Raw genomic sequence first — 72089 nt, 5'->3', positions numbered from 1 at the left:
GCAATTAACTTTGTCCTCGTACACCTGCTCTTAGCTGCAAACAGGCCCAAGAAACTAATGCTATCGAAGGCGGTATTAAGACGAAAGCCTTAAATGCTCATACTGTAGTGGACAAGATGTTTCCCGCTTTTGCGGCGACTCTGATTGGTCGAGACGGGATGACGTCATAGATGTCTCGACCAATCAAAGAGCACCACCACTGTATGCACGGATGCGTGCCTTATATGGCCATATGCCAATCAATGATCAATTACTAAATAATGGCTAATTAATAACAAATTATAATTGACTAGTGAAAAATCACTAATTAACGACTAATCAATAATCTATCAGTTTCCAATGACTAATGTTCAATTACTAATTAATGAATAATTATATCAACTAGTGACTAATTAATGATATAACTGACTGATTACCTAGACATTAATTAATCGTTTACTAGTTACCGACTAGTTCCTGACTAGTTATAAATTACCAAATGCTTGATTATTAATTACAAATTAATGCCTAATTAGTGTCATTAATGCTAAATTAATGCCTACCTAATGATGAATTGCGTAGTAGAATGCGGCACTCAGGCTTCTGCCTTTCACTACTTTAGTCGCTAAACTCCCTCGTAATTTTTTATGGAGACGATTAACAAGTCTGTTAAAAAAAAAAAGTAGTGGCACCTGCATGTCAACTGCGCCACTGGAGTAAAATACAGCATCCCCTTTCATGTGAGACATTGTGTCAGGCTATACTGTCCTCTGCATTAATTGAGGCTATGGGAGCACGCAAAAATACAGACAATAACGGCAAAGCCTCGAACTTTGTGCTGCACGTTTCTTTTCAGACGAGAAAAACGGCGTCACATTCGTTAGCCATTTGGCGTCATCATCATCAGCCTGACTACACCCACTGTAGGGCGAAGGCCTCTTCCATACTCCTCAAATTAACCCGATCCCGTGTTAACTGACTTTGTTATCCTAAGCGACCATCGGTTGTCCTCTCTACACACTACATGCTTTGCCCATGCCCATTTCTTCTTAATTTCCACTAGAATGTCATTAACTCGAGGTATTTCTCTCAGCCACTCTGCGCGCTTCCTATCTCTTAACGTTACACCTACATTTTTCCATTCCTTAGCCTTCTGCGTTGTCCTCAACTTATGTAGAACCCTTTTCATTAGCCTCCACGTTTCAGACTCCTAGATGAGTACAGGTAAGATGCAACTGTTGTATACTTTATTCTTAAGCGATACCGGTAAGCTGCAAGTCATAATGTGGGAATACTTTCAAAATGCGCTCCATCCCAACTTTATTCTCCTAGTTAATTCCCTTTCGTGGTCTGAATCAGCGATTACTTCGCCTACCACTTCCAGTGCTTCATACCTATGAACTGCTGTCCCTTCTCGAGGTTGTCGAACATTACCTTAGTCTTCTACATATTGATTTTTAAACGTATACTTTTCTGCTATTCCTGTCTAGGTCATCATTCATCATTTGCAGTTCATCCCCTCAGTAAGATAGCGAGGCAGTGTGATCAGCTGATCGCATATTAGAGGTATTTTCCATCGGCCCTTATCTCTAACTGCTCCCATTCCAAGCCTGTGAATACTTCCTCTAAGCAAGCTGTGAATAGTACTGCAGAAATCGTGTCTCCGTGTCTAACACCTTTCTTTAGGATAATTTTGTTACTTTCTCTATGCAGAACTATGGTTGCTGTGCAGTCACTATTGATATCTTCCAGTGCTGTCATATAAGGCTCGTCTAAGCCCTAATTTCGTAATGCTTCTATGATTGCTGAGGTTTCTACTGAGTCGAATGCTTTTTTGTAATCAATGAATGCTATGTATAACGGCTGGTTATATTCCGAGCATTTTTCTATCTGCTTGATGGTATGGATAGGATCGATAGTAGAGTAAGTACCCTTTCCGAAAATCTGCTTGATATTTGCTTGATTGAAGTCTAAGATTGTCCTGAGTCTGTTAGCGATTACCTTTGTAAACACCTTATATGTGACAGAGTAAGCTGATTGGCTTGTAATTTTTCAAGTCTTTAGCGTCCCCTTGCTTATGAATTAGGATAATGTTAGCATGACTCCGGTACCGTTTATGACACTAGGCATTGCGTATACAGCTTTTCTAGCCCTCAATCCCCCTCCCTCCCCTCCTCTCGTCCTTTAACAAATCTGTAGTTACCTGATACTCCCCAGCTGCGTTCCCCATTTGCATAGTTTCTAAAGCTTTCTTAACCTCATCCTTGTCACTAGCGGAACGTCTGAATGCTTTTCACTACTGCCTATCTCATTACTGTCCTTACTCCTTCCGCTATTATATATGTCAGTATAGAACTCCTCGGCTACTTTGACTATCCTGTCTATATTCGTGATGACATTGTCCGCCTAGTCCCACTGCGCATACATCTGATTTTTGCCTAATCCTAATTTTCTCTTCGCCGTTTTACGGCTGCCCCCGTTATTTAGAGAACGCTAAATTTTGCCCACGTTATACTTCCTTATGTCGGCCACTTTACGCTTATTAACTTTGATATCTCTGCCAGTTCTATTCTATCTGTTGGGTTGGAAGCTTTCAGACTGGCGTTTCTTGATCAAATATATCGTCTCCTTAGATAGTCTACCGGTATCCTATCTGACTATCCTACCGCCTATTTCTACAGCACGCTTAATAATGATATTGTTGCGATGAAGAAGATCGGCAGTGGCGCGAGAGGAGCCCTTGCGTTAGGCCAGACATAAAATCATCGTTCATCCTGTCACCATACTGTGCCGTCTCTTTGCGTGTCACCACGCAACATTTTGATTGGAGGTGCGGCGTATGTCATACCCATCCTTGTCTTGGAGCATCAACGCCATCTGTAAGTTGCGACCATCATCCGAGGGCCCTGGGACATCGCCGAGAAGCTTCGCCCCAGCCCTTCCTGCCCAGACCCGACCAACTACCACCGCCCAGCCCCCAGACCGGATCTGAAGACAAGGAGAACAGACAGACCAACCAGACCCGAGACGAAGGACACTAAATACCCAAAGGACCCAAAGGACTCAAAGGATCCAAAGGACCCAAAGGACCCAAAGGAACCGGACATGTACACGCAACCCCCACCTAGCCGTTCGTCGCGACCTCGAGCCATCGGTCCCATGGACTCTGGTGGCGGACGGTTGGAGAGCTCCAGGGGAGGCGGCTCACCCAAGCATCATCGTGTTCATCGTCATCTTGGTGGCAAGCGCATCATTCTCTTCTATCTGTTCTTGTGCATCTACACCATCGACTTCAACGGAACGATCGCTCGATCGGCAGTGGCGCGAGAGGAGCCCTCGCGCCAGGCCAGACATAAAATCATCGTTCATCCTGTCACCATGTTGTGCCATCTTTTCGCTTGTCACCACGTAACAATATCTGAAACTATTGTTCATTTCTTCTGGGCTAATGTCGTCATCCTCGGTTAGAGCTGAATACCTAATCTGTGGCGAGATCCTGAATTCTTCTGCCCTCCCCCACACTGCTGATTCGTTGAGAGACTTCTTTATTAGTAATCTGTTTCGCTCCTTCTTCAAATCTAGGATGATTCGAGACCTTACCATCCTGTGGTCACTGCAGTGTATCGCACTTTCCCGATTACCTCTACATCCTGCACAATGCCGTGGTTCGAATACAGTGTGAAATTGATTTCATTTTCAATTTCCTTGTTAGGACTTTTCCATGTCCACTTCTGGTTCTTCGGTTGGCTGAAGAAGGTATTCATGACTGTTAAGTTATTGCGCTCTGCAAACTCACCTAGTAACTCCCCCTGCTTTTCCTAGAACCATTGTCATAGTCACCCACTGCCATGATATCCAGCTTATTTTTTCGCTGCGTTGGCATTGAAGTCACTCATTAGCAAAGTATACTGCGTCTTTACTTTCTGCATTAACAATTCTACATTTTCGTAGAAGATGTTGACTGCCCGGTCATCATGACTACATGTATGACTACATGTAAGCGCACAGGTCTGTACAACCTTCAGTTTATACCGCCTATTAAGCTTAATTATGATGCCTGCCACCCTCTTATTAATGCCAATAATACTATAGAATCCCTCCATATTACCATCTATCCTTATTTCCCCAGTAGCTTTGGCGGCACGCCGTCAGGGGAGGCGCGGCGCTGGAGTTCTGGCGAAACTAGAGCTTGAGATCCCCATAGCACCTTTAAGAGTGTTAGCTGTTACTACTTATATTTGACGGTTTCCCGTCCTTCTCTCCATCGCTGTAACATTCAACATGGCAGCCAAGCTACGCGATCATAGCTACAGCCTTGCAAATAATTTAACTACCACGAGACCGAGGCCCCTCGCCACCCCTTTATTACCTACTATATTGTTGTTGTTGCGACTGTAGGAAGAACGAAAAGAAAATGCACGGGCCTGCTACTGCCTCTGTAACTAAGCCACCTCCGCTACCTCGTGCGGACAGAAGAAAAAATAGAGAAAGGAAGAAAATAAGAGGGCGAGAGAAAGGCGCGCATCGCAACAGCCGTCGCCCGCCACCGAGGCGGTGGTGCGTGCAATGACGGCTTAATCACCGGTGGCGGGCTAGCGCCCGCCACAAACGGCGAGAACTTACCAGTCCCAGCCCCGTAGGGTCAGGAGCAGCCACCCACTTCCGCCTGGCATCTTTGCCTACTATGCTATACACTAGCCTTACATACTCCACTTCGGAATAGATATGTGTAGCCACTTACAATCACCATTGGCGGCAAAATTGTGGTTTAGCCGTTTGATAAGCAGGGTTCTCAGTTGTGTCAAGCAAATCGACACCGTATGAAGCACATTATTGTTTCCGAGCTAAAATGTAACATGTTCGCGGGATTCGTGCAGAGTACATTTGGTCCTCGAAACCGTCATGGGTTCGATCTTCGGGGGGGGAGGAGGGATCTAACGGACGAACCAGTGGTCGTATAAAGGTGTGTGTAGTACCAAACGAATCGTTGTTTCGTGATGTACACGTTGGTACCAAAATTTAGGACCTATAAGATTAGTTCTGGAAAACATGAGCTAACGCCTTTAATCGTACGCCTAATGCGGTCGTGCTTTCTTTTTAGTCTTTTGTGACATTCTTTTAGACGAGAGACCTGAAGACGGGTGGCAAAAATCGGGGACACTTAAACCCTCACTTGTTCGCAAACCGTACCTTGTGTGGTCTAGACGGCTGCATGATTATGTCGCGAACTGATGGTCTTGGGTTCGAATTCTGCTTGATAATGTCATTTAAGTGAAGTTGATTCTATTATGTAGTCATTTCAGACACGCGACGGCCTTTGTTAAGCATGCCATGTCGTCGCGTTTCAAGTTCAAGATAACTTTATTGCCATCGATGTAGAGGCCCCTCCGCTCTCTCAGGAAGACCCTAGGGGTCCTCCAAGGGAGAGGGAACCCCACAGTGGGGCGTCTTTCACAAAGCGTCCTGTGCCAGACTGATTACTCGAGCTTGCTGCTCCAGAACACGGCTCTGGAGAAGGGCATCCCAGGTTTTTTTTCTCTCTCTGATTCCATCAATATGTCCGGGAGAATTGGGGCATTCCCAAATGAGAAGATCCCGATTGGCTATTATCCCGAATTTGGTGCACAACTTTGGGGGTTCCTCTCCCTCCCAGTATAGATAAGATAGAAAGAATCGGTAATTTTCTCCAGTCTCTGCACTCGTTAGGTGTGAGAGACCGATCTGGAGGTGGAAGGTCTAACCTTTCATTCCTCTGTGCAGCTGTGATTTCCGTGTACGTGATGAGCGGATCCTTCGACACGGGTAAGGGTGATTCCACGGCCGCCCATGTGTAGATATCTCGGGCGAGACTGTTAGCAGCCTCATTGCCTGGAATCCCCTCGTGAGCCGGGACACACATGATGGAGATCTCTCTATTCAATACCGATTGTCCAAGTATCCTAACTGCTTCTTTCGAAACAACCCCCTTATTAAAGTTTCTTACTGCTACCTTGCTGTCGCAAAGTATGAATTTGACTTTGGTGCTCCTGCAGGCTAACACCAGAGCAGCCTCTTCCGCTATGAGCGAGTTTCTAGTGTTGAGTGATCTGGCGACCACTGCCTTGTAGTCTCCATCGATTACTGTCATTACAGCCGCCCCTTGTAGGCCGCAGGCTGCATCGCGGTACGCAATTTGAGTAGAGTCTACCCCTCGTAGTCTTTTTTTTTAGAACTTGATGTGAGATTTCTGGTTTGTTTTAAACTCCAGCTTGAGGTCATGTGGCTGTAACGTCAAGACCTTGTTGACCGTTCAGGATTTTTTCTTCGTTGCCAACTGCACCGACAGTGCGACGCCGGCTTCGCTGCGACACGTGAACCTTACTCTATAGCGTAAATTATGTTTTTATTATTTATTTATTTATCTGAAGTACCGCCACTCCAGACGAAGTCATTAGAGGAGTGGGTTCACAAATGAAGACATTAAGAGAAAGCAAATACACATGAAGAAATCGTCAACAATACGTATCAGAAGGAATGAGCGCAATTTCTGTTTTTCTTTTTTTCAAATGCAGGCTGTGCCGTAATGCGTGGTAGTAAAACATTCCATTCACTAATGGAGTGCGGAAAATAAGAATACCGGAACGAGTTGGTATTGCGAGAAAATTCCTGTATCATATTTGAGTGTATAGTTGCAGGCCTAGCGCGAACGTTCCGTCCCGTACCACTGCTCACTTCATGGTCTTCTGTAGTCTGTAACACGCTGACACTCCCTACTTCAGAATTTGTCTTGTGTTCTTCTAGCTTTGACTAACATGCTTATAGCAGGCGTCGGTTGGCAGGTGACATGAATGTGCACTGATTGGTCAGTTCATATGACGTCACGAGAACAAATGTCCTGACTGCACTGGCAGCACCTGCCAACTTGGGCGGTACTTTTGCTGTGGGAATAGAATCCAGGGAAACCCTTGGATCTCGAATCAGACAAGCTACTCTGCAGGCAGACACGGTAGTATCTGTTGGTTAAAGGCGACTTATGTTCGGTTGCATTTCTCATAATGTAAATGATCAATACGTTATGTAAATATGTGCTGCCTGAAACCAAAATGCTGACACACTCAGCTCGCATTTCACATAACCATGCGCGCTAAATCGGTCTCTATTTTTTGTTTCCCTATTCATTTATTTGTTTTTGTTTAGGATGAAAAAATAACTTTGCCTCCACAACAAACCATTTCATTTGGACTGAAACTTGCGTATAACGGAAAAGGAAGAAGCTAATGGATACTTCCATGGCTCGTTCAGATTTGTTTATCATAAATGTTATTCTCTGAAGACTCCCGAAACTGCCTGCAAGGCCCTTCTGTGAAAAATAGGCCCAAATTTTTGACTTGCCAGTGCTGATCATAAGCAGGTCCTACACGCTTTGCAAGGGCTAGATGCGCCCATAGATTCCTACATTCAGCGTGCTTCAGGGCACCACATTGGAGAAAGATCAACATAAAAGTAGCCTATCGGTAGGACAAGCCTTGTCAAGCCTAATTGGGGTTGCCCACTCACAATCATTCACAATAAACTAAATTCTCGAACTAAGTTAGTACAAAATATAGCAATATAAAGCTGAATAAATGGCATTTTGCATAAAGCAAATATAAATGCCTAAACAACGTACGAATGTTTTTAACATGATGAGAAGTTAAAATTTTCCTAAATATGCCTTCAAAACTTTGGAAACTCCTTAATATAGAAGCAACCCTTATACAGTTCCAGAATATACAAAATGTGCTAATTGCCTTTTTTCCCAGTTGCCACGTTTGGTGCGGCTACAGTAGGTGTTTTTTCTTTTGTTAAAACCTTGCGGCACAGCGGTCAAACAAGTAATCCTAATTGGTGTTAACAAATATTTGTAATAACTTATTTCTGCACATTCATTGTATACCATAAATTGAAATGCCGCTCATAAATGGGCGTTCATATTAAGAATTGGACGCCTAAACTTAATGCCTAGGATAGTGAAAATTCGAAATAAAAATTCCTAAAGATTCTAACAACGAAAAGTTGGAAACGCTTGATTGTGGGGTAGAACCAGCAGTAAAAAAATCCCAGCATACAAAATATGTGGTATATTGTCTCTTTTCTAGCTTAGAGGCAAAACAAATGGACACGCTTATTTACCAATTTATATATATATATATGTTTTGCGCCAGTGTTCCTTACTAACTTCTGCATCGGGATGTCATTTATGGAAACAGCCCCAAGGAGCTTTGAGAAACGAACGTTCTTTGCATCAATAAAAAGTATGGTTCGGACCTCGATTTTATGCTGTTCCTAGCGCTTCAGTTGCAGCGCTCCCATTTCAGAATTATTTCCGTTGCGGCTCGTGGAGTGGACGCCGAGGTCAGTTGATTGCGTGATCGCACAGGCTGGTCAAGACTGAGAAGCCGAGATCTTTGTCTAGGTATATTGTTTTGTCTTTAGGGCGATAGCCTTTAAGGACCTATGCTCGCGGATCGTGTCCCTCCGTCCGTAACGCTTTCGTTACGTGGGAAGCGGTATATATATATATATATATATATATATATATATATATATATATATATATATATATATATATATATATATATATATATATATATATATATATATATATATATATATATTGTCACGTACAAGGTGATTGAGGATATCAAGAATATCAAGGGGTTAGCTCCGATACAACAGCGGTGAGCAGCACAGACGCAAAACCCACAAGCGACACTTCGTCGTCCTTCATAAAGTCCCTTGATAATTTGAAAGTAGCGACACTCTCCTCCGCGCCGCGCTTTCCTCCTCGATTCTCCTCGCGCGGCGGCGGCGAGCGCTGCGCACGACATGCTTTTTCCCCTTGACGCCCGCCGGCCGGCCGCAGCAGTGAGTGAAGCGCGAGCTTTTGGGCCAGGTCTGCGCTCCAGGAGTGCACAAAATTTTTGAAAAATTGCGAGAAAAGCATTGAGAATGCCGAAAGTAAAGTTCATGAATTGATTGGTTTCTTCTTAGAACTGTTTGAATGGGGAATATTGATAAACAAAGCTTTCAGGCGAGTTCTGTGCTACAGACACTTTTTAAGTCTCATGATAAGGTTTTACTTTGTGCACTTAATCTAGTACTGCCTCTGACTTTGTGTTTGTTTTCTTTAGAGCGTGAAATCTGTCACCGCGGTAAAACTTCGGAAAACGATCCAGGCTGGTGCTTTGAACTTCAAGATTACAGAAGGTTAAAGCAGGACTTAGTCTATTTCGCTACTGTCAAGCTATCTCTCTAAGCATAGTATATGTCACGTGATCAACCATGAGATTGGATTATTGGTTAATTGTACATGTGCTTCGATCAATTACTGGGCCAAATTAATTGATATTTAGTAAATTGCAATTAAAATCTAAATTTTAGCTACAACATCGAACCGTATACCGTTGGAAAGCTTAGGCCAAGTGTAATGGCACTGTGCTAGTTAGCGATCCGCGATAATCTGCGTTCATTAGTTAATTTTGTATAAAACCAACTTTTGAGCTGTTCCTTGCTGCTTCGAGGCAAGGAACAGGTTTGCCACGGCAGTCTTGATATGATGCTGATGGAGGAATTAAATAATTTTATGAGTACGCGGCCCCTCACTGACTTCGCGTGTGGTTAAAAGGGTACACTGGGAAAAGTGGTGGGCCCTATTGCCGATACACTGAAGTTCTGGGGCAAGCATGCTGTGGTCTCATGCGCTGTGTAAAAGAGCTTGATTTCATTGAACGGAACAATCAAATAAAAAAATTACAAGGTGCACATAGGTCTTCAACGTGCGGAAATGAGAAAGCATATAACTGCCAATTCATTAACTATCGCTATCCTATCTATCACTATATCTACTAATGCCAGAGACCTATCGTAACTGTCACTATCCGCAACGAACACTATCACCTCTCTATCCGGGCCTATTACTATAATTTACTATTATTATCCGTAACAATCACCATCATTACCTATCACTATTCATAACCATCACTATTTAATCTGATGCCGTCCCATGACCCATTGATGTACTTCTACTTCAATTTTCATTGACTTACGTTGTCAGTCATATCTCTATTATCTCATAATATCTGACGAGACAACTATACATTGACTTTTATTTCTTATACTTTCTTGTTTTCTCATAAATGGAGGTGGGAAAAGAGCAAGCCACAGAAATAACTGACTACTATCAGCGCGAGGTTCATGCCTCTGTCGAGGAGGCTTCCTTTACTTCAGGACAGGTCGGTGAGAGAAAATTGATGGAACTGCGTTTGGCCTGTTTTTTTTTTCGAGTTTGTGTAATATTGGCGGCTCAAACTGGTCTTCAGTGAAATGTAGCTAGAACATAGAGCGATGAGATAATTACTCAGGCTAGGTGAAAAAAAAAAATCTTCTTGCATACAAGTGAAATGAGTAATATGTTACAGTGTTAAGAATTGTTGCTCGCAAAATGTTCCCCTATTTTTACATAATAACTATAATCATTATTGATTGTTTAAGTTTCGTAAATACAGAAAATTGATGCAATGATTCCGGCTGATTTGACATCGATGGGATAACTTTTCTCGCAATAAATGAATACGCGGAATTGCGCTTTTAGAGCTCCAGCTTTCAAAGCGAAGGTAACCTGCCAACGCCTTGTAGTCATGGTCAAAGTGAAGCGTGTGTGATCATATGAACACCTCCTGCACATTAGCCGTATCCCTGATAAAACGAACGCATATTTTTTAACCCACGCGTGCGTCGAAGCATGGCAAGACACATTCAAGAATTGAAAAAAAGAAATGCCGTACGACCTAACTAGTGCAGATTACCCGCAATATCTCGAGTTTACTTGCCAAAGAGTTTTTCAGGGCCAGCATTCATTGCTCCCGAGCAACCGACGCACACTACAAGTACAAGCTGGAAAGGCTAGCTCCTCTACAAGCCCGAATTTCGATTTTTATTGAAGGAGGCCAGGGATCCTAGCATAATCGCGACAAATGCAATCGAGAGACTGTAATTTTCCAGTTATTTCTGACAGCAAAAAGCAGATTATAGCGCCCTGTTTCTGACTGTACAGAAGTCGAAGCGTGTTAAATGATGGAGCCTTGGAGCCTCGCAGAATATTCAGCATGCTGCAGAGGACAACCTTATTTTTATACAATGAACATGCTGCCGCCGCAAAAATATTGAGGAGCAAGCAGGAATAAAAAACGCAGCGTCAGGTGACGCGTTATTACGGGGAGTGAGAAAGGCACCCGACGTCGCAAACAACTCTGTTGTTTCTAGGAATAAACGTCTTTCGACTAATCTTGTGAATCCATTGACTCGTGCGCAAGCCGTCACGCTTGCCTTGAGATATCATGAATACCGCATAACCATCTTCAGGCCGCTTGCTGCAGTTGTACGCGCAACAGCACGGCATAGAGTTTGCACGCTGCAATAAAAGCACAGCGCGCAATATTCGCTCGCCGAGACTAGGAGAAAAATGGCGCGAAGGAAAAAGACAACACAAGGAAAACGCCGGACGTGCGTCGGTTTCCAATGGCAACGGCAGGGAGACCAATCGTCGCTCAGGAAATCGGGCGGAGAGCCGGCCTTCAGCGAAGGGGCGCGCAAGGGGCGAGGAGGTAGCGCGGCGGCGGCAAAGTTCAATCATTGGCGTAACTTTCAAAGGGGCTTTAGTCCTTCACTCAGTCATGCGCCACCTGGCAACGCTAGGTGGCATTACTCCCCCTTCCGAAAAAAAAAGGAAAAAAAAAGTGAAGACGGGCGGTGAGAACGGTGTGCAAAGTAATAGAGCCGTCACAGGAGGTGGCCGTGCGTTATCGTTGGTAGTACGGCTTCAGCCGCTCAATGTGCACAATGTCCGAGCTGGGCTTTCGACGTTTTGAAAGTGCGGCGCCGTCTGGAATAACTTCATAACTGACATCACTCACACGACGCAACACTTTGTACGGCCCGAAGTAGCGGGAAAGGAGTTTCTCTGACAAGCCTTGACGGCGAACTGGTGTCCACACCCAGACTTGGTCCCCAGGTTTGTAGTGAACCTGCCGGTGCCGGAGGTTGTAGCGGTGCGCGTCAGAGGTCTGCTGCCGCCTGATGTGCACACGGACAAGCTGGCGGGCTTCCTCAGCGCGGATGGCATACTGCTGGGCACCTGGCGGAAGCTGGTCATCATCTGGGCACGGAAGCATGGAATCGAGCATGCTCTGAACTTCACGCCCGTACACAAGTCGAAATTGTGTGAAGCGCGTTGTTTCCTGTTGGGCTGTATTATACGCAAATGTGACGTACGGCAGCACCTCGTCCCAGGTCTTGTGCTGCACATCGACGTACATTGACAACATGTCCGCAATCATCTTATTTAACCTTTCGGTGAGACCATTGCTCTGCGGATGGTACGCTGTGGTCTTGCGATGCGTCGTGTAACTCAACTCAAATATGTGGTCGATTAGCTGCGAAGTGAAAGCTGTGCCTCTGTCGGTAATGACATACGAAGGGGCGCCATGCCGCAAGACTATGTTATGCATGAAAAACTCGGCTACTTCAGAAGCTGTGGCATGAGGGATTGCCTTTGTCTCAGCGTATCGGGTCAGGTAGTCAGTAGCGACTACTATCCATTTGTTTCCCGCCTGCGACAAAGGGAAAGGGCCAAGGAGGTCCATGCCGATTTGGTCGAACGGAATACGTGGTGCTCTAACGGGCTTGAGAAATCCGGCAGGCTTCAGAGGCGGTGTTTTACGGCGCTGGCATTCGCGACAGCTTCTTACATAGCGTTTCACAGTTGCGGAGAGTCCTGGCCAGTAATACATGTTGCGGACGCGAGCAAGCGTCCGTGAGTAACCCAAATGACCAGACGTCGGTTCGTCGTGGCAAGCAAGTAGAATATCCGCACGGAGCTCGCATGGTACTACCAGAAGGTAAGCTCTTTCTTGGCCTTGGGAGTTTCTTTTATACAAGACGCCTTGCTGCATACAGAATGAACCAATGTGCCGAGATAGGCGTCGAGGGAGCGGCGTATCACGCCCTTCCAGATAATCGATGAATGGAAGGATGTCTGGATCAGCTCTTTGTCGATCCCTGAGCTCAGATGCGCTGAGAGCTCCTAGAAAGCCGCTGTCGCCATCGGCTGCAGCATCGTCAGTGTCAACGGGGGCTCGTGACAGCGCGTCAGCGTCTTCGTGTTTGCGGCCTGACTTATAAACAATAGTTATGTCAAATTCCTGAAGTCGTAAACTCCAGCGTGCAAGTCGTCCCGATGGGTCTCGCAGATTTGCCAGCCAGCACAAACAATGATGGTCCGTGACGACTTTAAATGGTCGGCCGTAAAGATAGGGGCGAAACTTCATAGTGGCCCACACGACCGCCAGGCATTCCTTTTCCGAGGTAGAGAGTTCGTTTCGGCGCGAGAGAGTGTGCGGCTAGCATAGGCTATTACTCGCTCAATCCCGTCTTGATGCTGAACAAGGACTGCACCAAGACCGATACTACTGGCGTCAGTGTGCACCTCTGTATCAGCCGCTTCATCGAAGTGCGCCAGAACAGGGGATGTTTGAAGGCGCTCGCGAAGCAAAGAGAAGGCCGTCTGCTGCTCAGAGTTCCACACAAAGGCGGTGTCCTTCCTTGTGGGGCGCGTTAGAGGTTCCGCAATTTGAGAGAAGTCCGCAATGAACCGCCGAAAATATGCGCACAGGCCGAGAAAGCGCTGAACAGCCCTCTTGTTAGCTGGAACGGGAAACCGTGCGACGGCAGCAGTCTTTTCGGGATCCGGGCGCACCCCATCGGCGCTCACAACATGGCCAAGGAACTTGAGTTCTGTATACCCGAAGTGGCATTTCTCGGGCTTCAGCGTGAGATCAGCAGAACGGAGCGCTTCCAGTACAGCTCGAAGGCGTTCGAGGTGTTGGTCAAATGTTTCGGAAAAAACAACTACGTCGTCCAAGTACACAAGACAGATCTGCCACTTGAGGCCAGTGAGGACGGTGTCCATCATCCTTTGGAATGTAGCTGGGGCAGAGCAAAATCCAAATGGGAGTACTTTGAATTCATATAGGCCATCTGGAGTGACAAATGCGGTTTTTTCTCGGTCTCTTTCGTCTACTTCGATTTGCCAAAAGCCGCTTTTCAAATCAATAGATGAAAAATACTTCGCATGTCGCAATCTGTCCAGTGAGTCATCGATGCGCGGCAACGGGTATACATCTTTCTTTGTCACATTATTCAATTTCCGATAGTCGACGCAAAATCGAAGAGTGCCGTCTTTCTTCTTGACCAGGACTACTGGTGAAGACCACGGGCTTTGTGAAGGCTGTACAATACCATCATCCAGCATCTCCTGAACCTGCGTCTGGATCACTTCTCGTTCTTTGGCAGACACACGATAAGGCTGCTGTCGTATAGGGCGAGCGTCTTCATAAGTAATGATGCGATGTTGTGTGATGGGCGTTTGACGAACCTTCGAGGAAGAAGCAAAACAGTGCTTGAAGTCCAGCAACAGTAGCTCTAAGGCCCGCCGTTTCTCCTTCGACAAGTGACAGTTAATGTCGATGTTGTCAAGAGATGGCTCATTAGTTTCGACTGCCGTGGATGTAAAACAGACCGGATCGTGCGTAACAGGGTCAGCGAAAGCGATAGCAGTTCCCGGAAACAAGTGCCGGTGGTCATTAGAAAAATTTGTGACAAGGAGTGCAGCCCGGCGCCCCGCCGGGGTGGTGCAGTGGTAAGACGCCCGACTACTGTGCCGGAGTTCCCGGGATCGAATCCCGGCCTCGGCGGCTGCGTTTCGATAGAGGCGAAACGAAGTGGCGTCCGTGTGCAGTGCGATGTCAGCGCACGTTAAAGATCCCCAGGTGGTCGAAATTACTCCGTAGCCCTCCACTACGGCCCCCCCTTTCTCTCTATCCACTTTCAATCCCACCTTTATCCCTTCCCTTACGGCGCGGTTCAGGTGTCCACAGAGCAAGTGTGACAGATACTGCGCCTTTCCCTTCCTATGAACCAACCAACCAACCAAGTGCAGCCCGGCCATTGTGAAGCGACAATAAACTTCGAGCAGCGCAGATGCCTTGAGCAAGCAGGAGTGAATGGTTCGCTTCCGCTGCAGCATCGCCGGCACGGAAATCGTCACAGGTAACTTCCACAAGAACACTGCTTCGCGACGGCAGCGAGACGCTCTCGGCGGAAACGCGAAGTGCGGCATTGCAAGGACTGCTACTATCTCGTTCGGCAGATTGTCCCATCGAAAATGTGACGCGTCTATTTCGCAGGTCGATAACTGCTCCGTATTCTCGCAGAAAGTCAATGCCGAGGATAAGGTCACGGGAACAGTCACTCAAAACGACGCAACTAACGACGAACGTATATCTGTCAATCTGAATACGAGCCGTGCACATCCCCTTTGGGGTAACTATATGACCGCCGGCGGTTCGAAGGTACACACCTGGCCAAGCAGTGAGCACCTTCCTCAAAACAGTCGCCATGCGACCACTCAAAATCGAATAATCCGCACCGGTGTCCACTAATGCATTGACTGGAGTACGACCGTCTAAAATAATAGGAATGTCCAGAGAAACGCTTTTGGCTTCCCTAGGGGACGGTACCAGCAGCTCGCGGTCGGATCGAAGCGGCGACGACGGGAGGTCTTCAACGCAGCGACTACCAGCGGCCTCGCCCCCGAAGGTCGCTGTTTTCAGTTTTCCCGACCAGGGCTAGACGAGCGGCCTTGTCCCTCTCGCGAGGAACCTTGGGTGGACGTCAATGAGCGCCTTGGTGAAGGGGAGCGGGACTGACGCTGCGAACGAGATGAACGCTGTTCCGCCAGATACTCTTCAATAACTCGGGGTCGTTGACCAAACCGGGGAGGAGGCGCGTCGATGCGGAAGCCGTGAAGACCGAGGCGTCTATAAGGACAATCCCGGTAAAGATGGCCTGGTTCACCGCAGTGGAAGCAGAGTGGACGGCGGTCAGGCGTGCGCCAAATGTCGGTTTTGCGTCGGGGCAGGGGACGTTCGTCGAAGTACTGCACTGGTTGCACTGAGGGCAGCGAAACTGTAGGCGGCGCGGGAATGGGTGGTGGTTAAGGGGGAGCCTGACTCTGCAGAACTTCAGCATATGTGGGACGGTTTCCGGTCCCCGACAGCAATGGTGGGCTCGTAACTATAGGCGAAAGAGGGCTCTTGAGCGCCTGTCGTACCTCCTCTTGCACTATAGCAGAAATGGAAGCTGGCGATTGCTGCATGGGGTTCCAGAACTTTCTCAGTTCTTCGCGCACGACACTGCGAATCAGTTCACGCAAAGCATCAGGATGCCGCTCGGAAGATGAAAATGACTCCGCAGTTGTGCCAGTATGGAGGGGTCGGTTATAAGCCGCGGCACGTTGTTGGAGCACCCTTTCCATTGTGGTGGCCTCCGCAAGGAATCCATTTACAGTCGACGGTGGGTTGCGCACAAGGCCTGCGAACAGTTGCTCTTTCAAACCCTGCATCAAGTGCCTGACCTTTTTGTCCTCGGACATGGCGGGATCCGCTCGCCTGAAAAGGCGCATCATCTCCTCGACGTACGCTTGGACACTCTCATTGGGCATCTGGATGCGGGAGTGAATGGCACGTTCTGCATGTTCGCGACGATCCGCGCTAGTGTAGGCCTCGAGCAGTTGACGACGGAATTCCCGCCACGATGTTAACATTTGCTCTCGGTTCTCGAACCAGATCCGGGCGCCATCCTCAAGGCTGAAGTAGACGTTCCTTAGTTTGGCAGCATCGTCCCACTGGTTGAATGCAGCGACACGCTCAAACTGAAGGAACCAGTCCTCCACATCCTCAAAGAGGTCACCGTGAAAAGACTTCGGTACCCGAGGGGCCTGCAAGGTGTAGTTACAGGCCGGTGCGACGCCCGTTACCTGCTGAGCAGGAGCACTCGATGTCATGGCGGCGGGTGATGGCTGAAACTCCGGAGGCAGTCCCTGGAGACGTCGACTGCAGTGATGCACGGGGGTGTCCAATGGCACAGGGCTGGCGCGACGTCTTTCAGATGGAGACTCTTGCATAGGTGATCTTACCCAGCACCTCCACTAGAATGTCACGTACAAGGTGATTGAGGATATCAAGAATATCAAGCGGTTAGCTCCGATACAACAGCGGTGAGCAGCACAGACGCAAAACCCACAAGCGACACTTCGTCGTCCTTCACTCGGTCATGCGCCACCTGGCAACGCTAGGTGGCAATATATATATATATATATATATATATATATATATATATATATATAGCAGCTAACATGGCCGAGCACTAATTGGACAGAGGGCTTCCTCACATTACGTTTGGCAGGCGTTTCCAACTTGGGTTTCTCATTTCACATGGTAGGATGATTTCATAATCAGCCTGCCAAGACCCTTGCATTCGCGTTATCTCTATGGCCACGTAGGCACGTTCATACGCCTCGGTTAAATCGGGGCTTTATATGTTAGTTAATTGGTAGCTTATACTATCGCGCCATCGTGCAGGTGGGAGTGAAAACAGAGAGAGAGGTGCCGTAGTGGAGGGCTTCGGACCACCGCGCGATAGAGGCTGTCACCTAATCGCAGTTTAGTGATCCAAAGTGTCCCCTAGAAATTTTATGTTCACAAATATCTTGTATCACTTGGAATAAAAAAAGTCCAGGTCGATCAGGGTCGCTCACAAACCTAATTGTGTGTGTGATGTAATTGTGGGTTCCACGCCCACACCATCGCTCATGTGCACACCAGGTTCCTGTCAGCAAAAACTCGAGAAGCTTCTGCACTGGCATATTTCTACAATAGCTTCCGGAAGGCTTATCAAATAGAGATAAAATAGCGGGAACGTTTAATGGTCATGCACAACTTCTGTGGAGCGATCGGAAACTGAAAATTTGTCTACATTGCACCAGTACTTAACGGTCCAGGTTGTTGTGCACCTGTATCACAACAGTCCGAGCTGTCAAAATATTCAGTCGTCTTCTCACTTTTTCTATTGATATCAATAATAAAATCCGGCTGAATGGTGCTATTGCCCGTTTCGCCACCTCGACCTCCCGCACACACTGGATTGAAATTTCACACGCCGCCAGCGCCCAGAAATTTGAGCATTACAGCGCGTACAAAAATGATTTTTTTGCGCTATGACCTATGGGGTTGTCTCGAAAGGGCTAGGTATATGCTTAGGAAGGTACATTTTACGGCGGATGTATGTTCAAACAGCAACGTACTACTGCTATGCGATTTTATAAATCTTTATGCCTAGCTGGGCCTATTAGGCTTTATTAAGCCTCACATGCTCATTTAGGCAAGAGAGTCCTAATTACGCCAATATGTGCTAAGGCATGCGCGTGTAATTAATCCTTAACCTGCTTTTCACACAGGTATAATTAGTCTAATTTGCAATCTCATGGACCTTGGTCATGGTAGTCACGGCCACTTATAGCAAGTCATGGCACGTATGAAGGAGACAGGCTCCGTTGCTGCCATAGCAACACTCGGTTAGGTGGACGGGGCCCAGTATCCGGAAATCGGCGAAATCCATCACGATAGGCAGCAAGCGCGTGACATTTAAAAGAGTATAGGTTACATCAACCCACTGCTCGGTTTCTTTGACTGAACGCAGGTGGATGCGCTGCTCATGGTGATCCTTCTCTACCTGGTCGTTCTGGTAGACTCGCTGACCGACCTGGTGAAGCGCATCGCGTACGCGAGCTGCAGCCGCTACGGTCTGCGGCGCAACGGCCTCTTCCTGTCGCTGTGCGGCGTCTCCTTCATTGGAGCAACAGTGATCTCGCCGACGGTGATGTGCGTACCGCTGCTGTACGTGGTGGACCGCGTGTTCTCCGTCATCTACAGGGAGTCCATGGACCAACAAGGGACCACCGCCGACTCGCCGCTTAGCCGACAGAGCTCAATCACGGCGTCGAACGTGCCGACTCCGGCCACGCCAACCACTCCGCTGAAACGGGACGTGGACAGCCTCTTCGAGAAACTCGCCGTGTACTCTCAGGGCCTTCCCAAGATGTCATCTTCAGACCAGGTGCAGAGAGAGAGAGAAATATGCGACCTTTGCTGACTGTTTGCAGGGTCTACGGCGCAACCGCAAACTAATAGTAGAAATATATGTCCATCATAATTCATACTCGGTGCACATTACTAGAAACGCCTCTGCGTTATCCCTCCAGTTAAGCCTGTACGCTGTCATCTGCGACCAACTTATCACCGCAGACTTCCTAGTCTCATCCTGTACTGCTACGAGGATGCATTGGCTTATCTCTAAGGTTCCCTCCTGTCATGTTAAATTCACCGTCTTTATTTTGCCTAAGTAACATAAAGGTTTGTTTCACAACCCACACTGATCACTTCCTTTGTTTTACTGAACTCAGTGATACTATCACAGACGAATCGAGATTTTTTTTTTGCGCCCACTTCCCAGGCCAAGAAAATCAGACAGTGGAGTCCGTATACGTGCCGCTTTGCTCGCATTTCTTGTTCATCACCTCTGGACATTAGCAACCCGCTACCCGTAAACCCGCGGTTGCATTGCACGCCGCCTATAAATTCGCCCACTCACACATGTGCTTTCATAATAAAGGCCGGGTAGGTTACAAAGCTTAGTAACAAAAGTTTCCTTAAAGTTCTCAAGATAAAGTAGCCCCCCAAGACTGCGCCTAATGAAGAGGAACTTGCCGTGGCCAAGCGGGCGAAGCAAAACCTCGCCATGTTTAGTCAAAGAGCCATTTTGACAGCACCGCAAACCTCCGCTAGGGTGTGCCGCAGTGTCTGACAGCAAAACAAAAATTGTAGAGGGCACTTAGGTCCAGTAAAGTGCGATAACGCGTAAGCGATTATACCGATCGTAGCCCTCCACTACGGCACATCTATCTCTCCCTCTTGCACTTCTGAACTCCCTCTCTTCTTTCGCACCCACCTTCCTTCACTTCATTTACTGCTTTCGATGGAGGCGAAACGAAGAGGCGTCCGTGTGCCGTGCGATGTTAGCGCACGTTAAAGATCCCCAGGTGGTCGAAATTACTCCGTAGCCCTCCACTACGGCTCCTCTTTCTCTCTTTCCACTTTCACTCCCATCTTCCTCCCTTACCTTACGGCGCGGTTGCGGTGTCCACACAAAACAAGTGAGACAGTTACCGCGCCTTTCCCTTCCAGTGAACGAATTATTATTTATTCCTTTACGGCTTGGTACGTGTGTCTGCGGAGAATAGTGACAGATACTGCATCTTTCTATCCTGTAAATCAATTTGAAATGCCGCTGATGCCTGATGTACTAACGCCTCCTAGACATTTTGGTCTGCTTCTGTTTGCTGCCTGATGCGGCGTTCAAGCAAGCGGCAAATGAAAGGCGCCGTACGGACGCCCGGATCGGACGCCCGACGGGGTCAGCTTCGTATATGCATGGGGATGGAAGACACATTTTATTGACCACCTTAAATAGAGACCCCTTACTCCCCACCACCGGCACGCAGGCATAGGGGATGGAGGATGGAGCCTCCGCGACTAAAGGCTAACAAAACGGCTGGTGACGTCATTACCTGTCGTGACGTTACATCGTGCGCCCCCCCAGGCCTGCGTGGGGGGGGGGTGGGGGGGGGGTAAGGGGCATCTATTTGAGAGGGACAATAAAATATGTCTTACATCCATCCATCCGTGGTCGAACACAACCAGAATTTCATTGAAGGCATCAAAGTTCACCGTCGTTTTAAAATTCGTTTCATCATCATCATCAGCCTGATTATACCCACTGCAGGGTGAAGGCCTCTCCCATATTTCTCCACTTAACCCGGTTCTGTGCTAGCTGCATCCACTTGACCCCAGCGAACTTCTTTATCTCATCCGCCCACCTAACTTTCTGCCGCCCCCTGCTCCGCTTTCCTTCCCTTGGAATCCTGTTCGTTAACTTAAGCGACCATCGGTTATCCTCTCTTCGCACTACATGTCCTGCCCATGTCCATTCCTTCTTCTTAATTTCCACTAGAATGTCGGTAACTTGCGTTATTTCTCTGACCCACTCTGCACGCTTTCCATCCCTTAATGTTACCCCTACCATTTTTCGTTCCATAGCCCTCTGGGTTGTCCGCAACTTAAGTAGAACTCTCTTGGTTAGCCTCCACGTTTCAGCCCCATAGGTGAGTACAGGCAAGATGCAACTGTTGTATACTTTCCTCTTGAGCGATACCGGTAAGCTGCTAGTCATAATCTGCGAGTGCTTGCCAAATGCGCTCCATCCCAATCTTATTCTTCTTGTTATTTCCTTTTCATGGTCCGGATATGCGGTTACTACCTGTCCTAAGTAGACATATTCGCCTACTACTTCCAGTATTTCGCTACCTAATGTAAACTGCTGTTCCTTACCGAGGCTGTTGAACGTTACCTTAGTCTTCTGCATATTGATTTCCAAGCTTACCTTTCTACTTTTCCTGTCTAGGCCACCAATCATTATTTGCAGGTCATCCCCCGAGTTGCTTAGCAAGGCAATGTCATCAGCAAATCGCAGATTACTGAGGTATTCTCCCTCTACCCTTATCCCTAACTGCTCAAATTCCAAGTCTCTGAATACTTCCTCTAAGCAAGCTGTGAATAGTACTGGGGAGATTGTGTCTCCTTGCCTAACACCTTTCTTTATGGGAATTTTGTTACTTTCTTTATGCAGAACTATGGTTGCTGTGCAGCCGCTATATATATATCTTCCAGCACTTTCACGTACGGCTCGTCTACCCCCTGATTTCGCAATGCCTGCATCACCGCCGAGGTTTCAACTGAGTCAAATGCTTTTTCGTAATCAATGAATGCTATGTATAAGGGCTGGTTATATTCCGAGCATTTTTCTATCACCTGATTGATGGCATGGACATGATCGATAGTAGAGTACCGTTTCCGAAACCCTGCTTGATCCTTTGCTTGATTGCAGTCTAAGGCTGTCCTGATTCTATTAGCGATTACCTTAGTAAATACCTTATACGTAACAGATAGTAAGCTGATTGGTCTGTAATTTTTAAGGTCCTTAGAGTCCCTTTTCTTGTGAATGAGGATAATGTTTGCATTCTTCCATGGTTCCAGTACCGTCGATGACACCAGGCACTGCGTATACAGGGTGGCCAGTTTTTCTAGCACGATATCCCCCCCGTCCTTCAGCAAATCTGTAGTTGTCTGATCCTCTCCAGCTGATTTCCCCCTTTTCATAGTTTCTAGTGCTTTCTTGACCTCGTCCTTCGTCACTGGTGGAACGTCTGACTGTTTTTCCCTACCGCTAATCTCATTACTGTCCTGACTACTTTGGCTACTGTAGAGATCTGTATAGAACTCCTCGGCTACTTTGACTATCTTGTCCATATTAGTGATGACGTTGCCCGCCTTGTCCCTTATCGCATACATCTGGTTTTTGCCTATGCCCAATTTTTTCTTTACCGCTTTAAGGCTTCCCCCATTCTTTACTGCATGCTCAATTTTCTCCATGTTATACATCCTTATATCGGCCACCTTGCGCTTATTGATTAGCTTTGATAGCTCGGCCAATTCGATCTGGTGTGTTGGAGTGGAAGCTTTCATACTCTGGCCACGGCCGCTCAATGGAGGCGCACTTGGGTGCGGCCCGTCGCGTCGCCCAGAAGAGCCGTATTGCGCCTAGTTCTCATCGCCACCGCTGCGGCGCCACCGCTCCGGGACAAGTCCGGGCGGAGAGCTGCGCGCAGCGGCCGTGGCTGTGCTTTCGTTTCGGCGTCCGCGTGGTCGGCGCTTGCTCAATTTAGGATTATGAGCGGCGTTTCACACATTATGTGATGCTATATGCAAGTTTGCTATTGATAAGGTGATAGAGGCAAGTCATCATCACTAGGCTTTTCCAAGTCATTCGTGGTCTTCCGTTTACAACGAGAACGAGGCAGTCGTGTGCTTCGCTGAGTGCGCACCCATTTAGTTGCGTTTCAACCGCTGTAATAACGTATTAGATATTGCAATCTTGAAGTCGGGACATGGTCTGGGGCCATTTATTCAGCGTGCACTTTTCTGGAAACTTACAATTCATGACGTAGCGTTCAACATTATTATTGTTCAGCTTGTTCCTCCCTTTTCACTGGAAATGATATTCACTTGGGTACCATCACCAAAACATACTAGCTAACACAAACTGTTGCAAAAGAAACAACTCAAGACAGCCAGTTCAACGACACGCCCGCAGGCTCAGACATTTTTTTTTTTTTCTCGTTTGATTATGAAGCCGCGTGATGCACAGAAGACACGCAAGCTTATTTTACAAGCGAAGAACTTTTCTCGAAAAAGGTTTACGTGCAAGCGTGATTTTTTCCACTGTCTGATTGATGTTTCCTGTCCCGTTGGTCAGCAGTGGTCGCATTAGTTTGGTTAGGTCATTAGTGTGACTGCGGTCTTCTCCCTCGCAAATCAACTCCAATTGCACAAAATAGGGAAGAAGGGATGAAACTAACATGTGGCATAGCTTGCTGCTTCTTACAACCTGCGGGCACTTCATCACCTTGCTAACAAAGGTGCATGGTGATTTTCAGATACCTTAGGCGTCCATCATCAAGAATTTTGATAAGTCCAGGGTTTTGCAGGAATCACAAGGCACAAAGTTAATAAATGGATGGGGGCTAATAAAATAAAATTATTGACACTCTAAAGTAAGCACTAGAAGTTTTTTAAACTTTGGTAATATACAAATAATGAAAACACGGGCAGGCACTGAAAACAGAATAAATAAAAATGTTTCATGAGATTCTGTAAAACTATTCGTATAATTTCTCTTCAAATGGACGTGCAAGGTAACCAGCCAAGAATGCAATCGGTGCTAACTCTATCTCAGCTGCTGGTTCACACCACACATGAATGAATCCAAGCTGACTCGAAAACTCTCTCGCAGCAGACGTGATATGGCAGTTGGCAAGGTACTTTCATAATCACGAATGCCAAGTTTTATAGCTGCCTATTGTTGATAGATGCATTTGCAGACTGATGCTTGCAAGATGTCAACCTGCACAAAGCATGGCAAAATGTGTATAATCTCAGTCGACATATATATATATATATATATATATATATATATATATATATATATATATATATATATATATATATATATATATATATATATATATATATATATATATATATATATTGCTAGTACCTTCAGTGTTTTCTCCGAGGTGAAAACTGCAGCCCTTGCGTCAACTTTGTCGTTCCCGCCTTTTAATTGCCTTAGGCTGCTAAAAAGCGATACTATAGACGCGCTTTCAGAGCCTGCTTTAGGGCGTATCGGAAGCTGAAAATAAGATTCGGGTAAATGCAATGCACTAGTAAGGCACACAGAAGACATTGTTGTAAGATACTTGATGTGATCAAGAAGGTCCTTAATTTGCGCCACTGTGGATCTGGTTGTCATGATTGTCACTTCGTACGTTTGTTTGGTTAGCCTTTGCTTCGACGTGCCTCCTTGGACCTGAATGTCTTCGATATGGCAAAGTCCAACTCAAACCAAGAGAGTCGCTCGTCATCTGACAAATAGAGCGGCTTCTCTTGGTGTCTCCATGGCTTCACTTATGCTATGTTGGGCAAGGCATACCATTTTGATATCATCGTCATAAAAGTGATCGTGGCGCAGCTATCTTGAAACACACATGATTCAGGATCACATGGGGGGTTGTAGCTAAAACAAGTGGGGAAAATAAAGCTATTGACCTGCGCACATTAATTTTTTCAAGATTGTTTGGCTCAACATGAGCCCGCGTGAGTAACTTGTAACGGTAGGCAGTTCGGGAACACGGAGGGGACAGCTGAAGGAAGCAGGATCTTCAGTTTTATGTTCTTCCAGTAATCGTCATCTGTGAAGTGCAGTGAGTATACCAGTGACTTGTCACTCGGCTCCCACCGGCTTCCTTTTCCATCCTAGCCCTCCCGAGATATTTTTTTCAGCCATGCTGCTCGACGTTGTGAATCGCATGGGAACTCATGGTAACCGATCTTTTCTTGCTTTCGTGGTGCACAGCGGCACACAGCAGTTGCCTGGCATGGTGCTGCATACGCTTAGCACGCTGTTGACACAGGCACCGATGACACGCATGCAGAACTATCAGAACCACGCGGTTATGCTGAGTAGTCAAAACGATAACACGCGCCAGCCCAGCCAGCGCGCTCCTTCCGCGTCGTCTGCTCGTCCGTGCCCGGCGTGCCGGCGGCGCTTTGTCCTGGAGTGGTGGCGCCCCCGCGGAGAATGACGGCGGAAACTGTAACTTCTCTCAATACGCGCTTCCCCAGCCATTGAGGCGCGACGCGACGGGCCGCACCAAGTGCGCCTCCATTGAGCGGCCGTGCTCTGGCGTTTCTTAATCAAATCTTTCGTCTCCTTAGACAGCTTACCGGTATCTTCTCTAACTATCCTACCGCCTACTTCTACTGCGTATTCAGTAATGATATCTCTGAAATTATTGTTCCTTGCCTCTAGGGTAATGTCGCCATCCTCTAGTTAGAGCTGAATACCTATTCTGTGGAGAGATCCTGAACTCTTTTGCCCTCCCCCTCACCGCTAATTCGTTGATGGATTTCTTTCTGACTAATATGTTGCGTTCCTTCTTCAGATTTAGGCTAACTCGGGACCTCACCATCCTGTGGTCAGTGCATCGCACTTTTCCGATGACCTCTACATCTTGCATAATGGGGGGGTTGAACACATTATGAAGTCGATTTCATCTTTAGTATCTCCGTTAGGACTTTTCCATGTCTATTTCCGGTTCTTCCGTTTGCTGAAGAAGGTATTCATGATTCTTAGGTTATTGCGCTCTGCAAACTCAAATAGTAACTCCCCCCTGCTATTCCTAAAACCAATGCCATAGTCACCTACTGTCTTGTCTCCTGCCTGTTTTTTCCCTACTTTGGCATTGAAGTCGCCCATTAAGTACAGTATACTGCGTCTTTACTTTTCGCATTGCCGATTCTACATCTTCATAGAAGCTTTCAAATGCCTGGTCATCATAACTACATGTAGGTGCATAGGCCTGTACAACCTTCAGTTTATACCGCTTATTCAGCCTAATTACGATGCCTGCAACCCTCTCATTAATACTATAGAATTCATCTATATTAACACAGTACATGCCCATCCTTCAGTACAGTATATGCCTCATTCGGCCTCCTAACCTCACTAAGCCCTATGACATCCCATTTCATGCCCTCTAGTTCCTCTAACAGCACTGCTAAACAAGCTTCACTAGCTAGGGATCTAGCATTAAACGTTGCCAGGGTCAGTTTCCAATGGCGGCCTGTCCAGCGGAGCCAGGCTTTCTTAGCACCCCCTGCTGCGTCAAAGGTCTGACCGCCGCCGTGGTCAGTTGTTCCGCAGCCGCTGGTGACTGAGGGCCGGGGTTTTATGGAGCTTATCATAGGACGTTGCGGCCAATTACTGCACCAGGGTAGCCAACTCCTGTTCTGGTGAGGGAGTGCGTTGCCGGAGGTGTTCACCGGCATCAGGTCGCACCCCAAACCTGTTTATGCAATTCTATCGACACGCGGATTTTTTTTTTATTTTTTTTCATCCGGTGGAGAATTGCGCGGCACCGGGATTTGAGCCCCGGTCCTCTTGCATGCGAGGCGGATGTCCTACCGCTACGCCACCGCTGCACCGCTTATAATTCGTTTAGAGGAAACGAAAGGCGCAGTATCTATCACTCACGGAATCCCGCTATCATCCTCACGGCAGACGAGGGGAATTATGAACAGTGTTTCACGATCCGGGGCGTGGCGCAGTTGGTAAAGCGCTGGGTTGGGGATGCAAAGAATGGAGGTTCGATTCCCGGTGGAGAAACAGTTTATTAATTTGTTATTCGCTTTCGAATGCGTGACACCTCTGCTGACAACGTTCTGTCGGCAACGATGAGGCATTAAAGGCTATCGCCTTAATATCGGTGTAACGGCAGAGTGATACGGCAGACTTTCCACTCCCACTATGGGCCCTGATTGATTGATTGATTGATTTATAGGAAAGGAATGGCGCGGTAACTGTCTCGCTAGTTTTCTGTGGACACCTCAACCGCACCGTAAGGGAGGAAGGTTGGAGTGAAAGTGGAAAGAGAGAAAGGGGAGCCGTAGTGGAGGGCTACGGAGTAATTTCGACTACTTGGGGATCTTTAACGTGTGCTGACATCGCACAGCACACGAACGCCTCTTCGTTTGCTGTCTACTACTACGCCTACGACTACTGCCTCTACTACCCACAGAAGGCACTTTAGATGGCCGACATTTACCCTCCACTACGCTGCCCCTCTCTCTCTCTCTCTGTTTTCTGTCCCTACTTCCCCCTTTCGCTAGCACGCAGGAGAGGCGGCCATCGAAAAGTGAGGCAGGTACTGAGCATTGGTAACATGAGCCCCCTACCCGCTAGTATTTTAGAGCGCAGCTCATTGACGTCCGTTCCTGGGTTTCGCGTCGGCGTCGGCGTCGTCGTCGGCCTCGTAACCAGTTCCGCTCCCCTTTCATCCCCCCAGCGCTAGCAGCGACCGACTGATACCGCTGGATGCCGCTGACGCCGCTAGAGTCAAGATAACGTGACTGCATAAACTGATTTATTTATAGGAAGGGAAAGGCGCGGTAACTGTCTCCCTTGTTTTCTGTGGACACCGCAACCGCGCCGTAAGGGAAGGGAGGAAGGTGGGAGTGAAAGTGGAAAGAGAGAAAGAGGAGCCGTAGTGGAGGGCTACGGAGTAATTCGACCATGTGGGGATATGAAGGGGGAACGGTCTTCCGCCCCGCTCCTGACTCCGCAGATGCAGCGTCCTCGCTAGCGACCCGCGGAGGGGAACAAAGGGCAAAGGACGGGGACGACACATCGTTAATACTCCAATGCTATTTATTGCACTTGCAAATCATACAGAGCATGCCGGCTAGCTATACATCAACAAGGTTTTCCTTGGAAGGGCAAGGCTACGTAAGAAGGGCTTTTGACTCACCGGCTGGGGAATGGGGGTGCGATTTCGGCGGCGGACATTTGAACGCGCCGTGAATATGGCGGCCAGGATCTCCCGTGCGCGCCGCATTCTTCGGACGAAGCCATATCACGGCGTTTGCCGCGGGAGGCGGCGAGAGCGTGCGGTATTTATCGGTCGCTTCGCCGTTGGGAACCAGAAGATGGGCGGTCGTGCACGACGGGTCCTCCTGTGTGCGCTGCGTACTCCGTGCACGCTATCCCCCGGCATTTGCCGGGAGAGGCGGCGGGAGACGACCGCTCTCGCTGCCGGCTGGATCCAGAATCTCTTTTCTCGTCTTCTCGCGGGAACCCGCGTAGACCTCTTGGCGGCGCACCCCTCGCTGGTCTCCTTCCCCCAAGGGGAGGTATTTACCTCCTCTCCCAGCCGGCGCTGCCATGAAGCTCGTTGGGGTGGTTGTGGTCGGTCGCGGCGAAGGGGCAGGAAACTGGTTTTCCACAACCACCTGGGGATTTTTAACGTGCGCTGACATCGCACAGCACACGGACGCCTCTTCGTTTCGCCTCCATCGAAACGCAGCCGCCGAGGTCGAGAACACCGTCGCCGCCATGCAGAAAGAAGAGGGGAGGGTCCCCCCCCCCTTGTTCCTGTGTGGCGGATAGGGTGCTCTTCAGTTGCCGACGCGCCGGTTATTTCACGTAGGCCCCGGCACGTCGACGAATACGTGACCACCATCCCACGGCTAGACCTGGTTCTTGGCGCTGCGGAAGCGAGGGTATCATATTGTTTGCGTCATCATCGGCGGCGTTGTCCCTGAAACCAACTCCGCAGCTGGGGTTGACTCACTATCGACGTCAGCAGCATCAGTCAGTCGCTGCCATCGCTTCCCTGCTCCATTTATCGCGTTGTCCGCTTGCTGCGCGTGCTTCTGCCCCCATCGTTTGCCGCTGGGTGTATACGCCGCCCCCCTCCCCCCTCTTCCTGCGAGTCTCCGGTTGTCAAAGCGCCGGCTCGAACTTAATTCCTTTCTTCGCTCCTCCTCCAATGCAACCCCTGTGCGGTGGCAATCAGAGAGCCAGATCGGTGGCGGCGGATCTGTATATGTGCACTGCCCGAGCCGAAATTGCCGCTGCCGTTCTTTGTTAAAGGAATACGTGTGAAAAATAAAAAAAAATTCGGTGATAGCGCATACATGTGTTGCTCGATTTCTTTGCCTCAATCTAACGAAAAGGTGAAACAGCTTATTTGCTGCGCTCAAATTTCGCATTAGGAAGTAACGTAATCGTCGGTAATTGTTTTGCCATGTTCTTGTCTAAAGTTCCGAGAACATAGTTGTGGCTGTAGGAAGAAAGAAAAGAACTTCAAAGTGCTGTGCAGAATACAGACAAGGACATGCAACTATGGGCCGTCCAGCAGGCCCGGGGTGCGCTCGAAAAGCACAAGCCTCAACCCACCACAAACGGGCCAAATTAGGTAGTGCAGAGTAGGGCTTAACCCCGGGTAGACGCTTGGCCAGCGTCACGACGCTTTAACCAGTCGTTTGCCGGCTCCCTAATAAAGTTATACATACATACATACATACATGGGCCTGCTACTGCCTCTGTAGCTGAGCCACCTCCGCTACCTCGTGCAGACAGAAGAGAAAACAGACAAGAAAGAAAACAGAAGAGGGAGAGTAAGACGCGCGCCGCGTCAACGGCCGTCGTCCACCACCACAGAAGCGGTGGCGGGTGCAATGATGTCCTACAATAGATAAAAATGCAGTGACAGGCCAGCCCCCGCCACAAGTGGCGGTGACCTACCATAGTCACACATATTGGCAGGTCCTGTAAAACTCGGGCCCACCTGAAACGGTGTTCTTCTGCAGCATACAAAAGGAAGGTGGAGAGAAACAAAAGCATATATCATCATCTTCAGCCTAATTATACCCACTGCAGGGCGAAGGCCTCTCCCATATTTCTCCACTTAACCCGGTCCTGTGCTAGCTGCATCCACTTGACCCCTGCGAACTTCTTAATCTCATCCGCCCACCTAACTTTCTGCCGCCCCCTGCTACGCTTTCCTTCCCTTGGAATCCAGTTTGTTACCCTCAGCGACCATCGGTTATCCTCTCTTCGCACTACATGTCCTGCCCATGTCCATTTCTTCTTCTTAATTTCCACTAGAATGTCGGTAACTTGAGTTATTTCTCTGACCCACTCTGCACGCTTTCTATCTCTTAATGTTACCCCTACCATTTTTCGTTCCATAGCCCTCTGGGTTGTCCTCAACTTAAGTAGAACTCTTTTGGTTAGCCTCCACGTTTCAGCCCCATAGGTGAGTACAGGCAAGATGCAACTGTTGTACACTTTCCTCTTGAGCGATACCGGTAAGCTGCTAGTCATAATCTGCGAGTGCTTGCCAAATGCGCTCCATCCCAATCTTATTCTTCTTGTTATTTCCTTTTCATGGTCCGGATATGCGGTTACTACCTGTCCTAAGTAGACATATTCGCCTACTACTTCCAGTATTTCGCTACCTAATGTAAACTGCTGTACCTTCCTCTAGGCTGTTGAACATTACCTTAGTCTTCTGCATATTGATTTTCAAGCCTGCCTTTCTACTTTTTCTGTCTAGGTCATCAATCATTATTTGCAGTTCATCCCACGAGTTGCTTAGCAAGGCAATGTCATCAGCAAATCGCAGATTACTGAGGTATTCTTCATCTACCCTTATCCCTAACTGCTCCCATTCCAAGTCTCTGAATACTTCCTCTAAACAAGCTGTGAATAGTACTGGGGAGATTGTGTCTTCTTGCCTAACACCTTTCTTTATGGGAATTTTGTTACTTTCTTTATGCAGAACTATGTTTGCTGTGCAGCCACTATATATATCTTCCAGCACTTTCACGTACAGCTCGTCTACCCCCTGATTTCGCAATGCCTGCATCAGCGCCGAGGTTTCAACTGAGTCAAATGCTTTTTCGTAATCAATGAATGCTATGTATAAGGGCTGGTTATATTCCGAGCATTTTTCTATCACCTGACTGATGGTATGAATATGATCGATAGTAGAGTACCGTTTCCGAAACCCTGCTTGATCCTTTGCTTGATTGCAGTCTAAGGTTGTCCTGATTCTATTAGTGATTACCTTAGTAAATACCTTATACGTAGCAGACAGTAAGCTGATTGGTCTGTAATTTTTAAGGTCCTTAGAGTCCCCTTTCTTGTGAATAAGGATAATGTTTGCGTTCTTCCATGGTTCCGGTACCGTCGATGACACCAGGCACTGCGTATACAGGGTGGCCAGTTTTTCTAGCACGATATCCCCACCGTCCTTCATCAAATCTGTAGTTATCTGATCCTCTCCAGCTGCTTTCCCCCTTGTCATAGTTTCTATTGCTTTTTTAACTTCGTCCTTTGTCACTGGTGGAACGTCTGACTGTTTTTCTCTATCGCCAATCTCATTACGGTCCTGACTACTTTGGCTACTGTAGAGAGCTGTATAGAACTCCTCGGCTACTTTGACTATCTTGTCCATATTAGTGATGACGTTGCCCGCCTTGTCCCTTATCGCATAGATCTGGTTTTTGCCTATGCCCAATTTCTTCTTTACCGCTTTAAGGCTTCCCCCGTTTTTTACAGCATGCTCAATTTTGTCCATGTTATACTTCCTTATATCGGCCACATTGCGCTTATTAATTAGCTTTGATATCTCGGCCAAGCATATATAACCATCTTCAATATCACATTGGTAGGCGTCCCTGTGCTGTGCGATGTCAGCGCACGTTAAAGATCCCCAGGTGGTCGAAACTTCCGGAGTCCTCCACTACGGCGTCTCTCATAGCCTCAGTCGCTTTGGGACGTTAAACCCCACAAACCAAACCAAATATCCCATTGGCGATATGGGGAACAGTTCTTGTGCATATTCATTAAAATCCGTAGCATCTCAGTGGTTAGGGCGATCTAATGTCGAATCCAAATCGCGTGGAAGGAAATACCGGCCACGACGGCTTCTATTAGATTAAGGCGAGAAGAAAGGCATTCGTGTGCTTTGTGATGTCCCTGCACATTAAAGAAATCCAAGTGGCCAAAATTTCCGCAGCCCTTCTCAATAGCGTCCCTCATATCCTGAGTCTCATTGGGACATTGGATCTCATGAACTAGCCAAAACGTAATAAATAATAATGTTAATTGGTTCACAGGAAGAGAAGTGCGCGGTATCTGTCACAATTCTTTCTGTGGACACCTCAACTGGCCGTAAGGAAAGGGTGGAAGGTGGGAGTTGAGGTGGAAAGAGAGAAAGGGGAGGTGGTAGTGAAAGGCTACGAGTGATTTCGACCACCTGGGGATCTTTAACGTGCGCTGACATCGCACAGCACAACACACGGACGCCTCTTCGTTTCGCCTCCCTCGAAACGCAGCCGCCGAGGTCGGCTTCGAGCCCCCGCCGGGGGGTGCAGTGGTTAGACGCCCGACTACTGTGCCGGAGTACCAGAGTTCGAACCCGACCTCGGCGGCTGCGCTTCGATGGAGGCGAAACGAAGAGGCGTCCGCGTGCTGTGCGATGTCAGCGCACGTTAAAGATCCCCAGGTGGTCGAAATTACTCCGTAGCCCTCCACTACGGCTCCTCTTTCTCTCTTTCCACTTTCACTCCCACCTTCCTCCCTCCCCTTACGGCGCGCCCGCCGCGGTGGTGCAGTGGTAAGACGCCTGACTGACCTCGGCGGCTGGGTTTCGATGGAGGCGAAACGAAGTGGCGTCCGTGTGCTGTGCGAAGTCAGCGCACGTTAAAGATCCCCAGGTGGTCGAATTTACTCCGTAGCCCTCCACTACGGCTCCCCTTTCTCTCTTAACACTTTCACTCCCATCTTCATCCCTTCCCTTACGGCGCGGTTCAGGTGTCCACAGAGTAAGTGTGACAGGTACTGCGCTTTTCCTTTCCTGTTAACCAATTATTATTTATCATTATTACCGCGCCTTTTTCTTCATATAAATCAATCAATCGAGCACCCGCCGGGGTGGTGCAGTGGTAAGACGCCCGATTACTGTGCCGGTGTACCCGGGCCCGAATCCGATCTCGGCGGCTGCGTTTCGATGGAGGTGACACGAAGAGGCGTCCGTGTGCGGTACGTTGTCAGTTATTGTTGTGGCTGTAGGAAGAAGGAAAAGAAAATGCACGGGCCTGCCTGCTACTGGCTCTGTAGCTGAGCCACCTCCGCTGCCTCGTGCAGACAGAAGAGAAAATAGAGAAGAAAGAAAAGTAAGAGGGAAAGAAAGACGCTCGCCGCAACAACAGTCGTCGTCCACCACCGAAGCGGTGGCGGATGCAATGACGGCCTACAACAGATAAAAATTAGGTGACAGGCTGTCCCCCGCCGCAAGCTGCGGTGATCTACCTGCCACAGCCCCATCATGGGAGTGTGAGATGTAAGCGCATGTTAAAGATCCCCAGGTGGTCGAAATTACTTCGTAGCCCTCCACTATGGCTCCTCTTTCTCTCTTTCCACTTTTACTCTCACCTTCCTCCATTCCCTTACGGCGCGGTTGCGGCGTCCACAGAAAACAAGTGAGACAGTTACCGCGCCTTTCCATTCCTATACAGCAATCAGCCCGGGTACTCCGGCACAGTGGTCGGGCGTCTTACCACTGCACCACCCCGGTGGACCAAACGTAAATTCGTTTGTTTTTGAAGTGATGAAAGAACCAGTACCTTCTTGTGCACCTGACCCGCGTCGTGAGGGAAGGAAGACGCGAATGAAAGAAGAGAAAAAGGAGCCGTAGTGGAAGGCTGCGCGATAAGTTGTGTTCTCCAGCCTCTTCCTTTGCGCGAAGAGCCTGACAGGAGCAAAGGAATTTAGTTGGCTATCAAAATTTGCAAGTTTACGTGAAGAGTATGCACAACTCGTTCGCATGAAAAGCCATCGCCGTATTCCAAATTTGGAAAAGTGTCAGAAATGTATGCACTATTTAATAATACTAATAATAATAATAATAATAACTGGTTTATAGGAAAGGTAAAGCGCAGTATCTGTCACATTGTTTTCCGCGGATGATCGACCGGCCATTGTTGTTGTTGTGGCTGTAGGAAGAAGGAAAAGGAAGTGCACGGGCCTGCTACTTGCTCTGTAGCCGAGTCACCTCCGCTTCCTCGTGCGGCACAACGGAAGCAATGGCGGGGGCAATGACGGCCTACAACAGATGATTCGGTGGCAGGCTAGCCCCAGCCGCAAACGGCGGTGACCTACCTATCCCAGCCCCATCAGGGCCAACACCAGCCACACTTGCCATAAGAAAAGAATTGAAGGTTGAAGTGAACGCGTAAAGGGAGAAAGAAGAGTCGTAGTGGAGGGCTACTGAGTAATTTTACCGCCTGGTTATCTTTAACGTGCACTGACATCGCACAGCACACGGACGCCTCTGTTTTGACTCTGCCGAAACGCAGCCGCCAGCGGTCGGGTTCGAACTCGGGTGCTGCGAAATAGCAGTCAGACCTCTTAAGCACTGCGCCACAGCGACGGGGCAGTGATTAAGATCTCCGCACAGTGCTACCTAAACTAATACAACTTCCGCTCTGCTGACCGCTGCGTGAGGCAGCTCTGGTCTTGAGTTCACATCTGTGCCTTCACAGGCGCTCGCCTTCAAACACGCTTGCTCTTTTGGCAAAGGGTGTTTCCGATACTGTTCATTGTACCTACAATGGCGTTCGTGCAATTTCGTTCACTGCACTAAGTTTTCATTTGCTTTTTATGGGTTGGGTTGGGTTGGGTTGGGTTTTTTGGCACATAGGCTACTATGGCCATCATGCGCCAAACACTAGGTTGCTGAGCTTCTTTATGAGTGAAAATGAAAAGTTTAGAAAATTACAGCTGATTTAGGATCCCTAACTCTTTAAGAAAACTAAAAACAGATGAAATTTCAACAAGCGGGTTGTCTCCTAATAGTAAACAGGGGTGGAATGGGATGCGTTCATTATAGAATGGAGTAAAATATTTTTTCCTTAACTGTTCAAGTTCTGTGCACGAGATCAAAATGTGGTTCACGGTGAGCTCACCTCCACATTCTTTGCATAATGGTTTTTGCTCTTTTCTCAGTAAGAAATTGTGTGTCAAGTGTGTATGTCCGATTCGAAGAAGCGTTTGTTCTGTGTACATGATTTCCATTCTCCTACTATGGGTTTTACTGTGTGTAGTTTATATTGCTCTTCGTTATTCCATTTTTTCTGCCATTTATCTATCAGGCTTCTTTTTACTAACTTAATACAATCCTTGTAGGGAATTGGTATTTTCTTTATTTTCTTAGTTAGAGCTTGTGCAGCGCATGAGTCGGCTACTTCGTTACCATCTATCCCAACATGGCTAGGAACCCAGCAAAAGATTATGGTTTGGCCTTGCGTTGTGATTTTTTCTATGCCGTGAATGATGTTCCCTACTATAGGCTCAACTGCATTTTTGGAATGTAATGCCGTAAGCACACTTAAAGAATCGGTATAGATTATGCTCTTTTCACAGTCCTGTTGCATAATTTTATTTACAGCTACATAGACAGCGTAACATTCTGCAGTAAATATTGAGGCACTGTTAGGTAGCCTTACAACTTTTTCTCTGTTGCCTTGCACGACAGCACATCCAACATAATTTGCTGTTTTTGATCCATCTGTGAAAAATTCTGTGAAGTTCATATACTTCTCTCGTAGTGCTAGGTATTCCTGTAATATGTGTTCGTGTGCTGTTTGATTTTTTCGGAAGGCTGTCAGTGTGAGGTCACATGTAGAGGGAAGCTGTACCTGGGCGGAAATGGATACTGTCTCTGGGCTACAGTTGGAAGTGCATCCAGTATTCCTAAATTTTTGCATATTTCTTCAAAGCGGAGTAGTAAAGGCCTGATAGCATGGGGTTTGTTTATGAACAGTGTTCTGGAAGGGCACTTTGTAACTAAGGGGAAACAGAGATGTTTTGGTAAAGATCTTATCCTGAGTATGTATTCACATGTAAGCATGCTCCTCCTGTCGGCAAGGGGTGGTTCATTTGTTTCTACATAGATGCTTTTAATGGGGGATGTTCTGTATGCACCACTAGAAAGACGTAAGCCGAGGTTATGTATTGGGTCTAATCGCTTTAGATATGATGACCTCGCGGAGCCATACACAATACAACCGTAATCTAAACTGGAGCGTACAAGAGAGCGGTAAATGTGTAAAGGCATGTTCGATCGGATCCCCAGTGCTTCTTTGAGAGAACTTTGAGTATGTTGAGGGACTTAGAAGCTTTCTTCTTAAGGTTAGTTATGTGAGGCAGGAATGTTAATTTTTTATCAAAAGTTATACCTAAAAATTTGTGTTTATTTTTTACTGGCAGTTCAGCTTCATTTAGGTATAAAGTTGGATCTGTCTGTAGGCCTCTCTTCAGTGAAAAAAGAACAGCTACTGTTTTTTGAGGGGAGAATTTAAACCCATTCCTGTCTGCCCATGTAGCTAACTTATTCAATGTTATCTGTATTTGCCTCTCACAGGATGATATGTTGGATGATGTACAGGCAATTTGCAAATCATCAACGTAGAGTGAATACATAACAGACTCTGGGATTGCTTTACTTATACTATTCATTTTTACAACAAACAATGTAGTACTTAAAATACATCCCTGTGGTACGCCATTCTCTTGGATAAATGTTTTTGACATAGTTGTGCCTAGACGAACATTAAATGAGCGGTTAGAGAGGAAATCACGCAAGATGTTTAGCATTCTCCCACGGATGCCCAAGTCTGCAAGGTCACGCAATATTCCGAACCTCCATGTTGTGTCGTATGCCTTTTCAAGATCGAAGAAGACCGCTAGACAGTGCTGTCTGTGTATGAATGCTTCTCTGACGGTATTTTCCAGACGGACAAGATGGTCAGTTGTACAACATGCCTTCTTAAAACCACACTGATGAATATCGAGAAGCTCTTGGGATTCTAGGATAAACATTAATCTAATATTAAGAATACTCTCAAATGATTTTGCTAGACAGCTAGTTAATGATATTGGCCTATAACTGCTGGCCGAAGTTGGTGGTTTGCCATGCTTCAAAAATGGTACAACAAGAGCTTTTTTCCACGCCTCCGGTATCTGTCCTACTACCCATATCTTGTTGAAAAACTTTAGAAGGGCTTCTACAGATGGCTCAGAGAGGTGGGACAACATTTCATAATGTATCTCGTCGGGGCCTGGGGCAGTCTTTTTGCCAGTAGATAGAACTCTATGAATTTCTTGTAATGTGATTAAACTGTTAATCAGTTCGTTGCTGCCACCGCTAGTTGGGAGTTTCTGTTTTTCAGCTGTGATTTTATATCTTAAGAATGATTCTGTGTGGTGGTTAGAGCTAGACACTCTGCAGAAATGCTCACCGAGTATATCTGCCTGCTCCTGCAAGCTAGTTTGCACACCTGGAGGGGTTAGGAGAGGGACTGTGTAGGGGGAGTAGGTACCATCTAGTTTGCGAACTTGTTCCCATACCCTTTTGGATGTGATGGAACTGTTTATAGATGAAACATAGTTTTTCCAAGATGTTTTCTCTGCGCTGCGACGAATATATCTTGCTTTTGCTCTTGCTTTCTTAAAGTTCAATAGGTTCTCGTGCGTTGGGTACCTGCGAAAGACACCCCAGGCTTTATTTTGTTGTTTTTTTGCTTCCTTACATTCCTGTGTGTACCACAGTTTATGATTTGGTTGTATTTTGCCCGAGGACTGGGGGATAGCAAGGTGAGCAGCAGCAAGGATACGGGTCGTGAAAAGCTCATTTAATTCATCTACACTGAGGCTGTCTGAAAAAATGTTTTCTAAATTGGCTTCTGATTTGAACAATGACCAGTCGGCTAGGTGGAGCTTCCAGCGACGTGGTTTAGAAGGGATGATTGATGGAGAAGATAAAAGCTCAATAACAACAGGTAGATGATCACTTCCATACGGGTTGTCTATCACGTCCCATTTAAAACAATTAAACATTGATGGCGAGCAGAGGGATAGATCTAAACAGCTCATTTTTCCAGACCTTGATGAGCAGTATGTTTGCTTTCCGGTGTTCAGCAAACATATGTTGTTACATAATATAAAATCTTCTAATATGCGGCCTCTAGTATCTGTTAATTCACTGCCCCAAAAAGATGAATGGGCATTAAAATCACCAACTACCAGATAAGGCTCTGGCAGCTGGTCTAAAAGCTCCTCTAGGTCATGGAGGTTTACTGGTGAATGAGGTTGAAGATATAAGCAGCATATCGTTATCGTTTTAAAAAGCAAAGTGGTAACAGCTACGGCTTCGTATTTAGTTTTGAGCTTGATTTGTCTGGTTGCAACACCACTCTGGATAACAATAGCGACACCTCCTGATAATCTACCAGACTGCTCCCGGTCACACCGAAAGACTTTATAATTTTTCAGGATGTTTTTATATTCAGGTCCTAGGTTTGTTTCTTGTAAACAGATGACGAATGGAGAGAACGTGTTTAAGAGATCTTTTACATCACTATAGTTGTTAATTAGACCTCGACAGTTCCAGTGAATGAGGAACGCCATATTAGGTGGATTTTGTTGAGAGTTAAAAATTTATGTTTCGGGTCTCTCAGGGCCCGTTATTCGGGGTTTGTCCCTTTTTTTCTTTTCAAGGGAGTTGTGCCGGCGCAGAAGCGGCGGCGAACTAAGACTAGTGTCCATCGCTTCCTCGGAGGCGCTGGACGTCCGCTGGTCAGCTGCGGGTGCTTGTGTTTCAGGCTTCTTCTGAAGGGAAGCCTTTTGGGCTGGCGGTTGTGAGACCGGTAGGCCCTGTTTTGCAGATGGCAAGGAAGCTTTCGCTGTCCCTGCCTGGGGCGGGGGTGGTCCTGTCTGAGGCATTGCCTGGACAGGAGCCAGATTCAAGCGTGGCGTGTCGCCCCCACGCGCCACCTTGGAGTAGTCTGCCTTCGCTGTAAAAACGAATGGGTTTTTCTTTTTCAGTTTTTCGCGCGCTTCTTTGAAGCTGATGTTTTCTGTTGTTTTTATGGCTATGATTTCATTTTCATTTTTCCAAGTTTGGCATGATCTGGAGTAGCAGGGTGCTCCCCATCGCAGTTGGCGCAACGTGGCACAGCTGCACAGTTTTCAGAGGTGTGGTCATTTCCAGCACATCTGGCACATTTTGGACGGCCACGGCAGCTCTGTGAGCCATGACCGAAGCGTTGACAATTGAAACAGCGTCTGGGGTTGGGGATATAATGTCGCACAGTCACTTTGATATATCCTACTTCAATAGATTCGGGGAGTGTGGAGGTGGCAAAAGTTAGGACAAGGTGCTTAGTGGGTATTTCTTTGTCATCTTTTCTTATTTTTATTCTGTGGACATTGGTTACATGCTGTTCTTTAAGCCCCTCAAGCATTTCTTCTTCTGTGAGGTTCAAGAAATCGCTCTCAGATATCACGCCACGGACAGTATTCAATGATGTGTGCATAGACACTACAATTGGGATGTCCCCAAACGACTCAAGCTTTGGAATGTTGTCATATTGAGTTTTGTCTTTGACTTCAAGCAGGAGGTCCCCACTGCCCAGCTTGGATACTTTGTATCCTGGACCCAGGACTTGTGTGAGAGACTTGGACACGATGAAGGGAGACACCATGCGGGCTGGCTTTTCTGGTTTTTCACTGTGGATAACGTGGAACTTGGGGAATATTTCTAGTTTTTCATTAAAGAATTGAGAGGTTACTTCGGTCCGCCTTTTCTTTGTTTGGCGATCATTTTGTCTTGAAGAAGCCATAAAGTAAGTATGCTGTTCGGTCACAGTGCCAGCCACCCACCATCGAGCCCAACAAGGGGACGGGGCAGGAGTTAAATACCTACCCTCGCCAGCTGTACACAGTAACTATAACCTAATATGGGTAACCCAGGGTAGTTACACCACACACGGTTAACCCTAGCCGCCCGGAAGAAGGAAGAATCCAAGAAGAGAGAAGAAGACAGGAGAGCTGTAGGATAGAAGATAGGAAAGTGAAAGATGGAGGGGAGGATAGGAAACGGCGACTGCCGGTTCCCCCCGGGTGGGTCAGCCCGGGGGTGCCGTCTATGGGAAGCGTGGGCCAAAGTGGTGTGTTGCCTCCGCCGAGGGGCCTTAAAGGTCCAAACACTCGGCATCGGCTCAACCACCAGGATCCCCTTTTCCCCAGACACGGCGATGCCACGCACGGCTAAGCGTGGGTGCTCGGGGTCCGTGGTGTCGCACAGTACACGCAAACATCTGCTTTAACAGATGCCCCCTGCGGGGCATTTGCTTTTTATGAGTATTTGACTTCGTGCATTTCTGTCAGTCGACGCAGGCACAAACTGGTAGTGCTTAAACCGTCCCAGGTGGGTCAGTTAGGGTAAACTTGAGGGCTGCGACTGTAGCCATCTTAACCACGCAGATTTCGGTCGGTGGAGAGAAGCAACCGAGAGAGCAGCAACAGCAGTCAGACACCAACCCAGAAGGCCATCAGGGCGAGCGCACGGACGCAGGCCAGCCAGCCGGGGATGCTGCGGAAGCCGTCGGGGCGCACGGCTCCGCGCGCACGGACACAGCCGCCAACCCTAACGACCCACTAGGTACGAACAAGCGCTCCCTGCATGCCGGCCAGCATATTGGCCTCTGCGGTCAATTGGTTCTAGGGTTCAGCTGGCCGGGGATTCACGCCTATTGTGCTATTTGTCCCGGATACAGCGAAATGGATTAAAAAAAAACAGCTATGCGTCTGCACATATAATAGTTGGAAGAAAAGGTAGTCATTTTCCCCGACTCGGTGGTCGTTCGTGGCGTAATATAATACGCAAAGTTACGTATATAACGTTATTCATGAGCGGTCGACCCTTCCATTTTCACTGACAAAGTGCTGCTTAACGTTTTGCGTCCAGACACGCAGACGTGGCGCAATTCTTGTGAACCGGTTTACTACAGTAAACGTACCGTCTTTACCAAAAGTAATCAGGCAGCATGTTTTGCTTCCAACTTGTATTATAAAGCCAATAAGGATTCCCACCTTATCAGAACTATATAGTTAAGAAGTGAGGACGGCCGGGTGCTCACCTTTACATTGTACTGATTTAGAGCATCAGAAGGGGTATGAATCTGCTACCACATGGCTGAGAAGCAGATCCATAATACAAAAGGGGAGCTGACGTTACCAATTATTTACGCCTCTGCAGGAGGGCACTCCCGGGACCCGCCAAAGGTTTCGATAGATCTGAGGAATGCCACCTTAGACGGCTCCAAACCGGATGTTTTCTAAATCCCGCTATACTAAAACACGTGGACCCGACATTCACGGGTAGGTGCAAATTCTGTGGGCAGTATGCTGACTTATACCACATGGTGTGGACCTGCCAGCAAAATACAAATCTAAAAGCATTAAAACAGCGAACTAGGGAGGGCTGGGAGGCGGCCCTGTCCAGCTCGGACCTGGAGGCCCAGCGTGTCCTGGTCCAGAGAGCTCGAGCAGCGGCGGCGGCCAATGGCGTCCCGGAATAGGGTCTGCCACTAAGCTCCACAACGAAACGCACCTCCCTTCCCAAATCATGTCATCGTAAATAAATATTTTCTCCTCCTCCTTGAGGCCCACAGAACAAGCCAAATTGCTAGGCTGTCGGTGATCAGCACCGGCAGGCAAGTCCTCCGAGACCTCAGTCTAGGGCTTCTCCCCACAACAGAAAACAGAGTGGACATCCCGGAAGTGTGGGAAAATACTTTGACGGTTAAGCCGCTCCCCAAAAACATGAATTGGGATTATGATCAGGGGAGGCGTGAAGCCGGCGCAAAATTTATACAAAATAACTATGGTAGTAAGATAGGCACATATTACGTGGATGCAGCGGGTCCCACCGAGGATGGCATCTGCACCATTGCTGTTGTGCACGAAGGAAAGCAGGTGAACGGGCTCTAAGTAAAATCTAACGACACGCTAATGTTGGAGGAAGTGGCGATTGCACTGGCCGCCACCTACTGCGACGCAGCCTACATAATGTCGGACTTGCAACAGGCCTGCCTAAATTACATGCGGGGTAGGATAGCGCCACTCGCCCGCAGAATATTATTGACACATACGAAAAATTCAGATTCGGCTACTAGTAAAAAGCAGGTTATAGGGGTGCCCGGTCACCAGGCGGTGGAGGGGAACGAGACCGCTCACGCGGCTGCCCGAGCTTTCCTCACCTGGGGTACCGCTCAATCATCCGGTTCTACCGAGGCAACCATTCCAATCCCGCTCATAACTTATGCGGACATCACAAATTATTTACGCCTCTGCAGAAGGGCACTCCCGGGACCCACCAAAGGTCTCGATAGATCTGAGGAATGCCACCTTAGACGGCTCCAAACCGGATGTTTTCTAAATCCCGCTATACTAAAACACGTGGACCCGACATTCACGGGTAGGTGCAAATTCTGTGGGCAGTATGCTGACTTATACCACATGGTGTGGGCCTACCAGCAAAACACACAACTAAAATCAATAAAGCAGCCAACTAGGGAGGGCTGGGAGGCGGCCCTGTCCAGCTCGGACCTGGAAGCCCAGCATGTCCTGGTCCAGAGAGCTCGGGCGGCGGCGGCGGCCAATGGCGTCTCGGAATAGGGCCTGCCACTCAGCTCCACAACGAAACGCACCTCCCTTCCCAAATCATATCATCGTAAATTAACGTTTTCTCCTCCTCCTCCTCCAGATCCTGCAGCCTGGTTACTTTTGGCAAAGACGGTACATATCAATCGTAGGTATTCAACATATTGTATCTGAAATGAGACACTTCGATGGTTTGAGTATCGAAACGTACTCTGCTCGTGTAGGTCCCTGACGGTGATATGTTCGATGAAGCAACGGGTAGGAATGCTAGCGAGTGACAATATGAGGGCAGATCGCATTTATGGTTGTTCAGTAAATATGAAAAGAGCGGAATATAGGGAAGAGAGGAAGTTGTCACGAGAACATAGTTGAAAATGTAGGCTTTCATCTTGTTTGCTGCAAAGTAACGACATTGACAACATGGTTTCAAACTTCGTGTCCATAGATATAGCTGCAATAGGTAAGACTGCAATAGCTACAAATAGACTTTTCTTGCTACATGAATTTCGAAATCCAAACAGCAAGAAAACCTATTGAATCATGAAAGCGCCCACTCGTAGCTCATAAAACGTGTAATTATAGCTGAACTTCTGCAAGCCGCACTAACCAGAAGCTGTTCCCACATGAAAAAGAGCGTCGCAAGCGAGATTAGTCCCATCGAAAAAGCAGTGTATCCCGCCAACGTAATCAATAGTTTAACAGCAAGTCTAAAGGAACGTCAGTAAGAAAGCCTCGACTGTGCCTCGGTCAAGAAACAGATCATCCCATAGCTGCACAAAATCGCACATAACCTGTAGAAGATTGGCAACAGGAATGACGTAAAAGCGCTCTTTTCCGCGCCTACTAAGCTTTCAAGCGTCTGTACAAATCTGCACAAGAAACGTGAGCAATGTGATAAGAAGCATGATGCTAGAGTGCTCCACCAATGTTGTCTATAGCCTTAGGGGACTAGGGGGTCCTCTTATCTGGTAGAATAATAGTTATCACACATCACATGCATATACGAAGCTGACCCAATCGGGTGTCCGATACAGGCGTCCGTGCGGCGCTTTTCATTTGCCGCTTCCTTGAACGCCGCATCACGGAGCAAACAGAAGTAGACTATAAGAGGCGTTAGTACAGCAGGCATCAGCGGCGTATTAAATCGATTTATAGGATAGAAAAGGTGCAGTGCATATATCTCATTATTCTCCGCGCACTGATTTATTTATAGGAAGGGAAAGGCGCGGTAACTGTCTCTCTTGTTTTCTGCGGACACCGCAGCCGCGCCGTAAGGGAAGGGAGAAGGTGGGAATGAAAGTGGAAAAAGAGAAAGGGGAGCCGTAGTGGAGGGCTACGGAGTAATTTCGACCACCTGGGGATCGTTTACGTGCACTGACATCGCACAGCACACGGACGCCTCTTCGTTTCGCCTCCATCGAAACGCAGCCGCCGAGGTCGGGTTCGGACACGGGTACTCCGGCACAGTAGCCGGGCGCCTTACCGCTGCACCACCCCGGCGGGGCTCTCCGCGGACACATGCACCACGCCGCAAAGGAAGTGAGGAAGGTGGGAGTGAAAGAAGAGAGGGAGATAGAGGTGCCGTAGGGGAGGGCTACGATCCATCGCGCTTTAAGGGTTTTCGCCTCATCACACTTTAGTGGTCCAAAGTGCATTCTAGAATTTTTGTATGAGAGCTACAGTGGCCACAGTCTCGCCATTTTGCCGTGTCGGTTCGTGCCTGTTCAAAGAGCGAAGGAAGAAAAAAAAAACAGAAGTCGTAAAAGGCGGTAGCTGGCAGCTGACATGGCCGAGCACTAACTGGACGTAGGTTGGTTGGTTGGTTGGTTGTACAACTTTTAATTCCATTGGAAACGGGGAGTCGTGCGCCCGCGGATTAGAGGCTGGCAGGTAGCCCTTGGCTTCTTGCGGCCTCTTCCGCCAGATGGACGGTGCGGTGCTGGATCGCAGGGTCCGCGCTTCGCAGCAGGGTATCCCAGGCTTCTCTACTTGTAACATTTTGCCCTATCCCTGGAGATTGTGGGCACTCCCAAATTATGTGGTCGAGGGTCGCTCTCGCCCCACAGTGTTTGCAGAGATCATTGTCCCTAAAGTCTGGTAGCGCGTGAAACGCCCAGACTGGGTCCATGAACGTATTAGTTTGTAGCCGCCTCCACGCGAGAGCTTCTCTGTTATTTAGGCTAACATCTGGCGGGGGTACCAGTCTACGTCCCAATTTATAATGGTCGATGATTTCCCCGTAATTTTGCAGACGCTCGTCGTATGCCCAGTGTTCGGGGGGCTCGACGGCTACCCGGAAGTAGAGAGCTCGGGCTAGCTCGTCAGCCGCCTCGTTACCAGGGACGGCAGCGTGAGCGGGTGTTTAAATTAACTGAATTTTCCTATTTATTGTTCTTTGGGTGAGGATTTTTCGGCCCTCTCCTTTTATATGGGAGGGTGATATCACAATCAGCCTGCTAAAACCCTTGCTGCACGTTATCCCTTGGTCTCGCAGCCCGTTCATACGACTCGGTTAAAGCGGGGCCTTATATGTTTGCTGGTAGCTTACCCTATTGCGTCATCGCGAAGGGGGCAGCAAAAACAGAGAAAAAGGTGCCGTAGTGGAGGGCTCGGACCACCGCGCGATAGAGGGTTTCGCCTCATCGCACTTTAGGGGTCAAAAGTACCCCCTATGGCATAAATAAAGATGAAACCATGCGCAAAAGTAATGTCTTTACTTTCAAGCCGAACCTAAGTGTAGCCATGCAGGTGGCTCTCGCGTAAATCCAGGTTTAACCACTAGCTAAACCACAGCTATTTTTTCTTGACTGACGCGGCTTTTGCCTAGGAAATCTGTTTTATTTCCTGGGGTTATTTTTAGCATTTTGGCTAAAAAGTGGTGTGTGTGTGTGTGTGTGTGTGTGTGTGTGTGTGTGTGTGTGTGTGTGTGTGTGTGTGTGTGTGTGTGTGTGTGTGTGTGTGTGTGTGTGTGTGTGTGTGTGTGTGTGTGTGTGTGTGTGTGTGTGTGTGTGTGTGTGTGTGTGTGTGTGTGTGTGTGTGTGTGTGTGTGTGTGTGTGTGTAATTTTTGCTAGTTCTGTGCACAGGTGTTCAACTTGGAGCCCTCAGATATTTGATTTCACATTGGTATATAAGCACGGTCTGTTTCTGTAATAAAACGAATTGGAAGTTAGTTTGCGCTCTGTCCTTTCGTCATGTCTCATTCTTTCTCAACTTTTTGCACAAGTTTACTCCTTCTTGATAATGTTAACCAACCCGTCCAGAAGAAAGTACTCGTTGAATTTATTAGAGTGTTAGAGTATTAATACTGCAGGTAAGAGTATTGCCATAACTATAGGTCGACAATCAGCTTTGGCAACGTATGCTACACTCTGTGAGAAAGGTGAAGTATGCTGACCACTTATTGCCGTTGATTACAACACATATTTAGGACTTGTGAGCTGTCCAACGTTACCGTTAACTCCCCAACATACTGGCTCTCTTGGTTTCAGCGGAAGCAAAAAAAGCAGAGTTCTCTGCGCAGCCTACCGATCACGTCATCGACACGTCACGTTCTCAGGGCGAATCTAAATCATTAACGGCTGCAGCTGTAGATAATGAGCACAAGCCTGTGGCGGAAGATGATGCTCACCGTGAGGTCCGCGTTTCCTCTGACACCGGGAACAACGACGGACATAAGGACGGAGCAAACGACAAGCATCCCCCCTCGGACAGCGCCAAGCAAGGTGTAACCGAAGACGATAAGCACGCCGTCGCAATTGACGATAACGGTGCAAACGAAGACACTAAGACTACAACAAAACGCGGCGGAAAGAAGGAAGCTAAAAGACGACGGTCAAAGCAAAGCATGAAAAATGGCGCCAAAGGTGGTGGGAAGGAGCCTGGCACGCGCTCCTTTAGCAAGAGGAAGTCCAAAAAGGTGGCCAAGCAAAACAACGTGGGCAGTCCCGATAAAACTGGAGCGCAGGCGGAAGCCGACGAATGTCTAAGCAGACCAGCTGCATTGAATATGTTGAGTCCCGAAACGGCTGTCCCAAACGACGAAATTCCGTTCAGTGTCGAAGCAGTGCTGAGCCAAGAGGCGGCCTTGAGTCCGGCCGAGACTTCGGCACTGGTTACTCCGGACACTGGTGCGCATGAGTCCCACCAGCACAGCAAAAAAAGCAAGAGGGACCGCAAGAGCCGTAAGAAGCAGCGTAAGTTGGACACGGAAAAACATGCTGCCGAAGCCACTCAGGCCGACGAGGGCGCCGATAGCGTCAAGTCTCCCGACGCTTGCAGCTCCTCCGTCGGCGAAGACCGTTCTATGGTTGCTGGCGGCGCTCCTAAGCCCGACACTGGCGCGCAGGCAACTTTAAACGAGCCTGCTGGTGTCGCCAGCCCCGATCATGTTGTCTCTCCAAGCTGCTCGAAGAGTCCTCACAGCGATACCCAGCTGGAGGGGTCTTCCGATGTCCCGAACGATCCGTCCACTGCCACGTCCCCGACAGGACCGGCCCCTAAAGTACAGCAGGCTAAAGCGCCGTCGGAGAAGGTGTCCAACGTCATGGAAAAGCGCACGCTAGTCATTCAGGAGAGCCCTTCTCACATGGCGGCCGTCAAGGAAGTAAGATAACCCATCAGGATGTATACCTTATGCATTGGTTCAGTATAGTAGGCTACATGCGCAATACTTATGGGTCGTCATCATCATCAGCCAAACTATGCCCACTGCAGGGCGAATGTCTCCGCCATATTCCTCCAAATTACCCACCGGCCTGTGCTAGTATCGTGCACATGACGCCTGCGAACTCATTAACCTCATCCGCCCACCTGACTTCTGCCGCCCCTTGCTATGCTTTCCTTTACTTGGCAACCAATTCGTTACCCTTTTCAACCATCGGCTATCCTCTCCTCGCACTACAGATTCCTTGGCCCCGCCGGGGTGGCGCAATGGTTACGGCGCTCGACTACTGTTCCCAAGGACACGGGATCGAAACCCGGCCTTGGCGGCAGCTTTTCGACGGCGGCGAAAAGCAAGGCGCCCGTGTGCTGTGTGACGTCAGTGCACGTTAAAGAACCCTAAGTGGTCGACATTTCCAGAGTCCTCCACTACGGCGTCTCTCATAGCCTAAGTCGCTTTGGGACGTTAAACCCCACAAACCAAACCAAACTACAGATTCTTTGCTCATGCCCATTTCTTCTTGATTTTCATTAGAATGTCATTAAGTAGTTATTTCTTTGACCTACTCTGCACGCTTCCTATATGTTAACGTTACGCATACTATTTTCCATTCCGTAGCTCTCTACATTTTTCTCAACTTAAGTAGAACCTTTTTCGTTCGCCTCCACGTTTCAGCCCCATAGGTGAGTACAAGTAAGATACAACTGTTATTTGCTTCCTTCTTGAGCGATAGCAGTAAGCAGCTAGTCTTAATCTCTGAGTCCTTGCCAAATAATTTGTGAGGAGTTGTCCCCTGCATAGTTGTTTTCAAAATCTGCGAACTAAACTTCTCCCTGCTATTCTTAGAGTCAATGCCATAGTCACCTACTGCCTGGTCTCCAGCCTGTTTTTTCCTGTCTTAGCGTTGAAGTCATAGATCAATATAACATATGGGGCTTCTACTTTGACCCATTGCCGATTCTAGATCTCCGTGGAGGCTTTTGACTGCTTGGACATCATGAGATGCAGGCGCGTATACGCCTGTACAGCCTGCACAACCTTCAGTTTGTACCACTTATTAAGCTTGATTACAATGTCTGCCACCCTCTCGTTAGTGCTATTCAAATCATATATACTGCCAGCTATATGCTTACTGACAAAGAACCCTACCCCTTGTTCTCGTCTGTCCAGTAATATTCGATAACACAATACCAATACATGCCAGTCCTTTAGTACAGTATATGCCTTATTCGGCCACCTAACCTAAGACCTATAATATCCCATTTTATACCCTCCAGTTCCTCAATGAGTGCTCAACTAGCCTCACTAGCTAGGGTTTAGCTACGGTTCTGGCTAGGGTTCTAGTAATACAGGTTGTACCCTTGAAAAACTACGGGACGATCTGTTAGGAGCGCTCACCAACACCTACCGCGGTGGCTCAGTGTTTAAATTTGTTTGTCGGACTGAGTTAGGGCAGTGTGATGCGTCCAAGTGTGCTCTTCAGTCAAGCTGATCCGCACGTTGAAGTGCGTCGTCAATTAGTGAAGCGGGGTACGTTTTCTTAATTAGTGCCTCTTTCAGGGTCAAACAGTTACGGTTGAAATAAGACGCTAGGCTACTGTCCCGGAGTGCACGGCTTCGAACTCGACTTTGGCGGCCGCGCTTCGATGGAGGAGAAACACAAATGCGTCCGTTTGCTACGCGATGTCAACCCACTTAAATATCTCCCAGTAATCTAAATTAGTCGTACATCCCTGCTTGGCTCCTCGTTCGCTCTGCCGACCACGAAGTTGAAGCCGCTCAACAAGAGGACGGATATTGTCGCGCCCTCAACCGTGTTTCGAACTAACGAACCGGGGGTGCGATCGTGTCGAAAGGAGTGGTCTCCGCTGTCAGCTCGAGCGTGAAATTGCCCCACCGCCTTCGTTTTGAAGATGGAAACGTCTGCTATTTCTTAAATGTGACACCAAAATTCGCAACAGTAGAAAGAAGACTACTCTTCTATCATATTCCAATTTAACTTCAAGTGACGTTAAGAGAAAGGCACATTGCAGGGTGGATCAGAGAAATAGCTTGATTTAACGACATTCTAGTAGAAATCAAGAATAAATGAGCATGGGCAGGGCATGAAGAACGAAAAGAGGATAACCGACGGTCGCAAAGGGTAACAAATTAGATTCCAAGGGAAGGAAAGCGAAGCAGGGGGGGAGGGGGGGCAGAAAGTTAGATGGGCGGATGAGGTTAAGAAGTTCGCGGTCGTTAAGTAGATGCAGCTAGCACAGGGCCGGGTTAATTGGATGAATATGGGAGGCGCCTTCGCCCTGCAGTAGGTATAATCCGTCTGATGGTGATGATAATGATGACGATGACGTTATCCGTGATGAGCAAGCCTCATGCGGTACGCCAAACGAGTGCTTCTGACGAACACTGATCGCGCAAGGATACGGAGCAAGCTGCCAGTTTGGTTGGTTATCGTCTTGTGAAGTCATAGGGACGTTTGACGAGCGCTATTTTTATTAAGTTAAAAATTTAGCGCCAAAAAAGAACACAAAGGACAAAGAAGAACACATAAGACGTTTGACGAGCGCTCGTCAATTTTTTACTTAATGGATCACCAACTAGCCCGGCAACATGCTCTCCTCAACCGAAGTCATAGGGAATTGCACTGCAAAAAGGACACAGAGAAGGACAGACAGATTTGAAAGGACACCTCTCCATTCTATTGTGCACCTGTTTTAACCGTTACAAGTTGTTCAGCATTAAATACCGAGTAGAATAAACTCAATACTTTCGTTCTGTTCCAAGTAACCTGTAACAGCATTTGAATTTCTGGTAGCAGACGATTCGGAGACATCAAGCCTTTGTAAACTATTTTACAGATACAAGCTAACTTGGTTTTACCATGAACGTTTCTAGCTTACAACACTATTAAATGGTATACATCTGCTTTCTGTTCTTGCTACCAAAAATATCTGAAACGAGTTCTTTATGCAGATAATGAAATGTAATAAAATAATTGGTTTACAGGAGAGGAAAGGCGCAGTCTCTGTCACACTTGTTTCGGGGGACACCTGAACGCCGCCAACAATGAAATGCAATGATTCTACAAGAGAAAAGAAAACGACAGGGACCAAACCAGGAGCAATGCACGGCTGGTTACTCTGCATTGGAGACGGGGACAAAGAAGGGGCAAAAATGCACACGGGGAGAACGGAATTTATAATATCCGCGAAGCGTATTAATGGGTGCGACTACTATCATTCTCAGCGTGAACTTTTAGCGAAAATATTTCAAGCTTTGGGCTCTCTGCGTCGACGCTATAGCATCGAAGGAGATTTCAAGGTCAGGTCGTGACTGACTGTGACCATGGTTTATATACATATACATGCGTGACTATATGCATGAGTGTCACGACTCTGCTTGGCTAACCATTATAGCCGTAACGTTTTGCAAGGGCGACCACACAAATGAATCTAACCAAATAAAGAATAAGAGAAAAAAACTCCGAACTAAAAAAACTACAAAAAAAAAACAGGTTCCGAAGGTCTCTCTTTTTCGGTGCAGCCTTGGATAGTTGTTGCTATACACGGGCATGTCTATAAAACGAACAAGGCTTTTGTCGCTTGAGGCGGGAAGAGACGAAACTTTATCACTTTAAGGTTGGCAGGAACCCACAATATGCATGGCCAGGCATGTGATAAGAATATAGCGCATGCTTCCATGGGGTAAAGGAATGAATGGGCAGGCATAACAGCGGGTGATCGTAAAAAAAAAGGGAGGGAGGTGAATGAAATTGGACAGTGCGAGGGGGACACTGGCAGCTGGCACACCGAAAGGTCACTTGGTGGCCAATAGAGGAGGCGATGCGCATATCACAGAATGTGACATGGGAGTACCCCACGCCTTCCCCCACCATGCTTGCTTCCCCCGCGCAGCGGCATGCGGCGGATGCAGAGCATCGGGCCCAAAAAGATGTCTCGATGGACGAGCATTCCCTAACGCCTGCAGAGGCACCCGTGCCCAAGTTTATGCAGCGGCGGGCCTCCATCCTGAGACAGCCGGGCGCCCTGCCCCGCTTCGGTGGCGCCGGCCGAGGCAACCTGGGCCGCAGGACATCGGTCGTCGACTTTGGTGCTGACGAGTACGCCGCATACGTGTGAGTGTATGCCCACTTCGTATAGGCGCCAACAACAGGACAGCCTGTAATTGCTCCCCTCCCCGATATGCAGTGATGGCAGTTTAATCAACTTGGGCCTCTTTCAAGTTATCAAACCCAGATGATGTGACCACTGATTGCACATTCTTGCTGCCCAACAAGTCAGCACAACTGCATTTTCCACGGTAGAACTGTGACCACGTGGCGCCGGAGAGAGAAGGATTCGAGTTCGTTCTCTTCCCAGGGCATTTGCCGCTGATACTCGTGTCCGTGACGATGTTGTATCGCGTTGAAAACCGCCCTGTTCAGCTGCGGCAATTAAAATTAGCCATTGTTAAACGCGGTAAAGCCAAACCAAGCTTGACGAGGGACAGCACTGTTTTGTTTGGTTTTGCTAATACGAGACGTTAAGCTGACGTCATCAGGCGCCTATCGCATGATCTTTGACCTCTGAAAGTCAATCATTTTTGAAGGTTAAATGTCAGTGTCAAAGGGCATTAGTTATGATGAAGTAAGGTTGTCACGTGGTCATGACCAGCCTACCATAGCAGCACAGTGGTTGGGACTTGTCGCTAGACAAAGTCAGTCCTAACTTGGCCTTCTATCAGCTTCAAGGTCACCCGGACGGAACCCAACTGTTGTCAGGATTATACCTCAAGAATGGAGTTATCGTTCAAACCCTTGGACTGTAAAAATATCTCAGAAAAAAGTACAACTAGCCCGATGTGAGGCATACGGTCGAAGCGCTCCCTTTCCTTTGTTGCAGTCCTCCCTGAGACAGCCGTCCTAGAATATATTATAGGCGCTGCAGCATGACTGGCGTTGCTGTGGGTAGCTTTGCAAGTCGTCGTGTGCCTTGGCTTCTTCATGCCAAGTGGTCGACTGCACGGGAAACCGTATTGCTAATTTCCCCTTATCTCCCCACACCTGTTCAAACCTTCCGCTGATGTGACCCAACACCCACTGGTCGTACGTCTGCTACAGGCAAGCGGTGTTGATCCTCTGCGGTCTTTCATGTGACGTTGAGCTACCGTTTGGTCGATACTGCTCGGATATATGATTTCGCTCTACAGACAGCTCCAGTTTAACAAAGAACACCTCACAAGCATTTAACACGTGGTTACTTCAATATTATGGTTCCTCAATTCTTTGCATGCAGTTGTTTTAAGATTTCTCTTTATGGCGCAGGAGACGTTTTCAATGTTAGGATATAGATAATAATGGACTTTGTATTTACCTACGCTAAGACGTTTCCCTTTCAAATGTCCCTCCTTGCTGGACGCGCGCGCAGACCCGGAGACGTGGTGACCAAGCCGCGCATTTTGACGGACGTGAGCATCTCAACGATGAGCGCCTCAGCTGCAGCGGCGTCGACATCGCCCGAACGCCGCCTGCCCCGGAAGAGCATCTCTCTCCGCAAGGTGTCGTCGCGAGAAGAGTCGCGCGGATACCGGCCCGCCTTCCCGCTCGGTATGCTGCTGGCCCCGTCGGCCACATATGGATTCGAATAAATGCGTCTATTCACGCCACTTGAAGATTGCGGAAATCTGATGTTGTTTAACTGATTATGATCACTGCCAATCAATCAGCCAAGACACCAATTAATAAAACTTTCAAGGCACACAATGAGATCAACAGCCAATCACTGTGCAGAAGTAGAACGAATGAGGAATCCAACCATGCAACTAATTAAGCATACAACCGAGCAAAAAAAAACTGAGCCTGACGTGTTTTTTGTGCGCGTCGGTGCCACCATATTGTGTACAGATACAGTGCCAAAGGCAATGCGTAGCTTTCATTGAAGAGCAGTACCTGAGCCTCCTGTATACAGCCGCATACGTTTATTGAGCGTGATCAGTTTGTCCGCCTTTCTTGCAGCCGGTCTAAACGAGGAGCTGTCCAAAAGAAAACGACACATGAAGTAAGTATACTAAAGGTTGCTGCCAAGCAACTTGAGCTAAAATGCTAAAAGTTTGACGTTGAGCTTAGTGTGTTAACGCACTATTCAGAAGGAGCTGTTTTATTGAGGTGCGTCGTTGTGACATCGCGAAGTGGTAGTGGCCTGTCTTTGTGACGCTTAGTCCATCCACTTATTACTGAGCTAAGGGGCTAAGTTTGGCTAAGTGTGGTTTCTTGTCTCGCTGTGTTTAAAAATATATGTTGTACCATGGAGGAAGGAAACAACTTAGGAGAGGCCCTTGCCATTCCCAATGCACTGGAAAAAATGTGGCGGAAGGGACGTCAGAATTTAGGGTTAGCCAAGTCGGGCCATTAGCATCGGCGACGCTGTTGCTATGAAAACTCGGGCCACTAGCAACAGCGTTGCTAAAGGCCCTAGGTACGTGAGCGTCGCGGAGAAAGAAACTGCGGAGGGTATAGCAGGATGAGAGACGTTGCAGCGTCCGGTCGCGGCGCGGCCGCGTCGGCTTCAGAAAAATGACGTCAGGGCCTCTCCCAACTTCTTTCCTTCCTCCATGCGTTGGACGGACCTGGCACAATTTTTTTTTTTGGGGGGGGGGGTGTGTAAGTTTTGTCAAAGTACGGCGGATGAAGCCATACAGACTTGCCTCAGCACGTCAGATAAATCCAAATATTGTTTTCAAAGCCTGACAAAGCTCGAATAATTTGCTCGAAGCTATGCCACCGTGGATGCGATGGTGTGTCGCCACCGCTATTGGTTGCAGAGGGACGAATTCAAGTTTACACGACTTAGAGCAATTTGTGCGATGGTGACGTGGCTTTCCTCGCTAAGCATGTCTGCTACTACTCTAACCATTTCTACCCAACGTCTGGAATAAGACTGCGCTCGGCAAACTCATGGAGTGTGCTGTGATTGAAGTAGTTTGGTTTTGTTTTCGGGACTTAACGTCCCAAAACGACTCAGGCTATTAAATACGGCATATTGCAGGGCTCCGAAAATTTCAACCACCTGGTGATCGAAGCTTTGGAGAGGCCACGCACGTACCAAGCACCATATATATTTCGGCTGCATATCTGTTGGCATGCGTCTTTCACTCGCAGCGCGCTAACTGCGGATATACTTCCGATTTACAGGCAAATATGAGACGTGATGTTTTCTGCCGTGTCATTATTTCAACGGATCCCTTTTTAAATGTAGCTGAGCCACCTCCGCTGCCTCGTGCAGACAGAAGAGAAAATAGAGAAGAAAGAAAAAAAAAGAGGATGAGAAAGACGCGCGCCGCAACAACAGCCGCCGTCCACCACCGACACGGTGGCGGGCGCAATGACGGCTTACAACAGATAAAAATTCGGCGGCACGCTAGCCCCAGCCGCAAGCGGCAATGATCTACCTGTCCCAGGCCCATCAGGGGAGGACCTTCTCCCGCATACCGCAATTATCCTTTCTCAACCATGTGCTAAATTAGAACACTCCATGTTTCCTACCTTGTTATTGCCCCTTGTCTCTCAAACGACTCAGCGTTCCATGCACCTAACCTGGACACCAGCACATTCCTCCCTTCTGGGTAATGAGCAAGGACGCGTTAGGGTTCAAATGAACCGGGCCCAACATTCTCGGGGGCCCCCCAAGAGCTGCAAAATAATGTCGGATTTTGAGGTTTGGCCCAATAAATAGCCAAATAATCTTTTCTGATTTCCCATGATTAAATTTACAGCTTATGCATTGTAATGTCGAATACTTCAAGCACTGTTCATCACGTCGTATACGCTTAATCCCAAAGCAACTCTGATAGTCAAAGTACTTAACTCGTCGAAATAAATGAGAAAGAATCCAAAATGGTTTTGGCTGATTTTAACAGGTTTCAATTGTTTCCAACTGATCTCAGCTCGAACTCAACTGGCATTAACTGGTTTCGGATGCCTAGCAGTTGAAAATCAGCGGGTCCCAGTTGGTGATCAAGTGTAATCAACGGGCTCGAGACAGCTTTCAGCTAAGCGTTAGCTCGTACCCACCTGTAAACCAGCTTTTATTCGCTTGCTTATAAATGGAATGAAAAAAAGTAGACATGTTATACAAATGCATGCGACTGCGCTTAAGACTGCTTAGCAGCGGAAATCGCTAAAAATCACTTTACGGGACTTTTTCATTAACCGCATCGGCATTGTCGTCGACACTATCATCATCACTATCGCACTGTCATCATTACTACTATCTCAATTGTCACTGTCATCATTACTATCAATATTTTAGCTGCATCGTCACTGTCATCATGACTATCATGTTCGCTCTCGTTACACTGTTATTATAGTCACTAACTATATTCACCGTCATTGTCATCGCTACTATTATTGTTATCATTATCACTAACTTCCGAATCATTGTTACAGTCATTGTCATCACCATTACGCTAGATAAGGAGGCATACAATCCGTTTCTCACGAGCCCGGCATGGAGTAGGTTTGTGCGCTCGTCTAGGGTTCTGAGGGATAGTGGTTGGACTCCCAGTGGAGACCACACATCCATTTTGTTTTATGGCAGCTCGATTAATGTTTCCTGATCATACTTTCTTTACACGGCGCACATGAGCCAAGAAAGGCTCTCGCCTTAAAAGTTCCAGTGAAATACTTAAACTAATGTTTTTCGTCGTGTAAACATACAATGTTTCTGTAAAACAATTAGGAGGACGCGTAATCTTCACCTTGTAGACGCGATATAGCACGTGGTCACCCGTTAATAATTATTCGTTTTTAACAATTCACCCCTAATAGTGCGCACACTCTTAAACTCCCTTAGAGTGAATGGGGGTGGCTTCTCCGGTTTCAAAGGAGATCTCTCGACCTGCGTGGCAAGCTTAGCCAGAATTCAACTACCTTGTGGTGACAGAAGGCGGTGGTCGTTTGGTGCCCAGCTTTCGCCGGTTCAAGCCTGAGTAAAGGTCGGAGTCAGAAGTAACCAACAAAAACAATCTTTATACACAGAAAGAGACGATAAAGAAAAATTCACACGAACAATTAAAATGCACAAACGAGAGGTTCACAGAAAGGCAATGCTAAGCATGACACTAAAAAAAAAACTGATTGATTTGTAGGCAGGGAAAGGCACGGTAACTGTCTCACTTGTTTTCTGTGGATACCTCAACCGCGCCGTGAGGGAAGGAAGGAAGAAAGATGGGAGTGAAAGTGGAAAAAGAGAGGAGCCGTTGTGGAGGGCTGCGGAGTTATTTCGACCACCTGGGGATCTTTAACGTGCGCTGACATCGCACAGCACACGGACGCCTCTTCGTTTCGCCTCCATCGAAACGCAGCCGCCGAGGTCGGGTTCGAACCCGGGTACTCCGGCACAGTAGTCGGGCGTCTTACCACTGCACCTTAAGAGGCATTCAATAACACACAGGCTTTACAACAGTGAACAATGCACGAAAGAGTCAAACAAACAAACACCAAATTGTTCACCGGGCACTGTTGCAGACCGGCGCCTGGAGAGTCACGATGTGGCCGCCATGTAAGACGAGCGCCGCTCCCTCGCAGATCTGTGGGCTTGCTAGCAGCGGGTGAACCATGCGAACAGAGCTGTAGCACTTGCGAACTCGCCGCAATACCATAGCTGAAACACTGACTGACCCACACAGGCGACGCGACCTCAATAAATAGGGCGCGCCGCGTCTGTCTGTTACGACGCTCCAAGACTGACATTCCCACCTTCCTCCCTTCCCTTACGGCGCGGTTCGGGTGTCCACAGAGCAAGTGTGACAGTTACTGCGCCTTTCCCTTCCTGTGAACCAATTTAACTTAAGACTGACGAGCACATACACTTAGCTTTGCTCGTTGAAGCGTTTTCATTCCCACCTTCCTCCCTTCCCTTACGGCGCGGTTCGGGTGTCCACAGAGCAAGTGTGACAGTTACTGCGCCTTTCCCTTCCTGTGAACCAATTTAACTTAAGACTGACGAGCACATACACTTAGCTTTGCTCGTTGAAGCGTTCCCTTTTCTTCCCGCCGAGAACAGCCTGCATGAAGTTCCAAGACATTGTCTTCCACAATCAGGTTAGTGAGCAGGGAAACGCTGCAGGGCTCGGTTCTCTCTTCGTTCCTCTTCAGCGTGGCGATGAGCCTCCCGGAAGCTTTGAGCAGCATAGAAGGCCTAAATTACAGTATGTATGCGGTTGACATCAACCTCAGGATTAACCAGGGGAGAGATGCGAGCCTCGAGTTGCGCCTACAGGCGTCGGACACTGTCGTGTACTATACTGCCTGCAGAGGTCTCTCGTGCTCTCCGCAAAAATTGGAGTCACTCTTCTATCATCCAAAGTTGCTTTGATGCCAGCACACCTGAAAAATTGACATTAAATTAGAGCGGAAACCAGTTCTTTTTGAAAAGTGGGTAAAGTCCAAATCTTGTGGCTATTAATAAAGAGAATGTATAAAGCGTTAGGACAATCAAAAAGCTAGAGGTTTGTCACGCATGTCATTGAAATACTTAGAAGGATTGCGTTTTCAAAGGACGAGGTCTGAAGGAAACAATCTTTATTAACTAACCCAAATATACGCAATACCCCGCGTGAAATACGCCACTGCTTTCTTAAGCATCGGGTCGGAGAAGGAGAGGAAACTATACTCCCTCATTCGATGGTGCATAGATAGGTCTTGGAGCTTACCAACAAAACTTCTACAGAGAAGCTGCTTTCTATGGGAGTGCACAATAGCTGGGACGAAATAGCGGAGGCTATTAGAATTTCGCGGCTCGAAAAAATCAGCCGAACGATCACGGGCAGAGCTATCCTCAAAATGGCACGCCTGCACACAGATGGGGAACTACAGGGGAAGTCAAGCATCTCGCAAGACTCCCGAGGCAATTTAATCATTCCCCCTCCCTCGTAATATGCATCTCATATTCAACACTGAGAGGAGGAAGAAGAGAGCAGATAACCAGACGCTTCGATTCGATGGACAGCAACTCGACTGCTTACGTGTAATCGCCCAATGGCAGATCGGACGCGGCAGTTGCCTCGGGGGTCGACGGCCGATGTGCACCTGTACCGGCAGCCACCATTAAGAAGCTACAACGCGGAAACACCTGAAGAAGTTGCGGAGCGCTCACTTCCGTTGGAGCGGAAGCCAATTTCATAATTAGCGATAGCAAAACGGCCACCTGGAATTTTGGAAAGTTTAGGATCCGCCGGATGTGACAAAAACTATATCAAGTAGACGGGTAAACAAAAAAAAAAACAGCATAATTTTACACGCATCCGTTTCTGGCAACGAGGCGACCTACAAGTTAGTCCGAGCTCTCTACCTCCGAATAACTGTCGAGTCGCCGGACTGCCGTAATGTAAACGAGCTTCTGCCAAATCATTCAGAGCTGGTCGAAAATTGCACGTTAAGCAGGAGACTGGTGCCTCGGCCAGATAAAAGTCTAAGGAAAGAGAGGCACCTGCAAGGTAAACCCAGTCTGGCTATATCATGCCCTGATTGATGATAGACAAGATAAGTGCAAGCATAGTGGGTCGAGACGAATCCTTGACCACATAATCTGGGAATGCGCTAGCTTCCCAGGGGCTAAAGCAAATATAAATTGTAGAGAAGCCTAGTAAGCACTGCTGTGAAGCGAGGTCCCTGCCCCACAACAACAAACCCTGACGTAAACAAGCCTGACGTAAGAATCTGCGAATAGTCAAGACCTCTTTGCCTGCTTCTGTACATTTTCCGGCAACGTGTTCAGGTAGTAAGAGCTAACACTCTTAAAACACCCGGCATGTAATTGCCCTGTTGATCTTTTGTCTCAGCCTGTTGTGTTGCAGTGGCCCTGCTACAATTTCCCTCTTACTGTTCGCCTGCATTTTCAAGCAACTTCTTTCTCGACCCCCACGCTCCGCGTACGCCAAGCCGCGTGGAACTCAGTACGATTTGACTAGCACGCCTCGTGCACTCCTAGGTTGGTTGATGATCACATAGACGCGCGATCGAATCCTGTCCGCGGCGGTCGCGTTTAGATGAAGGTGAAATGGGCGCTCCTGAGCTATGCTAAGCATGTTGAAAAACAGTGTTCAAAATTTGTTCGCAGCCTTTCACCTACAATGGCAGCCCTCGTTCAGACTTGGGGCCGCCAAACACAATTAGCACGTCGATACCGCACCTTTCTTCTGACTGTCCTTTCGCCATCTGCAGGCGGCGTGCGGACATCCACAACGCGTTCCTGATGGGTCCGTCGCTGATGATTATGCTGGGCAGCCTGTGCAGCTACTGGACCGGACCGGCTGCCGAAGCGCTGAAGGCGCTTGCCAAGTACGCTCATTAGAATATGCATAAGGCGTGCAAAAATACAGAACTCGACAATTTAAATGTACACTGACAGATATGCATGCTCTATTAGAGAAACTTTTTAATGAATCTTGACTTATTTGCTCTGTTCAGTATGAAGAGCGCATGCAAGATAGCACGCCTTACGAGCAATAGTCATCGTACGGTTTTAAGCGAGATACATGGACAGTCTCATGTACACGTCGTGGTGGTGGAAAGTATTACAAAAGGAGAGGTTGCTTAGGGCGCCACCCCTATAGTGCGCCGCTCCCCTTAGAATACTAGGTGGAGTCATTTATTCCGGGACTCCATTAGTCTGGGCCGCCCCACGAACTCGCTGGACCAGCGTTTGTGGTGCCGCTAGATCCAGGCATCCGAGTAAGGCCGCCTCCCAGTCCTCTCGGGTAGGGGAAGGGGTTATGGGTAAAAGAGAAGAATTTAGCTGGCATGCCCAGACCATGTGAAAGGTGTCAGCCACCTATCCACAAAAAGGGAGGCCAGAAAAGGAAGGGTCGAAACGTTTGAGTACTGCCGGGCACAGTAGAGTATCAGTAAAACGTCTAAGAAGTATTATTTCGCCCGCTTTACCTAGCCCTTTGAGAGGAGCCGGGTACTTACTGAAAGTGCGAGTCCCGGTAATCGGCAGAGATTTCTTGAAAACAAAGGTCAGGTGAAGGCTTCACGTACTCAACGATGTAGTTGACGGTGAATTGCGCTCAAGGACGCGTTCGGGTTCCAGATATTTCGGCGGCAGCTTGAAGAACAGACCAGGTGATGCAGAATGCACAATGTAGCCAAACACGGGATTGCTGAAGAAAGCTGTCCCCTGGTCGGCAGATGTTAATGAGCGGGCGAGCTGCCTGCACTTGTCAGCGTGTATAAAGGTTTCAGATATGGTAGTGGGTTCAGAAGAATCGGGTCGTAAGGAAGTATTGTGTTGAGTGGTGAAGACGGCTCATGACCATATAACATGAAAATGATGAGAATCTCGCGTAGGGGTCTGCGTAGCGGAGAATTGTACGCATACGTGACGAAATGTAGCAATGTATCCCGATTGGAATGGTCTGTAGCCACGTAGTACATTGGAACTCGCCTAGTGTTCGGTTGAATCGTTAGGTCAGACCGTCAGGGGTGGTAGGCCTAGTAGTATGATGAGTGATATCACATAACTGCAGGAGGGACGAAAGCATATATTATTCAATGACTCTTAGAGATCTTTTACAAAGAATAGTCTGCCGACAAGCGGTCTGCACCTCTGTCTATGACAGCTGATACTTCGAACTTGATATTACAGAAAAAGCGACACTTACTACGCCTTATAGACGTGATATCGTTAGTGTGTCCCTTCAGCAACCTGTGCTTCTCTTCGGATACCGCACACATGGAAACTCTTCCTTCTCTAAGCTGCGACAGCATCTTCATTGTCATGGCTTCATTGTCACTGTGGTGTGGAAGAAATTCATGGGAAGGTGCGGGACGCAAGAATGAAAAAAGAGGAGATGGAAAGAGGAAATGGAGGGAGAGCAGGGAGGCACGCGCTCAGCAAGCGACCAGTGAGCGGGGCCGCACTGTCCCCAAAAACAGCCAATGACAGTGCGCACTTCAGAGAACCGAAAAGCGGAGATAGAAGAGATGCGACAGGGAGGCTCGTATCGGCTTGCGACGTGTATCGGTTGGGGAAGGAAAGATAAAGAATCAATGAGCGGAGACACAGCAAACAACTCATGATCTTGCATTACCATCGGTTAAGATTATCGATCAAGCCTTAATATTTCCCTACAAAGCACTCAAGCCTCCCTCCCTTAACATATTTTTACCTCAGAACCTCCTTCTTTATATAAATATTAAATTCTGGAATAAATATGATCCTAATTCTGAAATAAAACTGAACTCCGTGGGAGGGCACCGATAACCTAGTGGTCGCGACCCAAAGATTCCTGGTTCAATTCCAACATCTAGATCCAGCATTTTTTCAGCGATGAATGGCGTAGTGACATCGTTATTGCTGTACTGTGTGATCTAGCTTTGTGAGATGTTTGAATCACCGGCGAGGTCATGTGAATGTGATGACACTACCCTCTCCATGAATCCAGATTTTCGTCGCAGGACATCGGAGCTTCCTCCGAAAGTCCACTCTAATAGTATCGCGTTAAGATACCAGTTTCTGCAATAGCACGGCCAACATTTATATATGCATATTCACATTTTAACAATTTCAATCTCGCATAATACTTTGGGGTTACAGGGCTAACCCATGATTCAATGTTTTCAACTCAAAATATCGCATTCCGTAACCACATATCACCCTGTGATGGCGCAAATTGCCGGGCTGAACTACCAAAAAGCCGATCTTTATACTATTGACTACCGCTACCATTCCTCGCGATTTTCAGAAGCGTGCCTTCCCCTGAGATGGACATGACGGCCTCTTCGTGGTGTGTGCTGACCCTTCCCGGCAGCGTGATGGCGTTGCTAATCACCTACTGCTACCTGTCCTGGGTACACGTGCTCCCCTAGTGAGTAGTCGGACTGCTCTTAATTCTTTTCGGTCGCCCGCTGTAGCGGCTTCACGTTTTCCCATCTATATTTAGAAGCATCCTCAGTGGCCCATTCTGTAGCCATTGAGGCGGCCGCAAATATTATCAGATTAGGAATATTATCAGAATATTATCAAATGAGCATATATTGTTACTGGGAAGATCCACAGTCCAATAGGAGTCCGACCGACTATCGTTGATGGCAGCTCAGATCTCACCATCCTCAGCGCCGTCTTCTTTCGGCAGTCTGTCGCACTTCATCCTCTGCATCACGACCAGCGGATACCGCTAAGTAACATTAATACACACCTAGACCTCTTCACTACGGCACCTCTTTACACTTAATCTTGCATCCCTTCTTTTAGAACGCCGCCGATACATTCATCCTGAAGTGTGATAGTTATTGAAGCGTGACAGTTATTGTGCAGTTTCCCGAAAATTGACCGAGCCGAGCTTAGCAACTTAACGCATCAATCAGCGTGAGCTTATTAATGCAAAAGCCTTAAAAGAACGTAGACCCTAGTGGCGAAGCCCATATTATGTTTGTCTGGGTTGGATCGGTGGCAGCTCGTCTTAAAATTTGGGAAGCAAGAGGTGTTACTTTCCCTGTCATATAATGTTCTCAGGCCCGACGAGAGTCTGTGATAACCACCTCGATTCTGGATTCGCGGCAGCGAGAGCTGTAGCAACTTCCTGCACTCGAGTTGAATCTGGGGCACGAGATGATGGCCTATCGTCATTCATTCCTCGGTGGACTACAGCAGCCGTGTAGAATCCCACGCGCGACGGCCCTGTGATGTCCATTTAGTCCTGCTTAGGTCCATACCGCCTCTCAAGCGAGCAAGCCCGCGATTGCGTCTGCCTTCGTATAAAGTCGTGCCCATGTTATGCGAGAGCGGAGCAACCCAGAGCATATGGCGCCACAGCTCCAGGATTTTATCCGTCCCATCTGGTGTGTACGTATGTTGGATGTGTAAACGGTCTAGCTGGTGGCGCCCATAAGTCGTTCGTTTGTGAGAACCGCGTATATTCATAAGGTGGGCTTCTCGCAACTGTTGGTAGGAGTTTATTACCCCCAACGCCTACAGCTTGGCATTGCAGGTAGCCATCGGGTCCAGCGCTTGCTTTGTCGCCTTCCTGATGATGGCGTCAATGCCCTCGTCTTCCAGTTTGGTAGAGCTTAAGTGCGACACTGCGTACAGGATCCGGCTGGTCACGATGGCACTAGCGAACCATAGCGCGTCCCTGCCCTGCAGATCAACCCGCTTGTAGGAAACGTGGTGGATCATGCACCCTATCTGTTCGCCTACAAGCTTGTTTCGATATAGAATAGTCCTTACTAAGTCTGTTATTATAGATGAACAGACCCAGGTTCGGGATCTCTGCCACTTCCCCATTGGGAGATGTGTAAAGAATACTCATTATTCGCCCTGGCATGTAGAAGCTCTTATTTTGCGGGAGCACATTGGAGATCACAGTCGACAACATACACACTGACTATGGCGGCGGCCTGCTGAGGGTGGTCATCCATCGGTTCCCCTCGGTGGTCCAGAGTGCAGTACCGTCTCCGCATAGCAGGTGTTGGGTGCTCTCCAATTCAGCCACTTGGCTGTAAAAGTGTATCATGGCGATATTGAAAAAGAGAGGCGATAACTTCGACCCTGTGGTGTACCCTTTGTACACCTTATGGTTCCGGAGGAGCACAAGACGCACCGAGGGGAAGACTCTGACATAGGCGAAGACTTTCACCCCACAATGAATGGAGTTCAAGTTAGGCAGTATGCTACCATGCGTGTTGTGGCCTTAGGTAGGCAGTTTTTGTCCGTGGCGGCCTTGTCACGTGAGCGACCCCAATTTTCTGTTATGGTGTTTAACTTTCGCTTTCCGCAAGATGCTTCCTACCTATCCCTTCATCGGACTTCATTGCTTGGCTTAGGCAGCTGTGACGATGGCAGAAGTGAAATGCAAATCGAACTATGGAGATGCGTACGCTGCCACGAAGAGATGCTGCCCTGGTAAGAACACGGTCGAAGCAACGCGTTCGAGTGTTGCCCGAGCGTTTATGTAACTGTCTGCTAAAGGCAGAAACGCCATGAGCTGACAATAGTACAGTAACAGACTCGATTCCGAATGTCCGAGCGCTATTCGAGCTACTGCATGCCGCCTCGACCGCAGGCGTCCAGCAGCGTTCTATGCGCAAGTGTTTAGCATAACCACGGCGCCAATTGGGGGAGGGGGGGGGGGGGGGCACCGCGATAGAGGTTTAACGGCAAAAAGCACTCGGACAATTCTATCGTAGATACAGAAGGCACAGATTGGCTTGTTCAAACTGCATCAGTCCGCGGTCGCATGTTTCATTAGTTGCGGTGTTCCAAACGGCAACAGATATGTACGATTTTTGAACGTTTGCGTTAAGTTGTATTGACGGCAGCAATCTGCTTTGCTCTGGCATGGCGCCTAACGACAGAAGCGCTTCGTTTGAGACACCGCTTGTCAAAGAATCTCAAGCGCGGAAGACCGCGACTGATGGTGTCCTTTCCAGCGTGACATATTTTATATGGACGAGTATTTTTTTTTTAATGGAGCGTGGGGTAATAGCCTGTTCATATTTGTTTTGCAAGAGGCAGATAGGGAAGCAAGAGAGCACAAAAATCGCGAAACAAACAAAATGCACTCTTACACACGCCGCACGCACGCACGTAAATCCCTGCGGGCGAACACACAGCCACACTGAGTAGGGTTCGCCGCTATGACGCTAGGTGGCGACTCTGCTCGATCTCGACTCTGCTATCATGCTCATTAAAAATGAGCATGATAGCTACTGCTACCACCCCGTTTCAAAGGGGGCGCTCCTATATTCCATCCATCCATCCGTCCATCGAGGCCAATAGGTGTCCCAATCCTGTCCTCTCAGCAACGCAAAAAAATTATAAGCTATAGCTTTATTAGCACCGAACATATTTTCGATCGAAAATGATGCGACCCCTCTCCCCCTCAACTCAACCCATGCCAGCGCGCAAGAAAAAAAATTCCCGACAGCGCCCCATCCCGCCCCGTCCCGCCCGCGTATCTTGGGAGCGTCCAATGAGCAGGCGCGCCCAGCAGCCTCACCGACGTCAGTGAAAATATTCGCGCGCAGAGATGTGTTGCTCCAGTCGGTTGCGAGGAGCACTTCTTAAAAATGATTTGCAAATTCGATCGGCTCTACGCAAAGTTTTCAAATTCTGCTCGAATGTTGATTAAGATAACATCTATGGATTTCTTGCATTAGAATTTTTGCACAAGCCGCATTTCAGGGGCCCTCCAAGCATCCTTATGTGCGGCATGGCAACACCTGGCGCTCATAGATGTCTGGGTATGCTGTAGTGCTTCTATATTGAGCTGTTGGGACGCCAAACACTATAACCATGACTGTGGCTAAACATGGCTGACTATGACTGCCTAAATGCTAAGCCAGTCGTGATTAACATGGTGTAAGAATATTTAGGTGATGACACGGGCCGCCCGCCGCGGTGGAGAGCGCTCAGGTTGTGTTCGCCCTCCAGTACGTTAGCCGAATTCAGCGGCGGGCGCTGTGTCAGTGTCCGCTTGCTGAGCATCAGGCGCGGCTAAGCGGCGTGGCCAGCTTTCGGTGCGGTTTTAGGTTGTGTGTGCCGGTATTTCGCGCTGTCAGAGTGTATCACAAGTTGTGTACTTTAAGTTCCGAGTTTCCACGTTGGATTAGGCACCGTGCACGAAAACGTCTGCTACGACTAAATTTTTGTCGTTGTTTCGGACCAGTTGCAGTAACCGTTGTGTGGAAGCGGGGGACGACGTCGCGGTCGCTCATCACTGCCTACGTATTTGGTGGCTGTGATGTGTTCGCTGTTGTTTTCACACACCTTAGTAGTCCAGCCGTGTCCAGAAGCCACACCAGGCCTTATTACGGGTGAGACGTATTTAGAACCCAACTGAATATCCGGCTACCTGAGTTGTCCGGATCAAGTGTCAAATTTTAGAGCTCCTTTGGACTCTGTTCGCCTAGAACGTCGGTGCCCGCCAAATCCCATAGCAGATTCAACCAAGCGACCACGTCTGCGCGAAGCACTTTCTGAGCCTTGATATCAAAATCGTTCTGGGCCGAATTCAATGGCAATGTACTTTTAAATGTATACCCAAAAAAAAAACCGTGCTGCTGCCGATGACTGCTGTGACAAGTATTTTCTCGGGTGTCCGAAATATCTTACTAAACAAACAAAGTCAATAACGCCTTCTTTAAAACAACTGTCTGCAGACAAGTGCGCCAAATAGCCAGCAAGCGGCCTGCACCCGCCACTGTCATACTGCCCTACAGGCTGAGCCTTTAGATATATGTCTACTGTATTAAAAATATAAATATATTATACTAATACATAAATATATACTACAAATATGGCTATTGTAATAAAAAGGCTACTCGGAATAAATATGTTTATCACACAGAATGGCTATTTGGGCCCCATGTTGGACAAAACATAAACATTTTGCTGTTTCAATAATCGCAGCGGCACGTCAAAATCAATGAACTCCGCACTGAAGGGAACAAAACTAGGCCCCATGGGATTCCTCACTGCACATGGGCACCTTTTACGTTGTACTAAACCCGTGTCTCCGGATCCTCGGGCTTAAATGTCTGGAGGTCAGCGAATGAAACAATTGAAGCCGCTATCGGCGCTCTGGATCCTCTGTTTCTGTACGGATGAGACCACTTTTTGAAGAAAGACACTCCAGGTGTGACATGCCATGAAGTGAATCAATTAATTTCGGTCGGCCATCGCGCGGCCAGTTTCTGAGTGTACATTTTAGTGTAACAAAGCATGATGGTATGAAAGGAAGAAGAGCTGCAGATAACGTTTATGAAATATGCAGCTGCTTAATTTTCCGGACTCAAGAACGCTGGATGGATAATTTCGTGGCTCAAATTATTGAGGTCACCAAGATTTTTTTGTTAACAGGCAACTGAAATAATTATTCACTGACATTCGTAATTCCAGTTTACGGCGGTGCATATTTTACCTCGGCGCCCGACGCGTCGGTCTTTCCATGAGGTAAATAAGCGTTCAGCGTCGTCGTTGTCCGTGCAGCCGCAGGCAATTGCAGCCCAGGTTGGTTTGGCGATAGTGTGCAGCAGGTCGTCGATGGTCTCGTAAACAATGAGCTTGAGAGGAGAAATGCGGGGAAATTCAAGCAACGATTTTAAGCCTTACTAAAACGTCGCAAATGCAAGCTTGGTTTTCTTTTGGTTCCAGTACGCGCGCGTATAGCAGCGGAAGCGTACCGCGACACAGCACAACGGCGCGTGTTCTATTCCTGCTGCGTAGGCGGTTTTCTGACAGGTGGCCTGCGGAAACGCCCTTGCGGCTCTGTGCACATTAATAAACCCCAGGTGACCGAAGTCAACCATATTTTCTATACGGCAGACATCACTTCCTCGCAGCATCGGCACGCTACATTGCTCACGCAATGTTTGAATGCACACTCAGGCTCTTTGACCCAACTGTGGAAACATGCGCGTTGAGGCCCACCTTTTGTATTTAACAGATAGTATAGTTAACTTATGCCTTAGAGGTCGTGTGGATGAGAGAGAGACAACCATTTATTCAGAGCAGGCGTGACCATCCGCCATAACCACCCGAACGTGCACACACCACCACATTCCAGCAATCATTTTTCTTAAAAACTGCCCGTGGACTGAATGGCCTCTCCGCTGAATTGGCCACCATCATGAATCATCGACTGTTCAAGACCATTATCGAGGAAGCTTATTCACCAACGTAATTTTTGTCCATTTTTCATTAATGTATAATATTTTTTGCCGTGATATCCCCACCACTCATTCAATGTCCCGAAAGGCTGGGGCTTGACAGCTGAGTCTCCCACTGCTCTTTAGTTAAGTCCTTGCTGGTTATTAGTCATAGTCATAGTCACCGTCATGGCTAGACACAATCATAGTTATCTATAGTCATAGTCATGGTAGTCATAATCAGTCATGGTTGGTCACAGTCATAGCCACAATGTTAATTAGTCTATGACCATGAGTATACATAACCATCACTGACAATGACTATGATTATCCATTACTATTACTGAATATGGCTCACCATGTCTCTGACCAAGATTGTCTTGCATCCCTACACCATATGTTCTAGGATGTTTGGTACGTTAAAAAATATGCATTCATATTTGTAGGTCGTGGACGAGATCTTGTCTAGGTTGCCTGCTTCTTCTCTGGTTAGTTTAAGGTGGGGCGGGGAATATTTTCTTCTGTCAAGTCTGTAATGCAGGAGGATGTCAGTATATTTCTTGGGTACATCATCTGTTCTCCGAAATCCCTCTGAAAGTGGTGCCCGGTTAGCATATCCTCAGGCTGGGGCGTTCGCGGCCTCATTTCCTTCCAAGTACGGTGTGTCCGGGAGTCCATATGATGTATAGCGTCTGGGAGGTGGTGAGCTGTAGTGCGACGGAGGATTTGAAGTGCTATGCTGGTAGTTTCTGCATGCAGACTGTGGATCAGTGAGAATGATGGCATGTTCTTTGCTTGTAGAGATTGCTAATGCAATTACAGCCTCTTCGGCTGTCTCAGTGTCATTTGTTGGAATAGCTGCAGGGATCTTTTCTATAAATGTGGAATCCATGACACTAATAGAGTGGCCCTGTCTTCCCTGTATTTTGCTGCATCAGTGTATCTCGTTTCCGCATTTGTTCAGTGCGCTTTGCTCAGAGCCCGAGCTATTGCTTGGCGCCGGTCTTTGTTGTATGTAGGATGCATATTCGCGGAATAGGGGGTTACGGTGATGTATGAGCAGATTTCGACCGGGATGCGCTGCTTAGTGTTTTCTGGTTCTAAGCCTTCTCTGTATCCCTATTTCTTGAGTGTTGCACGTCCAGTTTCTGTTAGCTTTAGCGCTCCAATTGGTTTACTCTGAGGACCTCGGCAAGTTCCTCCCACGGGTTGTGAAGGCCGAATTGGAGGATGCGTTGCGTAGAGGCACGTTCGGATATACCGATGGCGATTTTTAATGGCTTTATGGATGACACTGTTGAGTTTTTTCAATGCTGTTTTCTTTAGATCTAAATATGTTGTTCCGTGTGTTATGCTGCTTATGATGAGAGCCTGGATTATGCAGATTGTACCTTGTTAAATTTTGACACGAATGGTATTCGATCACGAGTTCAAAAGAATCACGGAGCCGCTTTCGCACTGTTGTTCCGTCCAATATTCATGCAATCCCAGCAAGTAAAGCACGAGGTAGCCGAAAATTATTACGTGTCGACAGAATTCCGCTCCTTCTGAGCCTTTGTCGCACCTGACAAAGCGCGCGCACACGCCGGAGCCCCGAATGATGCCGATCTATCCAAGTTCAAGTGAACCACAGGAGTGGCGAACACAATCTGGTCGGGCATCTGGGCGCAGTGCCAGCGCCTAAATATATTCTTCCCCCGTGGTGACTAACCATAACCATAGTTATAGTCATAGCAATGGTTAGTCCTAAGCTTGGTCATTGTTGGTCAGAGACATGGTGAGCCATATTCAGTAATAGTAATGGATAATCATAGTCATTGTCAGTGATGGTTATGTATACTCATGGTCATAGACTAATTAACATTGTGGCTATGACTGTGACCAACCATGACTGTTTATGACTACCATGACTATGACTATAGATAACTATGATTGTGTCTAGCCATGACGGTGACTATGACTATGACTAATCAAATTTTAATTATCAGTACTTGATTTTGTTATCGATCTTTAGGGCATGTGCGAATAATGTTTTCTGGTCCCACGTTCTCGTCACACAAAGCATCAGGCAATAAATGTTATCTCATTAAAAGTATTTCATGGCTAATAGGGTTCCGGAATAATTTCGATTAGTTACCTGAAGATCTTTACGCGGTCTGATACTGCAGAACACACAGATGCTTTTGCGTTTCGCCTACATCTAAAGGCGGCCGGCGTGGACCAGTTTAAACCCAGGTACTGCAGTCCAGTAGCCGAGCGTCCAACCACGGAGCTACCGCGACGAGTGTATTTTTGAAGCGATAGTTTCACTACGCGAGGTCAAGCAAAGGTCACCGTGTGCTTCCGATGACCTTCAAACAGAATCGAGGTCAAGTTGGAACTTTTGCCACTGCCACTTTGAGTATCTATGTTCCCATCAAATGTCAAGGTCAGAGGGCCAAAGGACATGGGAAGTAGGTTAAAGGGAAGCTGAAACGGCTTCCAAATTGCATAAATTCGATGGTTGGAAAGAAGGATTTTGTTAATAATGTGTGTCAATTTTTTGTCAATTCTGTCAATAAGAAAAACAGAAATACGCTTGTTAAAAAAATGACGAGGGGCTTAGCGACTAAAGTAGTGAAAGGTGAAAGCCTCAGTGCCGCATTCTGCTACGCAACTGTCACTAATTAGTGAATAATTAATTAATATTTAACCGTAGTTATTTAGGCAATTGATTCTTTAATTATTGCTCATTGTGTAAATAATTATTAGTTAGTCATTAATTACTGACTGATCACTACTTGGCATATGGCCATATAAAGCACGCATTCGCGCATATTGTGGTGGTGATCTGGGATTGGGCGAGACCTCTACGACGTCATCCCGTCTCGGACAATCAGAGCCGTCGCAAAAGCGGGACACACTTTGACCACGACAGTAGAGCCATTAAAGGCTTAAAAAAGCATGCCTCGGTCACGCCCTCGTCGCTGCCGGGAGCCAAAACAAGGGAACAGGCGGATGTGACGACAACCTTGGAATGCCAGCCGGCCGATCGATTTGCACGCTTGCTCCGCTTCATCCCGCGCTTTAGTGGGAGACCGATTAGTGCAATCTGCTGCTGGTGCCGTTTGTTTTCTCCAGTTCGGTCGTTCTGCGCTGAAGGTTCTGCGTGTTCAAAGATTCAACGAGGCCAACCAGCAGATAGGCTGTTTCGAAGTAGCGCGTCGAGCGCTTCGACGCCGTCCGTCTAGTTAGCTTCTTTTGCTCAGTTGCAAAATAAACGTCATTAATGTTGGAAAAATATTTTCCTCGCGTCATTAGAAAACAAAAATTCTGTGTGAGTGCGTGAGGCGACCAGTGGCTATCAGCACGGCTTTCCGTAGTGCGAAGAATCGTCCAGGCGACATGGTACTTCATAGTTTCCCAGAGCTAGATATGAAACTTTCAGTGCAGTGGGTCTCTTTGTCATATGAGAAGGAAAACTGCTTGCCCTTGAAATCAGTTGTGTTTTGCAGTGATGATTTTCATGCCGATGAAGATCCTCGAATCTTGCCAGCGATTGCGGCAACCTGGGATTCCAATTATGTAGGCGCAACTGAAGTCCGGTGCCATTCTGTCATTAGTCCCGCACTTAATTAAGTTAATACTGTTGTTGCACAGCTGGCTTCACCGTCTTTACGCTTAACCGCGGATACCGAACTTACTGAAGCCCGAGTCACGGCTCACTGTTGTTACACAGCTCGCCGCCGTTCTCGGCTAAGTCAACATTTACCAATTGGGTACAACAAACAAAATGCATGATCGTAGAACGAAGCTGCATTTGTAATGGTCATTTATAACGCAGTGTCTGGGATGTCGTGCGGCTCTCGCGGCAAGAGCACGCTCCAGCACTGCCTTCACATGTCGCGCCTCCCGCAAGCTGTCCGTGGATCCCTTGCGCTAGAGTCAAAAGAGCGTGATAAATTTATTATCCTAAATACTAATCCGAGGGATAATGGAATGCCAAAAACGATCCCTTATGAAGGATCGCTCACCTACAGATGATGGTATTAGTTATAACTGTGATACAAGCAAGTTTCTCCTCTCAGCTGTGTGGAAGCAGTCGCCGCGGTACATCGCGGTTCATCTAATCTTCTTGCACATATTATATCCTCTCCTAAAGCGGCGCCGTAATTAATGATACTTTCATTTCATTGAGACAATGGGATTGACAGTGAGGCAGTTCTATGAGTAGGCCGTTCACTACATGCAACGCTGCTCAATCCCAAAGCGTCGTCTGCTGTGTCGTCGATGCGAAACTATATAGGCATAGC

The sequence above is a fragment of the Amblyomma maculatum genome, chromosome 3 (assembly GCF_055883805.1).
Source record: "Amblyomma maculatum isolate TAMU_Amacu chromosome 3, ASM5588380v1, whole genome shotgun sequence".
NCBI lineage: Eukaryota > Metazoa > Arthropoda > Arachnida > Ixodida > Ixodidae > Amblyomma > Amblyomma maculatum.
The sequence above is the reverse complement of the archived record's forward strand: the minus strand, read 5'-3'. Positions refer to the sequence as shown.